The 70,381-nt window shown below is 55.0% G+C and overlaps 1 protein-coding gene across 2 annotated transcripts; it reads right to left on the bottom strand.

Annotated features, from left to right (window-relative positions):
* Window positions 1–12,659: 12,659 nt before the first annotated feature.
* SELENOI (selenoprotein I) lies at window positions 12,660–65,031 on the bottom strand. 2 transcript variants are annotated; one of them, XM_073673803.1, is made up of 10 exons: window positions 64,874–65,031; window positions 54,546–54,614; window positions 54,330–54,438; window positions 54,138–54,212; window positions 52,759–53,021; window positions 52,279–52,387; window positions 52,063–52,111; window positions 14,182–14,362; window positions 13,928–14,110; window positions 12,660–13,623 (listed from the first exon to the last, which is right to left on the bottom strand). In XM_073673803.1, exons 1-10 carry the CDS (start codon window positions 64,931–64,933, stop codon window positions 13,510–13,512), a joined length of 1,212 nt encoding a protein of 403 aa, XP_073529904.1. In that variant the 5' UTR covers window positions 64,934–65,031; the 3' UTR covers window positions 12,660–13,509. The 2 variants fall into 2 exon arrangements, with proteins under 2 accessions (XP_073529904.1, XP_073529905.1); XM_073673804.1 differs by having other exon boundaries at window positions 13,558–13,623.
* Window positions 65,032–70,381: the final 5,350 nt, after the last annotated feature.

The raw sequence follows: 70,381 nt of genomic DNA, 5'->3' as shown, positions 1-70,381 counted from the left end.
TAGATGTTGAAAGTTTCTATACGAGAATTCCACAAAATTCGGGTATAGAAGTGATTAGGTTGGGGTTACAGAATACCGATAAGAGCCAGGATTGTGTATATTTTATATCTGATGCATTAGAGTTTTTTTTATCACACAGTGCTTTTACATTTCTTGATAAATGGTATTTGCAACAAACAGGAACCGCAATGGGGTCACCGGTAGCGCCGTTTTTGCTTTTTTGTTTCTAGCATACTTTGAAAGCAAGTATATTTGCACAGTCTCAAAGCCCTATAGTCAATAGTCGTACTTATCTACGCTATGTGGACGATATATTCATAGGGCAGGTTCCAGGGAACAATTCACCGCTTTTGTGAAACACTTGAATGAAGTGAATTCCGAGAATATGAAATTCACCTCAGTCTATGGAGAAGACACTTTAGAATTCCTAGATGTAAAGATCAATATTAGAGATGGAAGAATTCTTACTGAAAAATATAGGAAACTTACATCTACAAATACTCTTCTCTACTTTAGAAAAGTGCTCATCCTCACCACAGAAAATGAGCCCTACGAGGCGCATGAACTACAAAGTAGGTGACAAAATAGAAGTTATCTATTAACCATTATAAATGAAGCCTTAGAAAAAGTATGCAGGATTTCCCAGACTTACTAAGTAAAAATAAGAATATAAATAAGAATGGGAAAACAATGGGAAGTAATCAAATCAGAGTCTATGGATAATATCATTCATTCAGCCGTAAATATTTCTTGCAGGACCAGTTTGGTGGTCTATATTATTTTCTGTTTTCTTAAAGATTAAGCACAGACCGGAGGCGAGCTCACTAGCAGGTATAAGGAGTTCCCACGCTGTCAGCCATCGTTCTCCTCACCCCAACGTAGCACAAACTGAGCTCCGCTCGCTTAAGCGCCGCTCTAGCTGTCAGGAGAGCGGACGACTTATATCCTGGTTGACGGCTTCCTGTGGTGCGGATCGGAAGGGGCGGCGTCAATTTAAACTCCACTGGCGGGAATCAGCAGCCGCATCAGGAGCGCTTGAATACAGGTAACGCTCTTACTTCATACCACCTACGTTTCTTGGTAACCAGTCAATTAGGGGGAACGCCAGTTACCTATATACACACACAGTACTTCGGGGGTACAGTTTGCCCTTCCCCATAAAAGCCATCAGCAAAACCATGCAGCACCAGAAGTCACATTAATGGGAAGAAGTACTTTATTCATCTTTGGTTAGCAACAGCATAATAACGTTATTAAAAAGAATTCAGAGACTTATTCTACACTGCTCAAAAAAATAAAGGGACCCCTGAAATCCCCCCTCCTAGATCTGAATGGATGAAATCTCCTCATTGAATACTTTGTTCTGTAGAAAGCTGAATGTGCTGACAACAAAATCACACAAAAATCATCAATGGAAATCACATTTATTACCCAATGGAGGCCTGGATGTGGAGTCACCCCCAAAATTAAAGTGGAATAACACACTACAGGCTGATCCAACTTTGATGTAATGTCCTTAAAACAAGTCAAAATGAGGCTGAGTATTGTGTGTGGCCTCCACGTGCCTGTATGACCTCCCTACAACGCCTGGGCATGCTCCTGATGAGGCTGAGTATTGTGTGTGGCCTCCACGTGCCTGTATAACCTCCCTACAACACCTGGGCATGCTCCTGATGAGGCTGAGTATTGTGTGTGGCCTCCACGTGCCTGTATGACCTCCCTACACCGCCTGGGCATGCTCCTGATGAGGCTGAGTATTGTGTGTGGCCTCCACGTGCCTGTATGACCTCACTACAACGCCTGGGCATGCTCCTGATGAGGCTGAGTATTGTGTGTGGCCTCCACGTGCCTGTATGACCTCCCTACAACGCCTGGACATGCTCCTGATGAGGCTGAGTATTGTGTGTGGCCTCCACGTGCCTGTATAACCTCCCTACAACGCCTGGGCATGCTCCTGATGAGGATGAGTATTGTGTGTGGCCTCCACGTGCCTGTATAACCTCCCTACAACTCCTGGACATGCTCCTGATGAGGCTGAGTATTGTGTGTGACCTCCACGTGCCTGTATGACCTCCCTACAACGCCTGGACATGCTTCTGATGAGGCTGAGTATTGTGTGTGGCCTCCACATGCCTGTATGACCTCCCTACAACGCCTGGACATGCTCCTGATGAGGCTGAGTATTGTGTGTGGCCTCCACGTGCCTGTATGACCTCCCTACAACGCCTGGACATGCTCCTGATGAGGCTGAGTATTGTGTGTGGCCTCCACGTGCCTGTATAACCTCCCTACAACGCCTGGGCATGCTCCTGATGAGGCTGAGTATTGTGTGTGGCCTCCACGTGCCTGTATGACCTCCCTACAACGCCTGGACATGCTCCTGATGAGGCTGAGTATTGTGTGTGGCCTCCACATGCCTGTATGACCTCCCTACAACGCCTGGACATGCTCCTGATGAGGCTGAGTATTGTGTGTGGCCTCCACGTGCCTGTATGACCTCCCTACAACGCCTGGACATGCTCCTGATGAGGCTGAGTATTGTGTGTGGCCTCCACATGCCTGTATGACCTCCCTACAACGCCTGGGCATGCTCCTGATGAGGCTGAGTATTGTGTGTGGCCTCCACGTGCCTGTATGACCTCCCTACAACGCCTGGGCATGCTCCTGATGAGGCTGAGTATTGTGTGTGGCCTCCACGTGCCTGTATGACCTCCCTACAACGCCTGGGCATGCTCCTGATGAGGCTGAGTATTGTGTGTGGCCTCCACGTGCCTGTATGACCTCCCTACAACGCCTGGGCATGCTCCTGATGAGGCTGAGTATTGTGTGTGGCCTCCACGTGCCTGTATGACCTCCCTACAACGCCTGGGCATGCTCCTGATGAGGCTGAGAATTGTGTGTGGCCTCCACGTGCCTGTATGACCTCCCTACAACGCCTGGGCATGATCCTGATGAGGCTGAGTATTGTGTGTGGCCTCCACGTGCCTGTATGACCTCCCTACAACGCCTGGGCATGCTCCTGATGAGGCTGAGTATTGTGTGTGGCCTCCACGTGCCTGTATGACCTCCCTACAATGCCTGGGCATGCTCCTGATGAGGCTGAGTATTGTGTGTGGCCTCCACGTGCCTGTATGACCTCCCTACAATGCCTGGGCATGATCCTGATGAGGCTGAGTATTGTGTGTGGCCTCCACGTGCCTGTATGACCTCCCTACAACGCCTGGGCATCCTCCTGATGAGGCTGAGTATTGTGTGTGGCCTCCACGTGCCTGTATGACCTCCCTACAGCACCTGGGCATGCTCCTGATGAGGCTGAGTATTGTGTGTGGCCTCCACGAGCCTGTATGACCTCCCTACAATGCCTGGGCATGCTCCTGATGAGGCTGAGTATTGTGTGTGGCCTCCACGTGCCTGTATGACCTCCCTACAATGTCTGGGCATGCTCCTGATGAGGCTCAGTATTGTGTGTGGCTTCCACGTGCCTGTATGACCTCCCTACATCGCCTGGGCATGCTCCTGATGGGGCTGAGTATTGTGTGTGGCCTCCACGTGCCTGTATGACCTCCCTACAACGCCTGGGCATGCTTCTGATGAGGCTGAGTATTGTGTGTGGCCTCCACATGCCTGTATGACCTCCCTACAACGCCTGGGCATGCTCCTGATGAGGCTCAATATTGGGTGTGGCCTCCACGTGCCTGTATGACCTCCCTACAACGCCTGGGCATGCTCCTGATGAGGCTCAGTATTGTGTGTGGCCTCCACGTGCCTCTATGACCTCCCTACAACGCCTGGGCATGCTCCTGATGAGGCTGAGTATTGTGTGTGGCCTTCACGTGCCTGTATGACCTCCCTACAACGCCTGAGCATGCTCCTGATGAGGCTGAGTATTGTGTGTGGCCTCCACGTGCCTGTATGACCTCCCTACAACGCCTGGGCATGCTCCTGATGAGGCTCAGTATTGTGTGTGGCCTCCACGTGCCTCTATGACCTCCCTACAACGCCTGGGCATGCTCCTGATGAGGCTGAGTATTGTGTGTGGCCTTCACGTGCCTGTATGACCTCCCTACAACGCCTGAGCATGCTCCTGATGAGGCTGAGTATTGTGTGTGGCCTCCACGTGCCTGTATGACCTCCCTACAACGCCTGGGCATGCTCCTGATGAGGCTGAGTATTGTGTGAGGCCTCCACGTGCCTGTATGACCTCCCTACAATGCCTGGGTATGCTCCTGATGAGGCTGAGTATTGTGTGTGGCCTCCACGTGCCTGTATGACCTCCCTACAACGCCTGGGCATGCTCCTGATGAGGCTGAGTATTGTGTGAGGCCTCCACGTGCCTGTATGACCCCCCTACAACGCCTGGGCATGCTCCTGATGAGGCTGAGTATTGTGTGTGTGGCCTCCACGTGCCTGTATGACCCCCCTACAACGCCTGGGCATGCTCCTGATGAGGCTGAGTATTGTGTGTGGCCTCCATGTGCCTGTATGACCTCCCTACAACGCCTGGGCATGCTCCTGATGAGGCTGAATATTGTGTGTGGCCTCCACGTGCCTGTATGACCTCCCTACAACGCCTGGGCATGCTCCTGATGAGGCTGAGTATTGTGTGTGGCCTCCATGTTCCTGTATGACCTCCCTACAACGCCTGGGCATGCTCCTGATGAGGCTGAGTATTGTGTGTGGCCTCCATGTGCCTGTATGACCTCCCTACAACGCCTGGGCATGCTCCTGATGAGGTTGCGGATGGTCTCCTGTGGGATCTCCTCCCAGACCTGGACTAAAGCATCCGCCAACTCCTGGACAGTCTGTGGTGCAACGTGACGTTGGTGGATGGAGCGAGACATGATGTCCCAGATGTGCTCAATGTGATTCAGGTCTGGGGAACGGGTGGCCAGTCCAGAGCTTCAATGCCTTCATCTTGCAGGAACTGCTGACACACTCCAGCCACATGAGGTCTGCATTGTCCTGCATTAGGAGGAACCCAGGGCCAACCGCACCAGCATATGGTCTCACAAGGGGTCTGAGGATCTCATCTCGGTACCTAATGGCAGTCAGGCTACCTCTGGTGAGCACATGGAGGGCTGTGCGGCCCTCCAAAGAAATGCCACCCCACACCATTACTGACCCACTGCCAAACCGGTCATGCTGAAGGATGTTGCAGGCAGCAGATCGCTCTCCACGGTGTCTCCAGACTCTGTCACGTCTGTCACATGTGCTCAGTGTGAACCTGCTTTCATCTGTGAAGAGCACAGGGGATCTTTGCCAATCCTGGTGTTCTGTGGCAAATGCCAAGCATCCTGCACGGTGTTGTGCCGTGAGCACAACCCCCATCTGAGGACATCGGGCCCTCATACCACCCTTATGGAGTTGGTTTCTAACCGTTTGTGCAGACACATGCACATTTGTGGCCTGCTGGAGGTCATTTTGCAGGGCTCTGGCAGTGCTCCTCCTGTTCCTCCTTGCACAAAGTCGGAGGTAGCGGTCCTGCTGCTGGGTTGTTGCCCTCCTACGGCCCCCTCCACGTCTCCTGGTGTACTGGCCTGTCTCCTGGTAGCGCCTCCAGCCTCTGGCCACAGCAAACCTTTTTGGCACAGCTCGCATTGATATGCCATCCTGGATGAGCTGCACTACCTGAGCAACTTCTGTGGGTTGTAGAGTCTGTCTCATGCTACCATGAGTGTGAAAGCACAACCAACATTCAAAAGTGACCAAAACATCAGCCAGAAAGCATTGGTACTGAGATGTGGTCGGTGGTCCCCACCTGAAGAACCACTCCTTTATTGGGGGTGTCTTGATAATTGCCAATAATTTCCATCTATTGTCTATTCCATTGGTACAACAGCATGTGAACTTGATTGTCAATCAGTGTCGCTTCCTAAGTGGACAGTTTGATTTCACAGAAGTTTGATTTACTTGGAGTTATATTCTGTTGTGTTCCCTTTATTTTTTTGAGCAGTGTACTTTAAGAGTGTTGGTCTTGTATAAAATGCACATATTTACTCGTATTTAGCCTTAAACATAATGTATGGCTCTCACGGAATTACATTTTAAAATACGTGGCGTTCATGGCTCTCTCAGCCAAAAAGGTTCCTGACCCCGGCTTTCGATGCAGAGTTTGTTTCCCACCACACCGATGTGCATCTAACCTTCTTCTCATTCCTGGCGTCATTACAAACAAAGGGTAAAGAGATCTCTTGAGACCTATGAAAGCATGAGGACCCCTTAGGGAAAAAGGCTGGGTCTGGTCTAATGACCACTATCAGAGAGAATATTGGTAAATGGTTGGTTATTCCCCTATCCTTCTAGCTGAGGTAAGGACCACCACTAGGATAGTTTTATAGGTTAAAAAATTTAAACTGTATTTATTTATTTTACTCACATATAGCGCCATTAATTCCACAGAGCTTTACAGACATTATGGGAACTGTCCCCATTGGGGCTCACAATCTACATTCCCTATCAGTATGTCCTTGGAGGAAACCGGAGAACCCGGAGGAAACCCACGCAAACACGGCGAGAACATACAAACTCCTTGCAGATGTTGTCCTTGGTGGGATTTGAACCCAGGACCCCAGCGCTGCACTGCTGCAGTGATAACCACTGAGCCACCGTGCTGCCCAACGAACGGCTCAAATAGGGATCTAGTTAGGGCATCCAAGTCTAAATTAATGTCCCATGGTGGAACCCGAGACGGAACCGCAGGTCTAGACCGGCCCACTGACCGTATGAACCTCACTACCCATGGGTGATCAGCAGTTTTTTGATCAAAAAGAACACCCAAGGCTGATATCTACTTTAAGGATGTTAACGGACCGACCTAGCGCCAGGCATTTCTACAACAATTCTAAGATCCTAGTCCATGTTACTGGGTCATTCACAAAGGGATTTATCTGTGAGAAATTTAAAAAATACACTCTTCCAGACGCTTGCATAAATTTTAGTTCTTTTCTTCCTTCACCTCATTACGGTAGAAACTATTTTTTTTTAAAAATCCCTTTGATTTCAGGAGCTGCCACTCAAACGCCATGCCGTCAGATGAAAATTCCTTACCATCGAGCAAAAAACTGGACCCTAGGATAAAAAAAAAGGTCCGGGATTTCCGGGAGAACGCATGGATCCCCCAATGCCATTAGTCTTAAACAAGTGAACCATGTTCTCTTGGGCCAAAAAGGCACCATCAGAATCACTTCGGCTTGGTCCCACTGAATCATCCTTAAAAATTACAGATTCGGGGAGATTGGCGGAAAGGCACAAGCTAATTCCTCAGACCATTTGTGGCGCAAAGCATTCACCCCACAGGGGGACTCCCTCGGTTCTAGGTAAAAACTTCGGCATCTTCCTCTTGACATTGGTCTCAAACAGTTCTGAGGCCCCATAATACTACCATCTTCTGAAATACCGCAGGGTTCAGTGACCATTTATCTTGATATATCTGGTGACGGCTTAGATAGTCTTCTGCTAGAGAAAGGAGATTTTCTTCTGCCATCACCATGAATTTCTCTGTTTTGGTCACCAGAGACCTGGACCTTCTGGCCCCCAGAGACCTGGACCTTCTGGCCCCCAGGAAACTGGACCTTCTGGCCGCCAGAGACCTGGACCTTCTGGCCCCCAGAGACCTGGACCTTCTGGCCCCCAGAGACCTGGACCTTCTGGCCGCCAGAGACCTGGACCTTCTGGCCCCCAGAGACCTGGACCTTCTGGCCGCCAGAGACCTGGACCTTCTGGCCCCCAGAGACCTGGACCTTCTGGCCCCCAGAGACCTGGACCTTCTGGCCCCCAGAGACCTGGACCTTCTGGCCCCCAGAGACCTGGACCTTCTGGCCCCTTGCTTGTTTATATAGAACCCAGCTATACTGTTGTCTGAAAGAATTTTCTTGTTTCGTTTTTTTTTTAGTCCAGGTAAGGCTTCTACCAGAGCAGACCTTACTGCGTGCCCGTTCCTTCAGCTTGAGGATGCTTGTCTCAGAGCCAGTGACCACTGCCCCTAAAGAAAGCTCTGTTCTTCATATATGCCCCCCCCCCCCCCCCCCCAACTAAAGAGACTTGCATAGGTGGTGATAACTGACGGATTCAAGGTCTCGCAGGGAACTCCCTGTAACAGATTCTCCCGACAGAGCCACCAAACTAAGGCCTTCAGCGTAATTCTCTTGTCTAGGTGTCCCTTGCATCCAGAACCTCCTACTGGAGTGTTCTGAAATGAGCCTGTGCCCATGCAATTGCTGGAATGCATGATGACATGGACCCTAGGATGGACGTGACTCCCCTCAGTGATAATTATTGGATTCCTGATCAGACTGGAAACCATCACAGTTATCTTGTCTACTTTCTCCTCTGGAAGCAGGCCGTGAGCCCCACTGCATCTGTAGTAATCCGCCATTTTTTTTGAATGGTCGGAAAACTGGAAATCTGATCCCGCGGACGTTTATTTTTTAATCTGAGAATGCAGCTGATCTCACCATACAGAGATCTTGCTGTGCATGTTGCCGAGATATTTGTCGTAAATGCTGCTGCCCCTGCCTTCCAGACCCTTTTGGAGGAAACCTTCAGCCTTTATCTAAGGAATCCTTTCCGAGTCCCATGTCATCCAAAGGAAAAAGAAGCCAATTTGCATGATACATGTGAAAAAGGGGGGCCTTTTTCCAACACTTGTCAGTTTCAAAGGGGTACTCTTCCTTTTAACGCCTTTCAGAATTAATCCTCTTTTAGAAGGCTTCTTCCATTGCTTCTTCATCATGGAGGATACGTTCTTATGTACCGGAAAGCATTTCAGCTTTCTTACCTCCAATCGTCACAGCCTGTATGGTTCTGAGCTCCGCAACGTCCTCAAATTTTCATTGTGGCCTTAACTAAATTTGTCTGTGCACTTCTGCCGTGAGACAAGGAAGGCCTTCATCATCACTCGACGAAGAGGAGACGTCTGAAAATCCCTTTAACTCCCCATCTTCTAAGTCCTCGTCAGAGCTTTGATCCAGCTTCTCAGTAGGAACATAAAGGGGTCCTATTCTTAAGTACCTTAAGTGAGTTCCTGACCTGTTTTTACCATCGTTTTCAGGTTTTTTTTCACAAGGGTCGAGGATTCTTCTGCCGTAACTTATGACGGCAACAATTTGGCTCTATAAAGTGCATATTCTTTATTTTATTCTATACTTTTCTAGGTCTATCCTACAACAAAACGCATTCAAGGGGACATAGCATTAGCCCAGAAGTATAAAGGGTATTTGACTCGCCCACCCCAGTAGCAGGAACTAGCCTTCTTCCACAGGATCGCTGGCCTGGCTCCCCTGTCTCCATCCTGCCGAATCCAACCGATTCAGCCGAGGAATAGTAGAGGGACCTTTTATAAAATATTGAGGTTCCTTTTCAAATCTGGGGCGCAGACTCTAGGCCGCATCTCCCAGAAGTGACATCAGATGCAGGGAAAATTTTTTTCCTTTCCGAGCATGTGTGCCCAATATACCCCGGACAGAATACTGCAGCCGTCGAGAAGGACGGGGAGATTCCGCCTCACCTAACCAGCGCTGTTGGCACCACAGCCGGCTCCCCGTTTCGGCTGGACGATCTGCCAGGAACTCCGAAAACCATCTTCAATGCCATCATCCCCCCCTTCCCACAACTGGGGAGAAAGTGAGTACAGAGTATCCCTGGCATCACCAGGGACTGAGTATCCCTCCAATGAAGCCGCAATAGAGGCTCCTACTTTTTAATCCGTAGGTTTCCTGTCCTTGAAGGGTGGATCCTCTCTCTGCTCTCAGACGTGCCATCATGGCTTCTGGAAAATCCCATTACCGGTAAGGAATTGTCTTTTTCCAATTCTTCTCCCTTAAGAAAAAATAGTTTCATTCCCATTTACCCCCAAGAGGAAAACAAGGAAAAAAAAAAAAAAAACCCTGAATGCCCTAGTGGGATTGTAACCAGCCCGGTGCGTTACTCAAGTGTCTCCAGCACATCTCACAAATGATCACTTCTCGATCTTCTTGCAAATGTCATACTCTAGAAAGGAGGGAAAAAGAAAAACCCCACCAATTCTTCTCTCAAGAAAAATAGCTTCATTCCCATTTACCCCCAAGAGGAAAACAAGGGAAAAAAAAAACAAAAAAAAAACCTTGAATGTCCTAGTGGGATTGTAACCAGCCCGGTGCGTTACTCAAGTGTCTCCAGCACATCTCACAAATGATCACTTCTCGATCTTCTTGCAAATGGCATACTCTAGAAAGGAGGAAAACAAGAAACCCCACCAATTCTTCTCCCTTAAGAAAAATAGCTTCATTCCCATTTACCCCCAAGAGGAAAACAAGGAAAAAAAAAAAAAAACCCTGAATGTCCTAGTGGGATTGTAACCAGCCTGGTGCGTTACTCAAGTGTCTCCAGCACATCTCACAAATGATCACTTCTCGATCTTCTTGCAAATGGCATACTCTAGAAAGGAGGGAAAAAAAAAACCCCACCAGGATGATAGATGACACGAGAATGGAAAACCTTAGATTTTATTTTCAGTTTTGTGGGTAAAGAGGAGTCAGCCCCACTAGTGTCCTACACAGGTTCAAAGACCATAAATGACCAGATAAATATTTAAATAAAAATAATAATAAAAAAAAAAAGATCTAAAAACGAATATATTAATGACACCAATCGACATTCGCACGAGCACAGACACATATGGCACATCCGATGCAGCACACGGGAGCGAGCGATGGATGGATTGGTCCCGACCCGCATACAGTCCATTCCGCTTCATGCTTTAAGGCCGAGCTGAGGCTTTACATTTAACATGATTTTTTTTAAATCTGGGAAAATTGCAATTTTGTTAGAAAAGTAAAAAAAAAAAAAAAAAACCCAAAAACACATTTTGGTCAAATCCCAGAAAACTAAAAGCTGTAGAAAAAAAAAAACAATTTTATGTCAGTAGAAAGTCAGGACTTTTTTTTTTTTTTTTTATCGTTCAAATATTTACAGAAGTTTTTCCCCAAAAAAAAAAAAAAAAACTAAAATAAAAAAAAAAATAATAATTCACATTTGACGTCGATTTTTTTTCAAAACCTAAAAATACTTAAATACTTCTCAGTCTGGCATTGCAGCGCGTACACGGGAATTTAGGGGTAGCTGCAAAAAAAAATAAATAAAACAAAACCCCCCCCCAAAAAACAGGTAAGGGCAAGGGCGGATTCAGATTATTCTTCCAGTCATAGAAAGCCTGAGCCAATGTTCCTGCTATTAGACGATGAGGGGGTGGGGAGACGACCCGTCAGCCAAATTCTGATTTTCTGGCCCCAAATGATCCTTCATTTCAAAGTCATATGAAAAGAGGTTGTTTGTCCGGCTCTGGAGGACTCGCATGGTTACTCATGTCAATGCAGACTGGTGCAGTACCACAACTCTCCTGTAGTGGCCACTGCAGGGAAAAAACTTAGCTTTCCCCGAGATCTGATCGCCGGTGATTTCAGCTTCCAGACCCAAGATGATAAAGTAATCCTATACGATTATATATTTCCAACTGTCCCAACAGTGATTTATATATTAACTCTGATGGCATGAACAGATAAGTCTCCTCCCCCCCCCCCCCCCCCCAAAAAAAAAAAAAAAATACATTTGTTCACATGATTAAAAATAAATAAAATAAGCGTCTTCAGCGTGAAATCTGAGGACACGAATTGAAGGCAATAAAAAAAAATATATATATATATAAATTGGCAACTACATCTCATGGTATAAAATCAGAATCCAACCCGCTAAATGTAAAAAAAAAAACAAAAAAAGGACAAAGCGGCCATTACGACGACACCGTTACACGTGATACCACTTGACCGCGCACTTGGGACCTCCAAGTGTACCCTGTCCATCCGGAAACAGACGGCTTTAGATACACCCTTCATTCAAGCACGGGAAGAAGGTTTCAGACATTAAAAAATAAAAAAACACAAAAGTAAAAGAAGAAGAAAAATCGGCATGCAAGTCTATTCCCACCACCAAAAACGGGGAAACCAACAATAGAAAAGTTAGCACCAGACAAAGGGACGAGGGGCCGGGGATGAGGGTGGGCGCAGCGGACGAAACTTTCTTGTGACCAATTTCGGATTTTTTTTTTCCCCCAAAAAATCTGGATTTATAAAAATCAGAATCGGAGCGTCCTGCCCGGTCTCCTGGGGCTTCTACCCTTAAACGTAAGACCTGAGTAATATGAGACAAACAACCCCCACCCCAGTGACATGACCAGACAGGACTGTGCAGCTATGAGATGGATTGACCACAGTCATTGAGGGGGGGGGGGAGGAGGAGAGTATCCTGGTGGCAGTCATGGGGGGGGGGGGGGAGGGGCATCCTGGCAGCAGTCATGGGGGGGGGGGGAGGAAGCATCCTGGCAGCAGTCATGGGGGGTGGGGGGGGGGGAGGAAGCATCCTGGCTGCAGTCATGGGGGGGGGAAGCATCCTGGCGGCAGTCATGGGGGGGAGGAGCATTCTGGCGGCAGTCATGGGGGGGGAGGAGCATTCTGGTGGCAGTCATGGGGGGGGGGAGCATCCTGGTGGCAGTCATGGGGGGGGGGAAGCATCCTGGTGGCAGTCATGGGGGGGGGGGGGGAAGCATCCTGGTGGCAGTCATGGGGGGGGGGGGAAGCATCCTGGCTGCAGTCATGGGGGGGGGGGGAGGAAGCATCCTGGCTGCAGTCATGGGCGGGGGGGGGGGGCATCCTGGCGGCAGTCATGGGGGGGGAGCATCCTGGCGGCAGTCACATGACTCCATCCGCAGCAGCACTATTAATCAGATTTTCTAGAGATACGCTCACGTGGAAGACGTCAAAACCAGTAATACTCCATCCGCTGAGGTTTCTGGGGTGGAGGAGACCTTCAGACTCCCTCAGTAGTAAAATGCTCCTGAAAAACAGGGACACTCCTCCCGCACAGGAACCCATCTTGAAGGCTAGCTCTGAATGAAGACCAGCTTCCGTTCACTGACAGCAAGCAGATCTAGGGATTGCAGAACTTTACGTTACGAGATGACGTGACGTTACGAGAACGCACAGTACCTGGCGCTGTACCGGGAAGAATGGAGATAGGAAGGGGAAGTTACAGAAACGGTTCAGGAGACACAGGACGCGTTGTACGACAGGTTTTGTGCAGCGATTGGATGAGGTAATATCACATGACCACTACAAGAAACTAAAACGTTACCGTTATGCAAAAAATCAATAAAAATAACGATTAAAAATAAAATAGTGCAGCCGGCGGGGTCGGCACGTGCCCCACGCAAGACGTGTGGTCCTGGTCAGCGCTGCTTCATTGGGGGGCTTGTTCTGCACCCAGGAGATCTCCAGTAACGCTTCATACGCCAGACAGCAAGGGGTAAGGTAAAGAAAGAGGTATAGTGGGGGTGGGACGAGGCCGGTCCAGGGGGGGCGACATTCAGTCGGTCTATTATTCTGGACAGTAGAGTCTTGTAGGTTCCCCCCACCAGATCTGCGGCGCCGGCGGTTTTCCTGGGTGATGATGGACGACGTTGGCGGAAGGTGCTGCTCCGTCTTACAGAACCTCCGCAGACTGAAGGCCGATCTTCTCCTCCTCCTCTAGTCAGTCCGCACTCGGCTTCTTGAGGGAGAACGGGTAAATGTTGAAGTGTTTACTCAACTGGTTCACCTGAGAGAGAGAGAGAAATATAAAGATTAGATCAGGCATGTTGGATTTCCATATGCCCACTCCTATTGTTTTTACAGGAAATAAGTTGCCAGTTGAGGCGCAGTCAGTGCTTCCTTCCCGTACTGAGGCCGAAGCCCGCTAGTCTGAGCTCATGGTGCACCAGTACATCTCTGGCCTCTACTAAAGTGCAAGAACTGCGCCGAGGTCCTTATCACTTTGTGGTCTGAGCTGAAGAACTGCATTGTGGGACCTGGCCCCCAGTCAGGGGTGTGGCCCCCCGGTCAGGGGCGCATACGTTACTCACCACTGTTACTCCGTAGTGTAAGTGTGCGATGGTAACCAGCACCGTCAACACCGCAAGCAGCAGCGCCTCCGTATCTGGAGCCAACCCTGAGACCACGACGATCACCACCAGCGTCAGGGGAACGAGGAGCCAGCTGAGAGGTTGGCACCGGGTGTTGCTCATCTGACACACGATCAGCTGGCACTAGGAGGGAACACCAGGGTTATAAAAAGTGGGAGAAGGATGGAGAAGTGCAGGAGCGTGGAGGCACTTACCGTAATGTTAGCAAAGGTGGTCCCCACCATGAAGTAGAAGAGCCGGGGGTGAACCTCGAGGATGCGAGAGGGCGAGGCGAAAACCCACAGCGTGGACAGCATGAAGAGCAGCACGGGGGAGATGAGCGGCAGCATGAACTCGTACAGCGTTGTGTGCTTCAGAGTGTTGTTCCGATAGCCCCTGACCAGCGAGAAATAAAAGGTGAAATACATCCAAGGAAACCATCAGCAGGCAGCATGTCAACTCCAGAGTAAACAATTACCCAAAGACTTCCCCCATACATCATGTCATCGCTGTATATTGTAGGGTTCTCACTGCCTGTGACTTGCTGTATGCTGCGCAGTCCGCTGTCTCTCCTGGGCCTTTCCCTGCATCTGTAGATGGGAGGGTTCTCACTGCCTGTGACACGCTGTATGCTGCGCAGTCCGCTGTCTCTCCTGGGCCTTTCCCTGCATCTGTAGATGGGAGGGTTCTCACTGCCTGTGACATGCTGTATGCTGCGCAGTCCGCTGTCTCTCCTGGGCCTTTCCCTGCATCTATAGATGGGAGGGTTCTCATTGCCTGTGACATGCTGTATGCTGCGCAGTCCGCTGCCTCTCCTGGGCCTTTCCCTGCATCTATAGATGGGAGGGTTCTCATTGCCTGTGACATGCTGTATGCTGCGCAGTCCGCTGTCTCTCCTGGGCCTTTCCCTGCATCTGTAGATGGGAGGGTTCTCACTGCCTGTGACACGCTGTATGCTGCGCAGTCCGCTGTCTCTCCTGGGCCTTTCCCTGCATCTATACATGAGAGGATTTTCACTGCCTGTGACATGCTGTATGCTGCGCAGTCCGCTGTCTCTCCTGGGCCTTTCCCTGCATCTATAGAGGGGAGGGTTCTCACTGCCTGTGACATGCTGTATGCTGCGCAGTCCGCTGCCTCTCCTGGGCCTTTCCCTGCATCTGTAGATGGGAGGGTTCTCACTGCCTGTGACATGCTGTATGCTGCGCAGTCCGCTGCCTCTCCTGGGCCTTTCCCTGCATCTATACATGAGAGGATTTTCACTGCCTGTGACATGCTGTATGCTGCGCAGTCCGCTGTCTCTCCTGGGCCTTTCCCTGCATCTATAGAGGGGAGGGTTCTCACTGCCTGTGACATGCTGTATGCTGCGCAGTCCGCTGCCTCTCCTGGGCCTTTCCCTGCATCTGTAGATGGGAGGGTTCTCACTGCCTGTGACATGCTGTATGCTGCGCAGTCCGCTGCCTCTCCTGGGCCTTTCCCTGCATCTGTAGATGGGAGGGTTCTCACTGCCTGTGACATGCTGTATGCAGCGCAGTCCGCTGCCTCTCCTGGGCCTTTCCCTGCATCTATAGATGAGAGGTTTCTCACTGCCTGTGACATGCTGTATGCTGCGCAGTCCGCTGCCTCTCCTGGGCCTCTCCCTGCATCTATAGATGAGAGGGTTTTCACTGCCTGTGACATGCTGTATGCTGCGCAGTCCGCTGCCTCTCCTGGGCCTTTCCCTGCATCTATAGATGAGAGGATTTTCACTGCCTGTGACAAGCTGTATGCTGCGCAGTCCGCTGTCTCTCCTGGGCCTTTCCCTGCATCTGTAGATGGGAGGGTTCTCACTGCCTGTGACATGCTGTATGCTGCGCAGTCCGCTGTCTCTCCTGGGCCTTTCCCTGCATCTATAGATGAGAGGGTTTTCACTGCCTGTGACATGCTGTATGCTGCGCAGTCCGCTGCCTCTCCTGGGCCTTTCACTGCATCTGTAGATGAGAAGGTTCTCACTGCCTGTGACATGCTGTATGCCGCGCAGTCCGCTGTCTCTCCTGGGCCTTTCCCTGCATCTGTAGATGCGAAGGTTCTCACTGCCTGTGACATGCTGTATGCCGCGCAGTCCGCTGTCTCTCCTGGGCCTTTCCCTGCATCTGTAGATGAGAAGGTTCTCACTGCCTGTGACATGCTGTATGCCGCGCAGTCCGCTGCCTCTCCTGGGCCTTTCCCTGCTTCTGTAGATGAGAGGTTTCTCACTGCCTGTGACATGCTGTATGCTGCGCAGTCCGCTGTCTCTCCTGGGCCTTTCCCTGCATCTGTAGATGAGAAGGTTCTCACTGCCTGTGACATGCTGTATGCTGCGCAGTCCGCTGCCTCTCCTGGGCCTTTCCCTGTATCTGTAGATGAGAGGGTTCTCACTGCCTGTGACATGCTGTATGCTGCGCAGTCCGCTGCCTCTCCTGGGCCTTTCCCTGCTTCTGTAGATGAGAGGGTTCTCACTGCCAGTGACATGCTGTATGCTGCGCAGTCCGCTGCCTCTCCTGGGCCTTTCCCTGCATCTGTAGATGAGAGGGTTCTCACTGCCAGTGACATGCTGTATGCTGTGCAGTCCGCTGCCTCTCCTGGGCCTTTCCCTGCATCTATAGATGGGAGGGTTCTCACTGCCTGTGACATGCTGTATGCTGCGCAGTCCGCTGTCTCTCCTGGGCCTTTCCCTGCATCTGTAGATGGGAGGGTTCTCACTGCCTGTGACATGCTGTATGCTGCGCAGTCCGCTGTCTCTCCTGGGCCTTTCCCTGCATCTGTAGATGGGAGGGTTCTCACTGCCTGTGACTTGCTGTATGCTGCGCAGTCCGCTGCCTCTCCTGGGCCTTTCCCTGCATCTATAGATGGGAGGGTTCTCACTGCCTGTGACATGCTGTATGCCGCGCAGTCCGCTGTCTCTCCTGGGCCTTTCACTGCATCTGTAGATGAGAAGGTTCTCACTGCCTGTGACATGCTGTATGCCGCGCAGTCCGCTGTCTCTCCTGGGCCTTTCCCTGCATCTGTAGATGAGAAGGTTCTCACTGCCTGTGACATGCTGTATGCCGCGCAGTCCGCTGTCTCTCCTGGGCCTTTCCCTGCATCTATAGATGGGAGGGTTCTCACTGCCTGTGACATGCTGTATGCTGCGCAGTCCGCTGCCTCTCCTGGGCCTTTCCCTGCTTCTGTAGATGAGAGGTTTCTCACTGCCTGTGACATGCTGTATGCTGCGCAGTCCGCTGTCTCTCCTGGGCCTTTCCCTGCATCTGTAGATGAGAAGGTTCTCACTGCCTGTGACATGCTGTATGCTGCGCAGTCCGCTGCCTCTCCTGGGCCTTTCCCTGTATCTGTAGATGAGAGGGTTCTCACTGCCTGTGACATGCTGTATGCTGCGCAGTCCGCTGCCTCTCCTGGGCCTTTCCCTGCTTCTGTAGATGAGATGGTTCTCACTGCCAGTGACATGCTGTATGCTGCGCAGTCCGCTGCCTTTCCCTGCATCTGTAGATGAGAGGGTTCTCACTGCCAGTGACATGCTGTATGCTGTGCAGTCCGCTGCCTCTCCTGGGCCTTTCCCTGCATCTATAGATGGGAGGGTTCTCACTGCCTGTGACTTGCTGTATGCTGCGCAGTCCGCTGTCTCTCCTGGGCCTTTCCCTGCATCTGTAGATGGGAGGGTTCTCACTGCCTGTGACATGCTGTATGTTGCGCAGTCCGCTGTTTCTCCTGGGCCTTTCCCTGCATCTATAGATGGGAGGGTTCTCACTGCCGGTGACATGCTGTATGCTGTGCAGTCCGCTGTCTCTCCTGGGCCTTTCCCTGCATCTATAGATGGGAGGGTTCTCACTGCCTGTGACATGCTGTATGCTGCGCAGTCCGCTGCCTCTCCTGGGCCTTTCTCTGCATCTAGAGATGAGAGGGTTCTCACTGCCTGTGACATGCTGTATGCTGCGCAGTCCGCTGCCTCTCCTGGGCCTTTTCCTGCATCTGTAGATGGGAGGGTTCTCACTGCCTGTGACATGCTGTATGCTGCGCAGTCCACTGCCTCTCTTGGGCCTTTCCCTGCATCTGTAGATGGGAGGGTTCTCACTGCCTGTGACATGCTGTATGCTGCGCAGTCCGCTGCCTCTCCTGGGCCTTTCCCTGCATCTGTAGATGAGAGGGTTCTCACTGCAAGTGACATGCTGTATGCTGTGCAGTCCGCTGCCTCTCCTGGGCCTTTCCCTGCATCTATAGATGGGAGGGTTCTCACTGCCTGTGACTTGCTGTATGCTGCGCAGTCCGCTGTCTCTCCTGGGACTTTCCCTGCATCTGTAGATGGGAGGGTTCTCACTGCCTGTGACATGCTGTATGCTGCGCAGTCCGCTGCCTCTCCTGGGCCTTTCCCTGTATCTGTAGATGAGAGGGTTCTCACTGCCTGTGACATGCTGTATGCTGCGCAGTCCGCTGTCTCTCCTGGGCCTTTCCCTGCATCTGTAGATGGGAGGGTTCTCACTGCCTGTGACATGCTGTATGCTGCGCAGTCCGCTGTCTCTCCTGGGCCTTTCCCTGCATCTGTAGATGGGAGGGTTCTCACTGCCTGTGACTTGCTGTATGCTGCGCAGTCCGCTGCCTCTCCTGGGCCTCTCCCTGCATCTATAGATGAGAGGGTTCTCACTGCCTGTGACATGCTGTATGCTGCGCAGTCCGCTGCCTCTCCTGGGCCTCTCCCTGCATCTATAGATGGGAGGGTTCTCACTGCCTGTGACATGCTGTATGCCGCGCAGTCCGCTGTCTCTCCTGGGCCTTTCCCTGCATCTGTAGATGAGAAGGTTCTCACTGCCTGTGACATGCTGTATGCTGCGCAGTCCGCTGCCTCTCCTGGGCCTTTCTCTGCATCTATAGATGAGAGGGTTCTCACTGCCTGTGACATGCTGTATGCTGCGCAGTCCGCTGCCTCTCCTGGGCCTTTTCCTTCATCTGTAGATGAGAGGGTTCTCACTGCCTGTGACATGCTGTATGCTGCGCAGTCCACTGCCTCTCCTGGGCCTTTCTCTGCATCTATAGATGAGAGGGTTCTCACTGCCTGTGACATGCTGTATGCTGCGCAGTCCGCTGCCTCTCCTGGGCCTTTCCCTGCATCTGTAGATGAGAGGGTTCTCACTGCCTGTGACATGCTGTATGCTGCGCAGTCCGCTGCCTCTCCTGGGCCTTTCCCTGCATCTATAGATGGGAGAGTTCTCACTGCCTGTGACATGCTGTATGCTGCGCAGTCCGCTGCCTCTCCTGGGCCTTTCCCTGCATCTGTAGATGAGAAGGGTCTCACTGCCTGTGACATGCTGTATGCTGCGCAGTCCGCTCTCTCTCCTGGGCCTTTCCCTGCATCTATAGATGGGAGGGTTCTCACTGCCTGTGACATGCTGTATGCTGCACAGTCCGCTGCCTCTCCTGGGCCTTTCCCTGCATCTATAGATGGGAGGGTTCTCACTGCCTGTGACATGCTGTATGCTGCACAGTCCGCTGCCTCTCCTGGGCCTTTTCCTGCATCTGTAGATGGGAGGGTTCTCACTGCCTGTGACATGCTGTATGCTGCGCAGTCCGCTGCCTCTCCTGGGCCTTTCCCTGCATCTATAGATGGGAGGGTTCTCACTGCCTGTGACATGCTGTATGCTGCGCAGTCCGCTGCCTCTCCTGGGCCTTTTCCTGCATCTGTAGAAGGGAGGGTTCTCACTGCCTGTGACATGCTGTATGCTGCGCAGTCCGCTGTCTCTCCTGGGCCTTTCCCTGCATCTATAGATGGGAGGGTTCTCACTGCCTGTGACATGCTGTATGCTGCGCAGTCTGCTGTCTCTCTTGGGCCTTTCCCTGCATCTGTAGATGAGAGGTTTCTCACTGCCTGTGACATGCTGTATGCTGCGCAGTCCGCTGCCTCTCCTGGGCCTTTCCCTGCATCTGTAGATGGGAGGGTTCTCACTGCCTGTGACATGCTGTATGCTGCGCAGTCCGCTGCCTCTCCTGGGCCTTTCCCTGCATCTATAGATGGGAGGGTTCTCAATGCCTGTGACATGCTGTATGCTGCGCAGTCCGCTGCCTCTCCTGGGCCTTTCCCTGCATCTATAGATGGGAGGGTTCTCACTGCCTGTGACATGCTGTATGCTGCGCAGTCCGCTGCCTCTCCTGGGCCTTTCCCTGCATCTATAGATGGGAGGGGTCTCAATGCCTGTGACATGCTGTATGCTGCGCAGTCCGCTGCCTCTCCTGGGCCTTTCCCTGCATCTATAGATGGGAGGGTTCTCACTGCCTGTGACATGCTGTATGCTGCGCAGTCCGCTGCCTCTCCTGGGCCTTTCCCTGCATCTATAGATGGGAGGGTTCTCATTGCCTGTGACATGCTGTATGCTGCGCAGTCCGCTGTCTCTCCTGGGCCTTTCCCTGCATCTGTAGATGGGAGGGTTCTCACTGCCTGTGACATGCTGTATGATGCGCAGTCCGCTGCCTCTTCTGGGCCTTTCCCTGCATCTATAGATGGGAGGGTTCTCACTGCCTGTGACATGCTGTATGCTGCGCAGTCCGCTGTCACTCCTGGGCCTTTCCCTGCATCTATAGATGGGAGGGTTCTCACTGCCTGTGACATGCTGTAAGCTGAACAGTCCGCTGTCTCTCCTGGGCCTTTTCCTGCATCTGTAGATGGGAGGGTTCTCAATGCCTGTGACATGCTGTATGCTGCGCAGTCCGCTGCCTCTTCTGGGCCTTTCCCTGCATCTATAGATGGGAGGGTTATCACTGCCTGTGACATGCTGTATGCTGCGCAGTCCGCTGTCTCTCCTAGGCCTTTCCCTGCATCTATAGATGGGAGGGTTCTCATTGCCTGTGACATGCTGTATGCTGCGCAGTCCGCTGTCTCTCCTGGGCCTTTCCCTGCATCTGTAGATGGGAGGGTTCTCACTGCCTGTGACATGCTGTATGCTGCGCAGTCCGCTGCCTCTCCTGGGCCTCTCCCTGCATCTATAGATGAGAGGGTTTTCACTGCCTGTGACATGCTGTATGCTGCGCAGTCCGCTGCCTCTCCTGGGCCTTTCCCTGCATCTGTAGATGAGAGGGTTCTCACTGCCTGTGACATGCTGTATGCTGCGCAGTCCGCTGTCTCTCCTGGGCCTTTCCCTGCATCTGTAGATGAGAGGGTTCTCACTGCCTGTGACATGCTGTATGCTGCGCAGTCCGCTGTCTCTCCTGGGCCTTTCCCTGCATCTGTAGATGAGAAGGTTCTCACTGCCTGTGACATGCTGTATGCTGCGCAGTCCGCTGCCTCTCCTGGGCCTTTCCCTGTATCTGTAGATGAGAGGGTTCTCACTGCCTGTGACATGCTGTATGCTGCGCAGTCCGCTGCCTCTCCTGGGCCTTTCCCTGTATCTGTAGATGAGAGGGTTCTCACTGCCTGTGACATGCTGTATGCTGCGCAGTCCGCTGCCTCTCCTGGGCCTTTCCCTGCTTCTGTAGATGAGAGGGTTCTCACTGCCTGTGACATGCTGTATGCTGCGCAGTCCGCTGTCTCACCTGGGCCTCTCCCTGCATCTGTAGATGAGAGAGTTCTCACTGCCTGTGACATGCTGTATGTTGCGCAGTCCGCTGCCTCTCCTGGGCCTTTCTCTGCATCTATAGATGAGAGGGTTCTCACTGCCTGTGACATGCTGTATGCTGCGCAGTCCGCTGCCTCTCCTGGGCCTTTCTCTGCATCTATAGATGAGAGGGTTCTCACTGCCTGTGACATGCTGTATGCTGCGCAGTCCACTGCCTCTCCTGGGCCTTTCTCTGCATCTATAGATGAGAGGGTTCTCACTGCCTGTGACATGCTGTATGCTGCGCAGTCCGCTGCCTCTCCTGGGCCTTTCCCTGCATCTGTAGATGAGAGGGTTCTCACTGCCTGTGACATGCTGTATGCTGCGCAGTCCGCTGCCTCTCCTGGGCCTTTCCCTGCATCTATAGATGGGAAGGTTCTCACTGCCTGTGACATGCTGTACGCTGCGCAGTCCGCTGTCTCTCCTGGGCCTTTCCCTGCATCTGTAGATGGGAGGGTTCTCACTGCCTGTGACATGCTGTATGCTGCGCAGTCCGCTGTCTCTCCTGGGCTTTTCCCTGCATCTGTAGATGGGAGGGTTCTCACTGCCTGTGACTTGCTGTATGCTGCGCAGTCCGCTGCCTCTCCTGGGCCACTCCCTGCATCTATAGATGAGAGGGTTCTCACTGCCTGTGACATGCTGTATGCTGCGCAGTCCGCTGCCTCTCCTGGGCCTCTCCCTGCATCTATAGATGGGAGGGTTCTCACTGCCTGTGACTTGCTGTATGCTGCGCAGTCCGCTGTCTCTCCTGGGCCTTTCCCTGCATCTGTAGATGAGAGGGTTCTCACTGCCTGTGACATGCTGTATGCCGCGCAGTCCGCTGTCTCTCCTGGGCCTTTCACTGCATCTGTAGATGAGAAGGTTCTCACTGCCTGTGACATGCTGTATGCCGCGCAGTCCGCTGTCTCTCCTGGGCCTTTCCCTGCATCTGTAGATGAGAAGGTTCTCACTGCCTGTGACATGCTGTATGCCGCGCAGTCCGCTGTCTCTCCTGGGCCTTTCCCTGCATCTATAGATGGGAGGGTTCTCACTGCCTGTGACATGCTGTATGCTGCGCAGTCTGCTGCCTCTCCTGGGCCTTTCCCTGCATCTGTAGATGAGAAGGTTCTCACTGCCTGTGACATGCTGTATGCTGCGCAGTCCGCTGCCTCTCCTGGGCCTTTCCCTGTATCTGTAGATGAGAAGGTTCTCACTGCCTGTGACATGCTGTATGCTGCGCAGTCCGCTGCCTCTCCTGGGCCTTTCCCTGCATCTGTAGATGAGAAGGTTCTCACTGCCTGTGACATGCTGTATGCTGCGCAGTCCGCTGCCTCTCCTGGGCCTTTCCCTGTATCTGTAGATGAGAGGGTTCTCACTGCCTGTGACATGCTGTATGCTGCGCAGTCCGCTGTCTCTCCTGGGCCTTTCCCTGCATCTGTAGATGGGAGGGTTCTCACTGCCTGTGACATGCTGTATGCTGCGCAGTCCGCTGTCTCTCCTGGGCCTTTCCCTGCATCTGTAGATGGGAGGGTTCTCACTGCCTGTGACTTGCTGTATGCTGCGCAGTCCGCTGCCTCTCCTGGGCCTCTCCCTGCATCTATAGATGAGAGGGTTCTCACTGCCTGTGACATGCTGTATGCTGCGCAGTCCGCTGCCTCTCCTGGGCCTCTCCCTGCATCTATAGATGGGAGGTTTCTCACTGCCTGTGACATGCTGTATGCCGCGCAGTCCGCTGTCTCTCCTGGGCCTTTCCCTGCATCTGTAGATGAGAAGGTTCTCACTGCCTGTGACATGCTGTATGCCGCGCAGTCCGCTGTCTCTCCTGGACCTTTCCCTGCATCTATAGATGGGAGGGTTCTCACTGCCTGTGACATGCTGTATGCTGCGCAGTCCGCTGCCTCTCCTGGGCCTTTCCCTGCTTCTGTAGATGAGAGGTTTCTCACTGCCTGTGACATGCTGTATGCTGCGCAGTCCGCTGTCTCTCCTGGGCCTTTCCCTGCATCTGTAGATGAGAAGGTTCTCACTGCCTGTGACATGCTGTATGCTGCGCAGTCCGCTGCCTCTCCTGGGCCTTTCCCTGTATCTGTAGATGAGAGGGTTCTCACTGCCTGTGACATGCTGTATGCTGCGCAGTCCGCTGCCTCTCCTGGGCCTTTCCCTGCTTCTGTAGATGAGAGGGTTCTCACTGCCTGTGACATGCTGTATGCTGCGCAGTCCGCTGTCTCTCCTGGGCCTCTCCCTGCATCTGTAGATGAGAGGGTTCTCACTGCCTGTGACATGCTGTATGCTGCGCAGTCCGCTGTCTCTCCTGGGCCTTTCCCTGCATCTATAGATGGGAGGGTTCTCACTGCCTGTGACATGCTGTATGCTGCGCAGTCCGCTGCCTCTCCTGGGCCTTTCTCTGCATCTATAGATGAGAGGGTTCTCACTGCCTGTGACATGCTGTATGCTGCGCAGTCCGCTGCCTCTCCTGGGCCTTTTCCTTCATCTGTAGATGAGAGGGTTCTCACTGCCTGTGACATGCTGTATGCTGCGCAGTCCGCTGCCTCTCCTGGGCCTTTCCCTGCATCTATAGATGGGAGAGTTCTCACTGCCTGTGACATGCTGTATGCTGCGCAGTCCGCTGCCTCTCCTGGGCCTTTCCCTGCATCTGTAGATGAGAAGGGTCTCACTGCCTGTGACATGCTGTATGCTGCGCAGTCCGCTCTCTCTCCTGGGCCTTTTCCTGCATCTATAGATGGGAGGGTTCTCACTGCCTGTGACATGCTGTATGCTGCACAGTCCGCTGCCTCTCCTGGGCCTTTCCCTGCATCTATAGATGGGAGGGTTCTCACTGCCTGTGACATGCTGTATGCTGCGCAGTCCGCTGTCTCTCCTGGGCCTTTCCCTGCATCTGTAGATGGGAGGGTTCTCACTGCCTGTGACATGCTGTATGCTGCGCAGTCCGCTGTCTCTCCTGGGCCTTTCCCTGCATCTATAGATGGGAGGGTTCTCACTGCCTGTGACATGCTGTATGCTGCGCAGTCTGCTGTCTCTCTTGGGCCTTTCCCTGCATCTGTAGATGAGAGGTTTCTCACTGCCTGTGACATGCTGTATGCTGCGCAGTCCGCTGCCTCTCCTGGGCCTTTCCCTGCATCTGTAGATGGGAGGGTTCTCACTGCCTGTGACATGCTGTATGCTGCGCAGTCCGCTGCCTCACCTGGGCCTTTCCCTGCATCTATAGATGGGAGGGTTCTCAATGCCTGTGACATGCTGTATGCTGCGCAGTCCGCTGCCTCTCCTGGGCCTTTCCCTGCATCTATAGATGGGAGGGTTCTCACTGACTGTGACATGCTGTATGCTGCGCAGTCCGCTGCCTCTCCTGGGCCTTTCCCTGCATCTATAGATGGGAGGGGTCTCAATGCCTGTGACATGCTGTATGCTGCGCAGTCCGCTGCCTCTCCTGGGCCTTTCCCTGCATCTATAGATGGGAGGGTTCTCACTGCCTGTGACATGCTGTATGCTGCGCAGTCCGCTGCCTCTCCTGGGCCTTTCCCTGCATCTATAGATGGGAGGGTTCTCATTGCCTGTGACATGCTGTATGCTGCGCAGTCCGCTGTCTCTCCTGGGCCTTTCCCTGCATCTGTAGATGGGAGGGTTCTCACTGCCTGTGACATGCTGTATGATGCGCAGTCCGCTGCCTCTTCTGGGCCTTTCCCTGCATCTATAGATGGGAGGGTTCTCACTGCCTGTGACATGCTGTATGCTGCGCAGTCCGCTGTCACTCCTGGGCCTTTCCCTGCATCTATAGATGGGAGGGTTCTCACTGCCTGTGACATGCTGTAAGCTGAACAGTCCGCTGTCTCTCCTGGGCCTTTTCCTGCATCTGTAGATGGGAGGGTTCTCAATGCCTGTGACATGCTGTATGCTGCGCAGTCCGCTGCCTCTTCTGGGCCTTTCCCTGCATCTATAGATGGGAGGGTTCTCACTGCCTGTGACATGCTGTATGCTGCGCAGTCCGCTGTCTCTCCTAGGCCTTTCCCTGCATCTATAGATGGGAGGGTTCTCATTGCCTGTGACATGCTGTATGCTGCGCAGTCCGCTGTCTCTCCTGGGCCTTTCCCTGCATCTGTAGATGGGAGGGTTCTCACTGCCTGTGACATGCTGTATGCTGCGCAGTCCGCTGCCTCTCCTGGGCCTCTCCCTGCATCTATAGATGAGAGGGTTTTCACTGCCTGTGACATGCTGTATGCTGCGCAGTCCGCTGCCTCTCCTGGGCCTTTCCCTGCATCTGTAGATGAGAGGGTTCTCACTGCCTGTGACATGCTGTATGCTGCGCAGTCCGCTGTCTCTCCTGGGCCTTTCCCTGCATCTGTAGATGAGAGGGTTCTCACTGCCTGTGACATGCTGTATGCTGCGCAGTCCGCTGTCTCTCCTGGGCCTTTCCCTGCATCTGTAGATGAGAAGGTTCTCACTGCCTGTGACATGCTGTATGCTGCGCAGTCCGCTGCCTCTCCTGGGCCTTTCCCTGTATCTGTAGATGAGAGGGTTCTCACTGCCTGTGACATGCTGTATGCTGCGCAGTCCGCTGCCTCTCCTGGGCCTTTCCCTGTATCTGTAGATGAGAGGGTTCTCACTGCCTGTGACATGCTGTATGCTGCGCAGTCCGCTGCCTCTCCTGGGCCTTTCCCTGCTTCTGTAGATGAGAGGGTTCTCACTGCCTGTGACATGCTGTATGCTGCGCAGTCCGCTGTCTCTCCTGGGCCTCTCCCTGCATCTGTAGATGAGAGAGTTCTCACTGCCTGTGACATGCTGTATGTTGCGCAGTCCGCTGCCTCTCCTGTGCCTTTCTCTGCATCTATAGATGAGAGGGTTCTCACTGCCTGTGACATGCTGTATGCTGCGCAGTCCGCTGCCTCTCCTGGGCCTTTTCCTTCATCTGTAGATGAGAGGGTTCTCACTGCCTGTGACATGCTGTATGCTGCGCAGTCCACTGCCTCTCCTGGGCCTTTCTCTGCATCTATAGATGAGAGGGTTCTCACTGCCTGTGACATGCTGTATGCTGCGCAGTCCGCTGCCTCTCCTGGGCCTTTCCCTGCATCTGTAGATGAGAGGGTTCTCACTGCCTGTGACATGCTGTATGCTGCGCAGTCCGCTGCCTCTCCTGGGCCTTTCCCTGCATCTATAGATGGGAAGGTTCTCACTGCCTGTGACATGCTGTATGCTGCGCAGTCCGCTGTCTCTCCTGGGCCTTTCCCTGCATCTGTAGATGGGAGGGTTCTCACTGCCTGTGACATGCTGTATGCTGCGCAGTCCGCTGTCTCTCCTGGGCTTTTCCCTGCATCTGTAGATGGGAGGGTTCTCACTGCCTGTGACTTGCTGTATGCTGCGCAGTCCGCTGCCTCTCCTGGGCCACTCCCTGCATCTATAGATGAGAGGGTTCTCACTGCCTGTGACATGCTGTATGCTGCGCAGTCCGCTGCCTCTCCTGGGCCTCTCCCTGCATCTATAGATGGGAGGGTTCTCACTGCCTGTGACATGCTGTATGCTGCGCAGTCCGCTGTCTCTCCTGGGCCTTTCCCTGCATCTGTAGATGAGAGGGTTCTCACTGCCTGTGACATGCTGTATGCCGCGCAGTCCGCTGTCTCTCCTGGGCCTTTCACTGCATCTGTAGATGAGAAGGTTCTCACTGCCTGTGACATGCTGTATGCCGCGCAGTCCGCTGTCTCTCCTGGGCCTTTCCCTGCATCTGTAGATGAGAAGGTTCTCACTGCCTGTGACATGCTGTATGCCGCGCAGTCCGCTGTCTCTCCTGGGCCTTTCCCTGCATCTGTAGATGGGAGGGTTCTCACTGCCTGTGACATGCTGTATGCTGCGCAGTCCGCTGTCTCTCCTGGGCTTTTCCCTGCATCTGTAGATGGGAGGGTTCTCACTGCCTGTGACTTGCTGTATGCTGCGCAGTCCGCTGCCTCTCCTGGGCCACTCCCTGCATCTATAGATGAGAGGGTTCTCACTGCCTGTGACATGCTGTATGCTGCGCAGTCCGCTGCCTCTCCTGGGCCTCTCCCTGCATCTATAGATGGGAGGGTTCTCACTGCCTGTGACATGCTGTATGCTGCGCAGTCCGCTGTCTCTCCTGGGCCTTTCCCTGCATCTGTAGATGAGAGGGTTCTCACTGCCTGTGACATGCTGTATGCCGCGCAGTCCGCTGTCTCTCCTGGGCCTTTCACTGCATCTGTAGATGAGAAGGTTCTCACTGCCTGTGACATGCTGTATGCCGCGCAGTCCGCTGTCTCTCCTGGGCCTTTCCCTGCATCTGTAGATGAGAAGGTTCTCACTGCCTGTGACATGCTGTATGCCGCGCAGTCCGCTGTCTCTCCTGGGCCTTTCCCTGCATCTATAGATGGGAGGGTTCTCACTGCCTGTGACATGCTGTATGCTGCGCAGTCTGCTGCCTCTCCTGGGCCTTTCCCTGCATCTGTAGATGAGAAGGTTCTCACTGCCTGTGACATGCTGTATGCTGCGCAGTCCGCTGCCTCTCCTGGGCCTTTCCCTGTATCTGTAGATGAGAAGGTTCTCACTGCCTGTGACATGCTGTATGCTGCGCAGTCCGCTGCCTCTCCTGGGCCTTTCCCTGCATCTGTAGATGAGAAGGTTCTCACTGCCTGTGACATGCTGTATGCTGCGCAGTCCGCTGCCTCTCCTGGGCCTTTCCCTGTATCTGTAGATGAGAGGGTTCTCACTGCCTGTGACATGCTGTATGCTGCGCAGTCCGCTGTCTCTCCTGGGCCTTTCCCTGCATCTGTAGATGGGAGGGTTCTCACTGCCTGTGACATGCTGTATGCTGCGCAGTCCGCTGTCTCTCCTGGGCCTTTCCCTGCATCTGTAGATGGGAGGGTTCTCACTGCCTGTGACTTGCTGTATGCTGCGCAGTCCGCTGCCTCTCCTGGGCCTCTCCCTGCATCTATAGATGAGAGGGTTCTCACTGCCTGTGACATGCTGTATGCTGCGCAGTCCGCTGCCTCTCCTGGGCCTCTCCCTGCATCTATAGATGGGAGGTTTCTCACTGCCTGTGACATGCTGTATGCCGCGCAGTCCGCTGTCTCTCCTGGGCCTTTCCCTGCATCTGTAGATGAGAAGGTTCTCACTGCCTGTGACATGCTGTATGCCGCGCAGTCCGCTGTCTCTCCTGGGCCTTTCCCTGCATCTATAGATGGGAGGGTTCTCACTGCCTGTGACATGCTGTATGATGCGCAGTCCGCTGCCTCTCCTGGGCCTTTCCCTGCTTCTGTAGATGAGAGGTTTCTCACTGCCTGTGACATGCTGTATGCTGCGCAGTCCGCTGTCTCTCCTGGGCCTTTCCCTGCATCTGTAGATGAGAAGGTTCTCACTGCCTGTGACATGCTGTATGCTGCGCAGTCCGCTGCCTCTCCTGGGCCTTTCCCTGTATCTGTAGATGAGAGGGTTCTCACTGCCTGTGACATGCTGTATGCTGCGCAGTCCGCTGCCTCTCCTGGGCCTTTCCCTGCTTCTGTAGATGAGAGGGTTCTCACTGCCTGTGACATGCTGTATGCTGCGCAGTCCGCTGTCTCTCCTGGGCCTCTCCCTGCATCTGTAGATGAGAGGGTTCTCACTGCCTGTGACATGCTGTATGCTGCGCAGTCCGCTGTCTCTCCTGGGCCTTTCCCTGCATCTATAGATGGGAGGGTTCTCACTGCCTGTGACATGCTGTATGCTGCGCAGTCCGCTGCCTCTCCTGGGCCTTTCCCTGTATCTGTAGATGAGAGGGTTCTCACTGCCTGTGACATGCTGTATGCTGCGCAGTCCGCTGCCTCTCCTGGGCCTTTCCCTGCTTCTGTAGATGAGAGGGTTCTCACTGCCTGTGACATGCTGTATGCTGCGCAGTCCGCTGTCTCTCCTGGGCCTCTCCCTGCATCTGTAGATGAGAGAGTTCTCACTGCCTGTGACATGCTGTATGTTGCGCAGTCCGCTGCCTCTCCTGGGCCTTTCTCTGCATCTATAGATGAGAGGGTTCTCACTGCCTGTGACATGCTGTATGCTGCGCAGTCCGCTGCCTCTCCTGGGCCTTTTCCTTCATCTGTAGATGAGAGGGTTCTCACTGCCTGTGACATGCTGTATGCTGCGCAGTCCACTGCCTCTCCTGGGCCTTTCTCTGCATCTATAGATGAGAGGGTTCTCACTGCCTGTGACATGCTGTATGCTGCGCAGTCCGCTGCCTCTCCTGGGCCTTTCCCTGCATCTGTAGATGAGAGGGTTCTCACTGCCTGTGACATGCTGTATGCTGCGCAGTCCGCTGCCTCTCCTGGGCCTTTCCCTGCATCTATAGATGGGAAGGTTCTCACTGCCTGTGACATGCTGTATGCTGCGCAGTCCGCTGTCTCTCCTGGGCCTTTCCCTGCATCTGTAGATGGGAGGGTTCTCACTGCCTGTGACATGCTGTATGCTGCGCAGTCCGCTGTCTCTCCTGGGCTTTTCCCTGCATCTGTAGATGGGAGGGTTCTCACTGCCTGTGACTTGCTGTATGCTGCGCAGTCCGCTGCCTCTCCTGGGCCACTCCCTGCATCTATAGATGAGAGGGTTCTCACTGCCTGTGACATGCTGTATGCTGCGCAGTCCGCTGCCTCTCCTGGGCCTCTCCCTGCATCTATAGATGGGAGGGTTCTCACTGCCTGTGACTTGCTGTATGCTGCGCAGTCCGCTGTCTCTCCTGGGCCTTTCCCTGCATCTGTAGATGAGAGGGTTCTCACTGCCTGTGACATGCTGTATGCCGCGCAGTCCGCTGTCTCTCCTGGGCCTTTCACTGCATCTGTAGATGAGAAGGTTCTCACTGCCTGTGACATGCTGTATGCCGCGCAGTCCGCTGTCTCTCCTGGGCCTTTCCCTGCATCTGTAGATGAGAAGGTTCTCACTGCCTGTGACATGCTGTATGCCGCGCAGTCCGCTGTCTCTCCTGGGCCTTTCCCTGCATCTATAGATGGGAGGGTTCTCACTGCCTGTGACATGCTGTATGCTGCGCAGTCTGCTGCCTCTCCTGGGCCTTTCCCTGCATCTGTAGATGAGAAGGTTCTCACTGCCTGTGACATGCTGTATGCTGCGCAGTCCGCTGCCTCTCCTGGGCCTTTCCCTGTATCTGTAGATGAGAAGGTTCTCACTGCCTGTGACATGCTGTATGCTGCGCAGTCCGCTGCCTCTCCTGGGCCTTTCCCTGCATCTGTAGATGAGAAGGTTCTCACTGCCTGTGACATGCTGTATGCTGCGCAGTCCGCTGCCTCTCCTGGGCCTTTCCCTGTATCTGTAGATGAGAGGGTTCTCACTGCCTGTGACATGCTGTATGCTGCGCAGTCCGCTGTCTCTCCTGGGCCTTTCCCTGCATCTGTAGATGGGAGGGTTCTCACTGCCTGTGACATGCTGTATGCTGCGCAGTCCGCTGTCTCTCCTGGGCCTTTCCCTGCATCTGTAGATGGGAGGGTTCTCACTGCCTGTGACTTGCTGTATGCTGCGCAGTCCGCTGCCTCTCCTGGGCCTCTCCCTGCATCTATAGATGAGAGGGTTCTCACTGCCTGTGACATGCTGTATGCTGCGCAGTCCGCTGCCTCTCCTGGGCCTCTCCCTGCATCTATAGATGGGAGGTTTCTCACTGCCTGTGACATGCTGTATGCCGCGCAGTCCGCTGTCTCTCCTGGGCCTTTCCCTGCATCTGTAGATGAGAAGGTTCTCACTGCCTGTGACATGCTGTATGCCGCGCAGTCCGCTGTCTCTCCTGGGCCTTTCCCTGCATCTATAGATGGGAGGGTTCTCACTGCCTGTGACATGCTGTATGCTGCGCAGTCCGCTGCCTCTCCTGGGCCTTTCCCTGCTTCTGTAGATGAGAGGTTTCTCACTGCCTGTGACATGCTGTATGCTGCGCAGTCCGCTGTCTCTCCTGGGCCTTTCCCTGCATCTGTAGATGAGAAGGTTCTCACTGCCTGTGACATGCTGTATGCTGCGCAGTCCGCTGCCTCTCCTGGGCCTTTCCCTGTATCTGTAGATGAGAGGGTTCTCACTGCCTGTGACATGCTGTATGCTGCGCAGTCCGCTGCCTCTCCTGGGCCTTTCCCTGCTTCTGTAGATGAGAGGGTTCTCACTGCCTGTGACATGCTGTATGCTGCGCAGTCCGCTGTCTCTCCTGGGCCTCTCCCTGCATCTGTAGATGAGAGGGTTCTCACTGCCTGTGACATGCTGTATGCTGCGCAGTCCGCTGTCTCTCCTGGGCCTTTCCCTGCATCTATAGATGGGAGGGTTCTCACTGCCTGTGACATGCTGTATGCTGCGCAGTCCGCTGCCTCTCCTGGGCCTTTCTCTGCATCTATAGATGAGAGGGTTCTCACTGCCTGTGACATGCTGTATGCTGCGCAGTCCGCTGCCTCTCCTGGGCCTTTTCCTTCATCTGTAGATGAGAGGGTTCTCACTGCCTGTGACATGCTGTATGCTGCGCAGTCCGCTGCCTCTCCTGGGCCTTTCCCTGCATCTATAGATGGGAGAGTTCTCACTGCCTGTGACATGCTGTATGCTGCGCAGTCCGCTGCCTCTCCTGGGCCTTTCCCTGCATCTGTAGATGAGAAGGGTCTCACTGCCTGTGACATGCTGTATGCTGCGCAGTCCGCTCTCTCTCTTGGGCCTTTTCCTGCATCTATAGATGGGAGGGTTCTCACTGCCTGTGACATGCTGTATGCTGCACAGTCCGCTGCCTCTCCTGGGCCTTTCCCTGCATCTATAGATGGGAGGGTTCTCACTGCCTGTGACATGCTGTATGCTGCACAGTCCGCTGCCTCTCCTGGGCCTTTTCCTGCATCTGTAGATGGGAGGGTTCTCACTGCCTGTGACATGCTGTATGCTGCGCAGTCCGCTGCCTCTCCTGGGCCTTTCCCTGCATCTATAGATGGGAGGGTTCTCACTGCCTGTGACATGCTGTATGCTGCGCAGTCCGCTGTCTCTCCTGGGCCTTTCCCTGCATCTGTAGATGGGAGGGTTCTCACTGCCTGTGACATGCTGTATGCTGCGCAGTCCGCTGTCTCTCCTGGGCCTTTCCCTGCATCTGTAGATGGGAGGGTTCTCACTGCCTGTGACTTGCTGTATGCTGCGCAGTCCGCTGCCTCTCCTGGGCCTTTCCCTGCATCTGTAGATGGGAGGGTTCTCACTGCCTGTGACTTGCTGTATGCTGCGCAGTCCGCTGCCTCTCCTGGGCCTCTCCCTGCATCTATAGATGAGAGGGTTCTCACTGCCTGTGACATGCTGTATGCTGCGCAGTCCGCTGCCTCTCCTGGGCCTCTCCCTGCATCTATAGATGGGAGGGTTCTCACTGCCTGTGACATGCTGTATGCCGCGCAGTCCGCTGTCTCTCCTGGGCCTTTCCCTGCATCTGTAGATGAGAAGGTTCTCACTGCCTGTGACATGCTGTATGCTGCGCAGTCCGCTGCCTCTCCTGGGCCTTTCTCTGCATCTATAGATGAGAGGGTTCTCACTGCCTGTGACATGCTGTATGCTGCGCAGTCCGCTGCCTCTCCTGGGCCTTTTCCTTCATCTGTAGATGAGAGGGTTCTCACTGCCTGTGACATGCTGTATGCTGCGCAGTCCACTGCCTCTCCTGGGCCTTTCTCTGCATCTATAGATGAGAGGGTTCTCACTGCCTGTGACATGCTGTATGCTGCGCAGTCCGCTGCCTCTCCTGGGCCTTTCCCTGCATCTGTAGATGAGAGGGTTCTCACTGCCTGTGACATGCTGTATGCTGCGCAGTCCGCTGCCTCTCCTGGGCCTTTCCCTGCATCTATAGATGGGAGAGTTCTCACTGCCTGTGACATGCTGTATGCTGCGCAGTCCGCTGCCTCTCCTGGGCCTTTCCCTGCATCTGTAGATGAGAAGGGTCTCACTGCCTGTGACATGCTGTATGCTGCGCAGTCCGCTCTCTCTCCTGGGCCTTTCCCTGCATCTATAGATGGGAGGGTTCTCACTGCCTGTGACATGCTGTATGCTGCACAGTCCGCTGCCTCTCCTGGGCCTTTCCCTGCATCTATAGATGGGAGGGTTCTCACTGCCTGTGACATGCTGTATGCTGCACAGTCCGCTGCCTCTCCTGGGCCTTTTCCTGCATCTGTAGATGGGAGGGTTCTCACTGCCTGTGACATGCTGTATGCTGCGCAGTCCGCTGCCTCTCCTGGGCCTTTCCCTGCATCTATAGATGGGAGGGTTCTCACTGCCTGTGACATGCTGTATGCTGCGCAGTCCGCTGCCTCTCCTGGGCCTTTTCCTGCATCTGTAGAAGGGAGGGTTCTCACTGCCTGTGACATGCTGTATGCTGCGCAGTCCGCTGTCTCTCCTGGGCCTTTCCCTGCATCTATAGATGGGAGGGTTCTCACTGCCTGTGACATGCTGTATGCTGCGCAGTCTGCTGTCTCTCTTGGGCCTTTCCCTGCATCTGTAGATGAGAGGTTTCTCACTGCCTGTGACATGCTGTATGCTGCGCAGTCCGCTGCCTCTCCTGGGCCTTTCCCTGCATCTGTAGATGGGAGGGTTCTCACTGCCTGTGACATGCTGTATGCTGCGCAGTCCGCTGCCTCTCCTGGGCCTTTCCCTGCATCTATAGATGGGAGGGTTCTCAATGCCTGTGACATGCTGTATGCTGCGCAGTCCGCTGCCTCTCCTGGGCCTTTCCCTGCATCTATAGATGGGAGGGTTCTCACTGCCTGTGACATGCTGTATGCTGCGCAGTCCGCTGCCTCTCCTGGGCCTTTCCCTGCATCTATAGATGGGAGGGGTCTCAATGCCTGTGACATGCTGTATGCTGCGCAGTCCGCTGCCTCTCCTGGGCCTTTCCCTGCATCTATAGATGGGAGGGTTCTCACTGCCTGTGACATGCTGTATGCTGCGCAGTCCGCTGCCTCTCCTGGGCCTTTCCCTGCATCTATAGATGGGAGGGTTCTCATTGCCTGTGACATGCTGTATGCTGCGCAGTCCGCTGTCTCTCCTGGGCCTTTCCCTGCATCTGTAGATGGGAGGGTTCTCACTGCCTGTGACATGCTGTATGATGCGCAGTCCGCTGCCTCTTCTGAGCCTTTCCCTGCATCTATAGATGGGAGGGTTCTCACTGCCTGTGACATGCTGTATGCTGCGCAGTCCGCTGTCACTCCTGGGCCTTTCCCTGCATCTATAGATGGGAGGGTTCTCACTGCCTGTGACATGCTGTAAGCTGAACAGTCCGCTGTCTCTCCTGGGCCTTTTCCTGCATCTGTAGATGGGAGGGTTCTCAATGCCTGTGACATGCTGTATGCTGCGCAGTCCGCTGCCTCTTCTGGGCCTTTCCCTGCATCTATAGATGGGAGGGTTCTCACTGCCTGTGACATGCTGTATGCTGCGCAGTCCGCTGTCTCTCCTAGGCCTTTCCCTGCATCTATAGATGGGAGGGTTCTCATTGCCTGTGACATGCTGTATGCTGCGCAGTCCGCTGTCTCTCCTGGGCCTTTCCCTGCATCTATAGATGGGAGGGTTCTCACTGCCTGTGACATGCTGTATGCTGCGCAGTCCGCTGCCTCTCCTGGGCCTCTCCCTGCATCTATAGATGAGAGGGTTTTCACTGCCTGTGACATGCTGTATGCTGCGCAGTCCGCTGCCTCTCCTGGGCCTTTCCCTGCATCTGTAGATGAGAGGGTTCTCACTGCCTGTGACATGCTGTATGCTGCGCAGTCCGCTGTCTCTCCTGGGCCTTTCCCTGCATCTGTAGATGAGAGGGTTCTCACTGCCTGTGACATGCTGTATGCTGCGCAGTCCGCTGTCTCTCCTGGGCCTTTCCCTGCATCTGTAGATGAGAAGGTTCTCACTGCCTGTGACATGCTGTATGCTGCGCAGTCCGCTGCCTCTCCTGGGCCTTTCCCTGTATCTGTAGATGAGAGGGTTCTCACTGCCTGTGACATGCTGTATGCTGCGCAGTCCGCTGCCTCTCCTGGGCCTTTCCCTGTATCTGTAGATGAGAGGGTTCTCACTGCCTGTGACATGCTGTATGCTGCGCAGTCCGCTGCCTCTCCTGGGCCTTTCCCTGCTTCTGTAGATGAGAGGGTTCTCACTGCCTGTGACATGCTGTATGCTGCGCAGTCCGCTGTCTCTCCTGGGCCTCTCCCTGCATCTGTAGATGAGAGAGTTCTCACTGCCTGTGACATGCTGTATGTTGCGCAGTCCGCTGCCTCTCCTGGGCCTTTCTCTGCATCTATAGATGAGAGGGTTCTCACTGCCTGTGACATGCTGTATGCTGCGCAGTCCGCTGCCTCTCCTGGGCCTTTTCCTTCATCTGTAGATGAGAGGGTTCTCACTGCCTGTGACATGCTGTATGCTGCGCAGTCCACTGCCTCTCCTGGGCCTTTCCCTGCATCTATAGATGAGAGGGTTCTCACTGCCTGTGACATGCTGTATGCTGCGCAGTCCGCTGCCTCTCCTGGGCCTTTCCCTGCATCTGTAGATGAGAGGGTTCTCACTGCCTGTGACATGCTGTATGCTGCGCAGTCCGCTGCCTCTCCTGGGCCTTTCCCTGCATCTATAGATGGGAAGGTTCTCACTGCCTGTGACATGCTGTATGCTGCGCAGTCCGCTGTCTCTCCTGGGCCTTTCCCTGCATCTGTAGATGGGAGGGTTCTCACTGCCTGTGACATGCTGTATGCTGCGCAGTCCGCTGTCTCTCCTGGGCTTTTCCCTGCATCTGTAGATGGGAGGGTTCTCACTGCCTGTGACTTGCTGTATGCTGCGCAGTCCGCTGCCTCTCCTGGGCCACTCCCTGCATCTATAGATGAGAGGGTTCTCACTGCCTGTGACATGCTGTATGCTGCGCAGTCCGCTGCCTCTCCTGGGCCTCTCCCTGCATCTATAGATGGGAGGGTTCTCACTGCCTGTGACTTGCTGTATGCTGCGCAGTCCGCTGTCTCTCCTGGGCCTTTCCCTGCATCTGTAGATGAGAGGGTTCTCACTGCCTGTGACATGCTGTATGCCGCGCAGTCCGCTGTCTCTCCTGGGCCTTTCACTGCATCTGTAGATGAGAAGGTTCTCACTGCCTGTGACATGCTGTATGCTGCGCAGTCCGCTGCCTCTCCTGGGCCTTTCCCTGTATCTGTAGATGAGAAGGTTCTCACTGCCTGTGACATGCTGTATGCTGCGCAGTCCGCTGCCTCTCCTGGGCCTTTCCCTGCATCTGTAGATGAGAAGGTTCTCACTGCCTGTGACATGCTGTATGCTGCGCAGTCCGCTGCCTCTCCTGGGCCTTTCCCTGTATCTGTAGATGAGAGGGTTCTCACTGCCTGTGACATGCTGTATGCTGCGCAGTCCGCTGTCTCTCCTGGGCCTTTCCCTGCATCTGTAGATGGGAGGGTTCTCACTGCCTGTGACATGCTGTATGCTGTGCAGTCCGCTGTCTCTCCTGGGCCTTTCCCTGCATCTGTAGATGGGAGGGTTCTCACTGCCTGTGACTTGCTGTATGCTGCGCAGTCCGCTGCCTCTCCTGGGCCTCTCCCTGCATCTATAGATGAGAGGGTTCTCACTGCCTGTGACATGCTGTATGCTGCGCAGTCCGCTGCCTCTCCTGGGCCTCTCCCTGCATCTATAGATGGGAGGTTTCTCACTGCCTGTGACATGCTGTATGCCGCGCAGTCCGCTGTCTCTCCTGGGCCTTTCCCTGCATCTGTAGATGAGAAGGTTCTCACTGCCTGTGACATGCTGTATGCCGCGCAGTCCGCTGTCTCTCCTGGGCCTTTCCCTGCATCTATAGATGGGAGGGTTCTCACTGCCTGTGACATGCTGTATGCTGCGCAGTCCGCTGCCTCTCCTGGGCCTTTCCCTGCTTCTGTAGATGAGAGGTTTCTCACTGCCTGTGACATGCTGTATGCTGCGCAGTCCGCTGTCTCTCCTGGGCCTTTCCCTGCATCTGTAGATGAGAAGGTTCTCACTGCCTGTGACATGCTGTATGCTGCGCAGTCCGCTGCCTCTCCTGGGCCTTTCCCTGTATCTGTAGATGAGAGGGTTCTCACTGCCTGTGACATGCTGTATGCTGCGCAGTCCGCTGCCTCTCCTGGGCCTTTCCCTGCTTCTGTAGATGAGAGGGTTCTCACTGCCTGTGACATGCTGTATGCTGCGCAGTCCGCTGTCTCTCCTGGGCCTCTCCCTGCATCTGTAGATGAGAGGGTTCTCACTGCCTGTGACATGCTGTATGCTGCGCAGTCCGCTGTCTCTCCTGGGCCTTTCCCTGCATCTATAGATGGGAGGGTTCTCACTGCCTGTGACATGCTGTATGCTGCGCAGTCCGCTGCCTCTCCTGGGCCTTTCTCTGCATCTCTAGATGAGAGGGTTCTCACTGCCTGTGACATGCTGTATGCTGCGCAGTCCGCTGCCTCTCCTGGGCCTTTTCCTTCATCTGTAGATGAGAGGGTTCTCACTGCCTGTGACATGCTGTATGCTGCGCAGTCCGCTGCCTCTCCTGGGCCTTTCCCTGCATCTATAGATGGGAGAGTTCTCACTGCCTGTGACATGCTGTATGCTGCGCAGTCCGCTGCCTCTCCTGGGCCTTTCCCTGCATCTGTAGATGAGAAGGGTCTCACTGCCTGTGACATGCTGTATGCTGCGCAGTCCGCTCTCTCTCCTGGGCCTTTTCCTGCATCTATAGATGGGAGGGTTCTCACTGCCTGTGACATGCTGTATGCTGCACAGTCCGCTGCCTCTCCTGGGCCTTTCCCTGCATCTATAGATGGGAGGGTTCTCACTGCCTGTGACATGCTGTATGCTGCACAGTCCGCTGCCTCTCCTGGGCCTTTTCCTGCATCTGTAGATGGGAGGGTTCTCACTGCCTGTGACATGCTGTATGCTGCGCAGTCCGCTGCCTCTCCTGGGCCTTTCCCTGCATCTATAGATGGGAGGGTTCTCACTGCCTGTGACATGCTGTATGCTGCGCAGTCCGCTGCCTCTCCTGGGCCTTTTCCTGCATCTGTAGATGGGAGGGTTCTCACTGCCTGTGACATGCTGTATGCTGCGCAGTCCGCTGTCTCTCCTGGGCCTTTCCCTGCATCTATAGATGGGAGGGTTCTCACTGCCTGTGACATGCTGTATGCTGCGCAGTCCGCTGTCTCTCTTGGGCCTTTCCCTGCATCTGTAGATGAGAGGTTTCTCACTGCCAGTGACATGCTGTATGCTGCGCAGTCCGCTGCCTCTCCTGGGCCTTTCCCTGCATCTATAGATGGGAGAGCTCTCTCACTCCCTGTGACATGCTGTATGCTGCGCAGTCCGCTGCCTCTCCTGGGCCTTTCCCTGCATCTATAGATGGGAGGGTTCTCACTGCCTGTGACATGCTGCACAGTCCGCTGCCTCTCCTGGGCCTTTTCCTGCATCTATAGATGGGAGGGTTCTCACTGCCTGTGACATGCTGTATGCTGCGCAGTCCGCTGCCTCTCCTGGGCCTTTCCCTGCATCTATAGATGGGAGGGGTCTCAATGCCTGTGACATGCTGTATGCTGCGCAGTCCGCTGCCTCTCCTGGGCCTTTCCCTGCATCTATAGATGGGAGGGTTCTCACTGCCTGTGACATGCTGTATGCTGCGCAGTCCGCTGCCTCTCCTGGGCCTTTCCCTGCATCTATAGATGGGAGGGTTCTCATTGCCTGTGACATGCTGTATGCTGCGCAGTCCGCTGTCTCTCCTGGGCCTTTCCCTGCATCTGTAGATGGGAGGGTTCTCACTGCCTGTGACATGCTGTATGCTGCGCAGTCCGCTGCCTCTCCTGGGCCTTTTCCTTCATCTGTAGATGAGAGGGTTCTCACTGCCTGTGACATGCTGTATGCTGCGCAGTCCGCTGCCTCTCCTGGGCCTTTCCCTGCATCTATAGATGGGAGAGTTCTCACTGCCTGTGACATGCTGTATGCTGCGCAGTCCGCTGCCTCTCCTGGGCCTTTCCCTGCATCTGTAGATGAGAAGGGTCTCACTGCCTGTGACATGCTGTATGCTGCGCAGTCCGCTCTCTCTCCTGGGCCTTTTCCTGCATCTATAGATGGGAGGGTTCTCACTGCCTGTGACATGCTGTATGCTGCACAGTCCGCTGCCTCTCCTGGGCCTTTCCCTGCATCTATAGATGGGAGGGTTCTCACTGCCTGTGACATGCTGTATGCTGCACAGTCCGCTGCCTCTCCTGGGCCTTTTCCTGCATCTGTAGATGGGAGGGTTCTCACTGCCTGTGACATGCTGTATGCTGCGCAGTCCGCTGCCTCTCCTGGGCCTTTCCCTGCATCTATAGATGGGAGGGTTCTCACTGCCTGTGACATGCTGTATGCTGCGCAGTCCGCTGCCTCTCCTGGGCCTTTTCCTGCATCTGTAGATGGGAGGGTTCTCACTGCCTGTGACATGCTGTATGCTGCGCAGTCCGCTGTCTCTCCTGGGCCTTTCCCTGCATCTATAGATGGGAGGGTTCTCACTGCCAGTGACATGCTGTATGCTGCGCAGTCCGCTGCCTCTCCTGGGCCTTTCCCTGCATCTATAGATGGGAGAGCTCTCACTCCCTGTGACATGCTGTATGCTGCGCAGTCCGCTGCCTCTCCTGGGCCTTTCCCTGCATCTATAGATGGGAGGGTTCTCACTGCCTGTGACATGCTGCACAGTCCGCTGCCTCTCCTGGGCCTTTTCCTGCATCTATAGATGGGAGGGTTCTCACTGCCTGTGACATGCTGTATGCTGCGCAGTCCGCTGCCTCTCCTGGGCCTTTCCCTGCATCTGTAGATGGGAGGGTTCTCACTGCCTGTGACATGCTGTATGCTGCGCAGTCCGCTGCCTCTCCTGGGCCTTTCCCTGCATCTATAGATGGGAGGGTTCTCAATGCCTGTGACATGCTGTATGCTGCGCAGTCCGCTGTCTCTCCTGGGCCTTTCCCTGCATCTATAGATGGGAGGGTTCTCACTGCCTGTGACATGCTGTATGCTGCGCAGTCCGCTGCCTCTCCTGGGCCTTTCCCTGCATCTATAGATGGGAGGGGTCTCAATGCCTGTGACATGCTGTATGCTGCGCAGTCCGCTGCCTCTCCTGGGCCTTTCCCTGCATCTATAGATGGGAGGGTTCTCACTGCCTGTGACATGCTGTATGCTGCACAGTCCGCTGCCTCTCCTGGGCCTTTCCCTGCATCTATAGATGGGAGGGTTCTCATTGCCTGTGACATGCTGTATGCAGCGCAGTCCGCTGTCTCTCCTGGGCCTTTCCCTGCATCTGTAGATGGGAGGGTTCTCACTGCCTGTGACATGCTGTATGCTGCGCAGTCCGCTGCCTCTTCTGGGCCTTTCCCTGCATCTATAGATGGGAGGGTTCTCACTGCCTGTGACATGCTGTATGCTGCGCAGTCCGCTGTCACTCCTGGGCCTTTCCCTGCATCTATAGATGGGAGGGTTCTCACTGCCTGTGACATGCTGTAAGCTGAACAGTCCGCTGTCTCTCCTGGGCCTTTCCCTGCATCTGTAGATGGGAGGGTTCTCACTGCCTGTGACATGCTGTATGCTGCGCAGTCCGCTGTCTCTCCTAGGCCTTTCCCTGCATCTATAGATGGGAGGGTTCTCACTGCCTGTGACATGCTGTATGCTGCGCAGTCCGCTGTCTCTCCTGGGCCTTTCCCTGCATCTATAGATGGGAGGGTTCTCACTGCCTGTGACAAGCTGTATGCTGCGCAGTCCGCTGTCTCTCCTGGGCCTTTTCCTGCATCTATAGATGGGAGGGTTCTCAATGCCTGTGACATGCTGTATGCTGCGCAGTCCGCTGCCTCTTCTGGGCCTTTCCCTGCATCTGTAGATGGGAGGGTTCTCACTGCCTGTGACATGCTGTATGCTGCGCAGTCCGCTGCCTCTCCTGGACCTTTCCCTGCATCTGTAGATGAGAGGATTCTCACTGCCTGTGACATGCTGTATGCTGCGCAGTCCGCTGCATCTCGTGGGCCTTTCCCTGCATCTATAGATGGGAGGGTTCTCACTGCCTGTGACATGCTGTATGCTGCGCAGTCCGCTGCATCTCCTGGGCCTTTCCCTGCATCTATAGATGGGAGGGTTCTCACTGCCTGTGACATGCTGTATGCTGCGCAGTCCACTGCCTCTCCTGGGCCTTTCCCTGCATCTGTAGATGGGAGGGTTCTCACTGCCTGTGACATGCTGTATGCTGCGCAGTCCGCTGCCTCTCCTGGGCCTTTCCCTGCATCTATAGATGGGAGGGTTCTCATTGCCTGTGACATGCTGTATGCTGCGCAGTCCGCTGTCTCTCCTGGGCCTTTTCCTGCATCTGTAGATGGGAGGGTTCTCACTGCCTGTGACATGCTGTATGCTGCGCAGTCCGCTGCCTCTCCTGGGCATCTCCCTGCATCTATAGATGGGAGGGTTCTCACTGCCTGTGACATGCTGTATGCTGCGCAGTCCGCTGCCTCTCCTAGGCCTTTCCCTGCATCTAGAGATGAGAGGGTTCTCACTGCCTGTGACATGCTGTATGCTGCGCAGTCCGCTGCCTCTCCTGGGCCTTTCCCTGCATCTGTAGATGGGAGGGTTCTCACTGCCTGTGACATGCTGTATGCTGCGCAGTCCGCTGCCTCTCCTGGGCCTTTCCCTGCATCTGTAGATGAGAGGGTTCTCACTGCCTGTGACATGCTGTATGCTGCGCAGTCCGCTGCCTCTCCTGGGCCTTTCCCTGCATCTGTAGATGAGAGGGTTCTCACTGCCTGTGACATGCTGTATGCTGCGCAGTCCGCTGCCTCTCCTGGGCCTTTCCCTGCATCTGTAGATGAGAGGGTTCTCACTGCCTGTGACATGCTGTATGCTGCGCAGTCCGCTGCCTCTCCTGGTCCTTTCCCTGCATCTGTAGATGGGAGGGTTCTCACTGCCTGTGACATGCTGTATACTGCGCAGTCCGCTGCCTCTTCTGGGCCTTTTCCTGCATCTATAGATGGGAGGGTTCTCAATGCCTGTGACATGCTGTATGCTGCGCAGTCCGCTGCCTCTCCTGGACCTTTCCCAACATCTATAGATGAGAGGGTTCTCACTGCCTGTGACATGCTGTATGCTGCGCAGTCCGCTGCCTCTTCTGGGCCTTTCCCTGCATCTATAGATGAGAGGGTTCTCACTGCCTGTGACATGCTGTAGGCTGAGCAGTCCGCTGCCTCTCCTGGGCCTTTCCCTGCATCTATAGATGAGAGGGTTCTCACTGCCTGTGACATGCTGTAGGCTGAGCAGTCCGCTGCCTCTCCTGGGCCTTTCCCTGCATCTATAGATGGGAGGGTTCTCACTGCCTGTGACATGCTGTATGCTGTACAGTCCGCTGCCTCTCCTGGGCCTTTCCCTGCATCTATAGATGGGAGGGTTCTAACTGCCTGTGACATGCTGTATGCTGCGCAGTCCGAGGCCTCTCCTGGGCCTTTCCCTGCATCTGTAGATGAGAAGGTTCTCACTGCCTGTGACATGCTGTATGCTGCGCAGTCCACTGCCTCTCCTGGGCCTTTCCCTGCATCTGTAGATGGGAGGGTTCTCACTGCCTGTGACATGCTGTATGCTGCGCAGTCCGCTGCCTCTCCTGGGCCTTTCCCTGCATCTATAGATGGGAGGGTTCTCACTGCCTGTGACATGCTATATGCTGCGCAGTCCGCTGCCTCTCCTGGGCCTTTCCCTGCATCTATAGATGGGAGGGTTCTCAATGCCTGTGACATGCTGTATGCTGCGCAGTCCGCTGCCTCTCCTGAGCCTTTCCCTGCATCTATAGATGGGAGGGTTCTCACTGCCTGTGACATGCTGTATGCTGCGCAGTCCGCTGCCTCTCCTGGGCCTTTCCCTGCATCTATAGATGGGAGGGTTCTCACTGCCTGTGACATGCTGTATGCTGTGCAGTCCGCTGCCTCTCCTGGGCCTTTCCCTGCATCTATAGATGGGAGGGTTCTCATTGCCTGTGACATGCTGTATGCTGCGCAGTCCGCTGCCTCTCCTGGGCCTTTCCCTGCATCTATAGATGGGAGGGTTCTCATTGCCTGTGACATGCTGTATACTGTGCCGTCTGCTGCCTCTCCTGGGCCTTTCCCTGCATCTGTAGATGGGAAGGTTCTCACTGCCTGTGACATGCTGTATGCTGCGCAGTCTGCTGTCTCTCCTGGGACTTTCCCTGCATCTGTAGATGGGAGGGTTCTCACTGCCTGTGACATGCTGTATGCTGCGCAGTCCGCTGCCTCTTCTGGGCCTTTCCCTGCATCAATAGATGGGAGGGTTCTCACTGCCTGTGACATGCTGTATGCTGCGCAGTCCGCTGTCACTCCTGGGCCTTTCCCTGCATCTATAGATGGGAGGGTTCCCACTGCCTGTGACATGCTGTATGCTGCGCAGTCCGCTGCCTCTCCTGGGCCTTTCCCTGCATCTATAGATGAGAGGGTTCTCACTGCCTGTGACATGCTGTATGCTGCGCAGTCCGCTGTCTCTCCTGGGCCTTTCCCTGCATCAATAGATGGGAGGGTTCTCACTGCCTGTGACATGCTGTATGCTGCGCAGTCCGCTGCCTCTCCTGGGCCTTTCCCTGCATCTATAGATGGGAGGGTTCTCACTGCCTGTGACATGCTGTATGCTGCGCAGTCCGCTGCCTCTCCTGGTCCTTTCCCTGCATCTGTAGATGGGAGGGTTCTCACTGCCTGTGACATGCTGTATGCTGCGCAGTCCGCTGCCTCTCCTAGGCCTTTTCCTGCATCTATAGATGGGAGGGTTCTCAATGCCTGTGACATGCTGTATGCTGCGCAGTCCGCTGTCTCTCCTGGGCCTTTTCCTGCATCTATAGATGGGAGGGTTCTCACTGCCTGTGACACGCTGTATGCTGCGCAGTCCGCTGCCTCTCCTAGGCTTTTCCCTGCATCTGTAGATGGGAGGGTTCTCACTGCCTGTGACATGCTGTATGCTGCGCAGTCCGCTGCCTCTCCTGGGCCTTTCCCTGCATCTGTAGATGGGAGGGTTCTCAATGCCTGTGACATGCTGTATGCTGCGCAGTCCGCTGCCTCTCCTGGGCCTTTCCCTGCATCTGTAGATGGGAGGGTTCTAACTGCCTGTGACATGCTGTATGCTGCGCAGTCCGAGGCCTCTCCTGGGCCTTTCCCTGCATCTGTAGATGAGAAGGTTCTCACTGCCTGTGACATGCTGTATGCTGCGCAGTCCGCTGCCTCTCCTAGGCCTTTTCCTGCATCTATAGATGGGAGGGTTCTAACTGCCTGTGACATGCTGTATGCTGTGCAGTCCGCTGCCTCTCCTGGGCCTTTCCCTGCATCTATAGATGGGAGGGTTCTCATTGCCTGTGACATGCTGTATGCTGCGCAGTCCGCTGCCTCTCCTGGGCCTTTCCCTGCATCTATAGATGGGAGGGTTCTCATTGCCTGTGACATGCTGTATACTGTGCCGTCTGCTGCCTCTCCTGGGCCTTTCCCTGCATCTGTAGATGGGAAGGTTCTCACTGCCTGTGACATGCTGTATGCTGCGCAGTCTGCTGTCTCTCCTGGGACTTACCCTGCATCTGTAGATGGGAGGGTTCTCACTGCCTGTGACATGCTGTATGCTGCGCAGTCCGCTGCCTCTTCTGGGCCTTTCCCTGCACCAATAGATGGGAGGGTTCTCACTGCCTGTGACATGCTGTATGCTGCGCAGTCCGCTGTCACTCCTGGGCCTTTCCCTGCATCTATAGATGGGAGGGTTCCCACTGCCTGTGACATGCTGTATGCTGCGCAGTCCGCTGCCTCTCCTGGGCCTTTCCCTGCATCTGTAGATGAGAAGGTTCTCACTGCCTGTGACATGCTGTATGCTGCGCAGTCCGCTGCCTCTCCTGGGCCTTTCCCTGCATCTATAGATGGGAGGGTTCTCACTGCCTGTGACATGCTATATGCTGCGCAGTCCGCTGTCTCTCCTGGGCCTTTCCCTGCATCTATAGATGGGAGGGTTCTCATTGCCTGTGACATGCTGTATACTGTGCCGTCTGCTGCCTCTCCTGGGCCTTTCCCTGCATCTGTAGATGGGAAGGTTCTCACTGCCTGTGACATGCTGTATGCTGCGCAGTCTGCTGTCTCTCCTGGGACTTTCCCTGCATCTGTAGATGGGAGGGTTCTCACTGCCTGTGACATGCTGTATGCTGCGCAGTCCGCTGCCTCTTCTGGGCCTTTCCCTGCATCAATAGATGGGAGGGTTCTCACTGCCTGTGACATGCTGTATGCTGCGCAGTCCGCTGTCACTCCTGGGCCTTTCCCTGCATCTATAGATGGGAGGGTTCCCACTGCCTGTGACATGCTGTATGCTGCGCAGTCCGCTGCCTCTCCTGGGCCTTTCCCTGCATCTAACTGCCTGTGACATGCTGTATGCTGCGCAGTCCGAGGCCTCTCCTGGGCCTTTCCCTGCATCTGTAGATGAGAAGGTTCTCACTGCCTGTGACATGCTGTATGCTGCACAGTCCGCTGCCTCTCCTGGGCCTTTCCCTGCATCTATAGATGGGAGGGTTCTCACTGCCTGTGACATGCTATATGCTGCGCAGTCCGCTGCCTCTCCTGGGCCTTTCCCTGCATCTATAGATGGGAGGGTTCTCAATGCCTGTGACATGCTGTATGCTGCGCAGTCCGCTGCCTCTCCTGAGCCTTTCCCTGCATCTATAGATGGGAGGGTTCTCACTGCCTGTGACATGCTGTATGCTGCGCAGTCCGCTGCCTCTCCTGGGACTTTCCCTGCATCTATAGATGGGAGGGTTCTCACTGCCTGTGACATGCTGTATGCTGTGCAGTCCGCTGCCTCTCCTGGGCCTTTCCCTGCATCTATAGATGGGAGGGTTCTCATTGCCTGTGACATGCTGTATGCTGCGCAGTCCGCTGCCTCTCCTGGGCCTTTCCCTGCATCTATAGATGGGAGGGTTCTCATTGCCTGTGACATGCTGTATACTGTGCCGTCTGCTGCCTCTCCTGGGCCTTTCCCTGCATCTGTAGATGGGAAGGTTCTCACTGCCTGTGACATGCTGTATGCTGCGCAGTCTGCTGTCTCTCCTGGGACTTTCCCTGCATCTGTAGATGGGAGGGTTCTCACTGCCTGTGACATGCTGTATGCTGCGCAGTCCGCTGTCACTCCTGGGCCTTTCCCTGCATCTATAGATGGGAGGGTTCCCACTGCCTGTGACATGCTGTATGCTGCGCAGTCCGCTGCCTCTTCTGGGCCTTTCCCTGCATCAATAGATGGGAGGGTTCTCACTGCCTGTGACATGCTGTATGCTGCGCAGTCCGCTGTCACTCCTGGGCCTTTCCCTGCATCTATAGATGGGAGGGTTCCCACTGCCTGTGACATGCTGTATGCTGCGCAGTCCGCTGCCTCTCCTGGGCCTTTCCCTGCATCTATAGATGAGAGGGTTCTCACTGCCTGTGACATGCTGTATGCTGCGCAGTCCGCTGCCTCTCCTGGGCCTTTCCCTGCATCTATAGATGGGAGGGTTCTCACTGCCTGTGACATGCTGTATGCTGCGCAGTCCGCTGCCTCTCCTGGTCCTTTCCCTGCATCTGTAGATGGGAGGGTTCTCACTGCCTGTGACATGCTGTATGCTGCGCAGTCCGCTGCCTCTCCTAGGCCTTTTCCTGCATCTATAGATGGGAGGGTTCTCAATGCCTGTGACATGCTGTATGCTGCGCAGTCCGCTGTCTCTCCTGGGCCTTTTCCTGCATCTATAGATGGGAGGGTTCTCACTGCCTGTGACATGCTGTATGCTGCGCAGTCCGCTGCCTCTCCTAGGCTTTTCCCTGCATCTGTAGATGGGAGGGTTCTCACTGCCTGTGACATGCTGTATGCTGCGCAGTCCGCTGCCTCTCCTGATCCTTTCCCTGCATCTGTAGATGGGAGGGTTCTCACTGCCTGTGACATGCTGTATGCTGCGCAGTCCGCTGCCTCTCCTAGGCCTTTCCCTGCATCTGTAGATGGGAGGGTTCTCAATGCCTGTGACATGCTGTATGCTGCGCAGTCCGCTGCCTCTCCTGGGCCTTTCCCTGCATCTGTAGATGGGAGGGTTCTCACTGCCTGTGACATGCTGTATGCTGCGCAGTCCGAGGCCTCTCCTGGGCCTTTCCCTGCATCTGTAGATGAGAAGGTTCTCACTGCCTGTGACATGCTGTATGTGACGCAGTCCGCTGCCTCTCCTGGGCCTTTCTCTGCATCTATAGATGAGAGGGTTCTCACTGCCTGTGACATGCTGTATGCTGCGCAGTCCGCTGCCTCTCCTGGGCCTTTCCCTGCATCTGTAGATGAGAGGGTTCTCACTGCCAGTGACATGCTGTATGCTGCGCAGTCCGCTGTCTCTCCTGGGCCTTTCCCTGCATCTATAGATGGGAGGGTTCTCACTGCCTGTGACATGCTGTATGCTGCGCAGTCCGCTGCCTCTCCTGGGCCTTTCCCTGCATCTGTAGATGGGAGGGTTCTCACTGCCTGTGACATGCTGTATGCTGCGCAGTCCGCTGCCTCTCCTGGGCCTTTCCCTGCATCTGTAGATGAGAGGGTTCTCACTGCCAGTGACATGCTGTATGCTGCGCAGTCCGCTGTCTCTCCTGGGCCTTTCCCTGCATCTGTAGATGGGAGGGTTCTCACTGCCTGTGACATGCTGTATGCTGCGCAGTCCGCTGCCTCTCCTGGGCCTTTCCCTGCATCTGTAGATGGGAGGGTTCTCACAGCCTGTGACATGCTGTATGCTGCGCAGTCCGCTGCCTCTTCTGGGCCTTTCCCTGCATCTGTAGATGGGAGGGTTCTCACTGCCTGTGACATGCTGTATGCTGCGCAGTCCGCTGCCTCTTCTGGGCCTTTCCCTGCATCTGTAGATGGGAGGGTTCTCACTGCCTGTGACATGCTGTATGCTGCGCAGTCCGCTGCCTCTCCTGGGCCTTACCCTGCATCTATAGATGGGAGGGTTCTCACTGCCTGTGACATGCTGTATGCTGCGCAGTCCGCTGTCTCTCCTGGGCCTTTCCCTTCATCTATAGATGGGAGGGTTCTCACTGCCTGTGACATGCTGTATGCTGCGCAGTCCGCTGCCTCTCCTGGGCCTTTCCCTGCATCTGTAGATGAGAGGGTTCTCACTGCCAGTGACATGCTGTATGCTGCGCAGTCCGCTGCCTCTTCTGGGCCTTTCCCTGCATCTGTAGATGAGAGGGTTCTCACTGCCTGTGACATGCTGTATGCTGCGCAGTCCGCTGCCTCTCCTGGGCCTTTCCCTGCATCTATAGATGGGAGGGCTCTCACTGCCTGTGACATGCTGTATGCTGCGCAGTCCGCTGTCTCTCCTGGGCCTTTCCCTGTATCTGTAGATGGGAGGGTTCTCACTGCCTGTGACATGCTGTATGCTGCGCATTCCGCTGCCTCTCCTGGGCCTTTCCCTGCATCTGTAGATGGGAGGGTTCTCACTGCCTGTGACCTGCTGTATGCTGCGCAGTCCGCTGTCTCTCCTGGGACTTTCCCTGCATCTATAGATGGGAGGGTTCTCACTGCCTGTGACATGCTGTATGCTGCGCAGTCCGCTGCCTCTCCTGGGCCTTTCCCTTCATCTATAGATGGGAGGGTTCTCACTGCCTGTGACATGCTGTATGCTGCGCAGTCCGCTGTCTCTCCTGGGCCTTTCCCTTCATCTTTAGATGGGAGGGTTCTCACTGCCTGTGACATGCTGTATGCTGCGCAGTGTTCTGCCTCTCCTGGGCCTCTCCCTGCCCGTTACATGCTGCGCAGTGTTCTGCCTCTCCCTGCCCGTTACATGCTGCGCAGTGTTCTGCCTCTCCCTGCCCGTTACATGCTGCGCAGTGTTCTGCCTCTCCTGGGCCTCTCCCTGCCCGTTACATGCTGCGCAGTGTTCTGCCTCTCCTGGGCCTCTCCCTGCCCGTTACATGCTGCGCAGTGTTCTGCCTCTCCTGGGCCTCTCCCTGCCCGTTACATGCTGCGCAGTGTTCTGCCTCTCCTGGGCCTCTCCCTGCCCGTTACATGCTGCGCAGTGTTCTGCCTCTCCTGGGCCTCTCCCTGCCCGTTACATGCTGCGCAGTGTTCTGCCTCTCCTGGGCCTCTCCCTGCCCGTTACATGCTGCGCAGTGTTCTGCCTCTCCTGGGCCTCTCCCTGCCCGTTACATGCTGCGCAGTGTTCTGCCTCTCCTGGGCCTCTCCCTGCCCGTTACATGCTGCGCAGTGTTCTGCCTCTCCTGGGCCTCTCCCTGCCCGTTACATGCTGCGCAGTGTTCTGCCTCTCCTGGGCCTCTCCCTGCCCGTTACATGCTGCGCAGTGTTCTGCCTCTCCTGGGCCTCTCCCTGCCCGTTACATGCTGCGCAGTGTTCTGCCTCTCCTGGGCCTCTCCCTGCCCGTTACATGCTGCGCAGTGTTCTGCCTCTCCTGGGCCTCTCCCTGCCCGTTACATGCTGCGCAGTGTTCTGCCTCTCCTGGGCCTCTCCCTGCCCGTTACATGCTGCGCAGTGTTCTGCCTCTCCTGGGCCTCTCCCTGCCCGTTACATGCTGCGCAGTGTTCTGCCTCTCCTGGGCCTCTCCCTGCCCGTTACATGCTGCGCAGTGTTCTGCCTCTCCTGGGCCTCTCCCTGCCCGTTACATGCTGCGCAGTGTTCTGCCTCTCCTGGGCCTCTCCCTGCCCGTTACATGCTGCGCAGTGTTCTGCCTCTCCTGGGCCTCTCCCTGCCCGTTACATGCTGCGCAGTGTTCTGCCTCTCCTGGGCCTCTCCCTGCCCGTTACATGCTGCGCAGTGTTCTGCCTCTCCTGGGCCTCTCCCTGCCCGTTACATGCTGCGCAGTGTTCTGCCTCTCCTGGGCCTCTCCCTGCCCGTTACATGCTGCGCAGTGTTCTGCCTCTCCTGGGCCTCTCCCTGCCCGTTACATGCTGCGCAGTGTTCTGCCTCTCCTGGGCCTCTCCCTGCCCGTTACATGCTGCGCAGTGTTCTGCCTCTCCTGGGCCTCTCCCTGCCCGTTACATGCTGCGCAGTGTTCTGCCTCTCCTGGGCCTCTCCCTGCCCGTTACATGCTGCGCAGTGTTCTGCCTCTCCTGGGCCTCTCCCTGCCCGTTACATGCTGCGCAGTGTTCTGCCTCTCCTGGGCCTCTCCCTGCCCGTTACATGCTGCGCAGTGTTCTGCCTCTCTTGGGCCTCTCCCTGCCCGTTACATGCTGCGCAGTGTTCTGCCTCTCTTGGGCCTCTCCCTGCCCGTTACATGCTGCGCAGTGTTCTGCCTCTCTTGGGCCTCTCCCTGCCCGTTACATGCTGCGCAGTGTTCTGCCTCTCCTCGGCCTCTCCCTGCCCGTTACATGCCGCGCAGTGTTCCGCCTCTCCTGGGCCTCTCTCTGCCCGTTACATGCCGCGCAGTGTTCCGCCTCTCCTGAGCCTCTCTCTGCCCGTTACATGCCGCGCAGTGTTCCGCCTCTCCTGAGCCTCTCTCTGCCCGTTACATGCCGAGCAGTGTTCCGCCTCTCCTGGGCCTCTCTCTGCCCGTTACATGCCGCGCCGTGTTCCGCCTCTCCTGGGCCTCTCTCTGCCCGTTACATGCCGCGCCGTGTTCCGCCTCTCCTGGGCCTCTCTCTGCCCGTTACATGCTGCGCAGTGTTCCGCCTCTCCTGGGCCTCTCTCTGCCCGTTACATGCTGCGCAGTGTTCCGCCTCTCCTGGGCCTCTCTCTGCCCGTTACATGCTGCGCAGTGTTCCGCCTCTCCTGGGCCTCTCTCTGCCCGTTACATGCTGCGCAGTGTTCCGCCTCTCCTGGGCCTCTCTCTGCTCGTTACATGCTGCGCAGTGTTCCGCCTCTCCTGGGCCTCTCTCTGCCCGTTACATGCTGCGCAGTGTTCCGCCTCTCCTCGGCCTCTCTCTGCTCGTTACATGCTGCGCAGTGTTCCGCCTCTCCTGGGCCTCTCTCTGCCCGTTACATGCTGCGCAGTGTTCCGCCTCTCCTCGGCCTCTCTCTGCTCGTTACATGCTGCGCAGTGTTCCGCCTCTCCTGGGCCTCTCTCTGCCCGTTACATGCTGCGCAGTGTTCCGCCTCTCCTCGGCCTCTCTCTGCTCGTTACATGCTGCGCAGTGTTCCGCCTCTCCTGGGCCTCTCTCTGCCCGTTACATGCTGCGCAGTGTTCCGCCTCTCCTCGGCCTCTCTCTGCTCGTTACATGCTGCGCAGTGTTCCGCCTCTCCTGGACCTCTCTCTGCCCGTTACATGCTGCGCAGTGTTCCGCCTCTCCTGGGCCTTTCTCTCCATCTGCCTCTTTCAGCCTCCCGCTCACAGTTGGGGAATATCTCCCACCATCTCCTCCTCCTGCAGCTGAGCCATAAAAGATAGGAGTAAGCCGCTCGCCCCTGCAGCAGTCACAGACATCACATGGAGGTGGTACGCATGGGTGACCTTCACTCCCGGGCACATGTCAGAGCTGAGTATTGGGATTGGTGGCCCCCAACAATCAGCCGGTTATCCCACCTTTAAGGCTCTGGGCCTAATGGACGTGTCGGACCCTAGGGCGATCGTTCGATTCCTGCACTTACTTGTAAACATTGTACAGACTCATAGGGAGAGTCACGCTCAGAGCGCAACCTGCAAAAGAAAGATGGCGCCAGTGAGAAAGGACAGGACAGAAGGGGGCAAGAAACGGCGAGGACAGAAATCTGACAGCACGGCGAGGTGTGAACGATGGTAAACACAAAATACGTTTAGAAGACGAGCAACACTAACAAAGGAAGCGCGAACATGTGACGTCTTACCGACAATCATTGAAGTGAAGAGGTCTCTGTAGAGCACGGAGTAAAAGGCTGGTTTATACCAGGCCTCGACCCCGACCACAGCCGTCACCAGGTACACACAGGAGATGGTCTGCAAGAGAGAGGGCGACCTTATACAGGGGGTTATAGTGGGGGTTATACTGCAGAGATGCACACAAATATACCTACACTTAACTGCGGACACCTCAAAGGCCCTCACCGCGCCGCCACAGACTCCCCCACCCCGACGCGCCTCCACAGACCCTCCCACTGACTCTCCCGACGCGCGCCTCCCCACCGTGCTGCCACAGACTCTCCCGACGCGCGCCTCCCCACCGTGCTGCCACAGAACCTCCTGACGTGCACCCCCCCCACCCAGTCTGCTGCCATAGATTCTCCTGACGTGCACCCCCGAGCTGTGTATGCCACTCTTCCCATGGCACTGTCGTGAGGGCAGACGGGGCACGACAGGCGCACACTTACCACCTGGCTCAGGTCGTATCCCCACGGCAGGAACAGGATTCCAGTGTTGTATTTTTCCCAGTGGGAGAGGATGAAGGAGAACAGCACCACCCACAGGAGGACGTAGAGGACCATGACGCTCACCCCGGTCTCCCCGCGGCCAAAGATGGAATATACGGTCACTACAAAGTATATACAGGCCCAGCTGTCCAGGCCGTGGTCAAACAGCTCGCCCAGCGGAGTGCTGGAGTTGGTCCTGCGAGCCTGCTTACCGTCCACGCCGTCTGTAAGGGAGAAGAACAATAATGACACCGTCCCTAAAGAGCAGCTCCCGACCAGCCTCTGCTCACATCCAGAGCTGCAGCAAGACAACACAGAATTGTGCAGCACTGTAGCCTGTAGCACGCCGCCATGCTCCTACGGTGTATACCCAGAACTCGGATTGCAGCTCTGGAGTCCATTGTCAGGATAGGAGGAGACCCTGTGATCGGACCCTACAGGTAACTTACTATTCTGGAGAAAAAGCCTTGAGGGGGGGTTCCAGGTCCTGAGACCACTCAGACTCATGAGCGTGCACTCAGCAGCGTACACAGACTCTGCAGACCCCGCAGTGGTGGACGGACCAACTGACGCAGGAGAGCAGTGGGGGTCTCAGTACACAGATCCCACCCATCTTCAGGACACATAAGCTTCCTGATGGGATATTTTTTCCCCCCTTCTTCCAGGAGCCAGAACTTTTATCGTTGTTTTTCTTGTGGGTGGAGTGAAATAATGGAAGAAAATATATATATAGAATTCCGCTATAATTTGTACAGCATCCACTGTGCAGTAAAAAAAAAATCACTTGGTAAAATGATTTTTCAGCTCGGTGGGATTACCACGCTAGTTTTTGGTTTTAGGATCATTATTTAGTTTTATATATGAAAAAATTAAACTAATTTTCGCCTCCATTTTTGGGGAAATTTTTATCTCTCCCCTCTATGGATTTTATTTTTGCGCTCACAGCTGTTTTCAGTCGGACCATTTTGATCACTTTTTTCCTACATTTTTGGAGGGAGGTGCACATAATTTACCTTTGGGATTAATTTTAGATTTTAATAGCGCGGACTTATATGGATGCGCTGACACCAAATATGAAGATATTTACATTTTCTACTTGTCTAGATAATTGGATTTTTTTTTGTCCTCAGAAGGGATAGGAGAAACGGCGGCCCCGCGGCCGAGAAACAGGCCGACCTGGGTGCATTGGGCTCAGCGTCGGGGCCACATCCCACCCCTGGGCCCCAGTTTATCCTGTGTCTGGGGATGAGGGGCCACAACATATAACATACACAGTAATAACAGGCAGGTAAGATGGAAATTGGCCGTGCTATAGCGACACTACAGCATGGTGGACTCACCGAGGGTGTAGGCTGTGAAGTTCAGCAGACCGGCTACAATCCACACCCAGCTGGGCACGTGTTCATGACCCGCGGCTGCACGAGAAGGACATGGGTGAGGTCAGAGACAACGGGGAACATACAACTCTGGGCCTTACCATTAAGGGCAGCGCTCTGTACCCCAAATGCAGGACGGCAGAAAGTATCACTGACCTGATGCGTAGAAATCCGGGTCAAAGTATGCCATCATGAGGAAGTTAAAGACGAGCAGCAGGAAACCGCTAAATGTGATCAGATTTGGCGCCAACCATCTGGGGAAAAACTGAAGAGACACAGATGAGCGCCCCTGACTCAGGAGGACATCACTGCAGGTCACATCACCGGGCTTTCTGAATGACTGGATGCCGGAGGAACGGAAGGATCACTCACCTTTACTATGGAGTTCCAGAACGGGTGCATGACATAGAGGGACAGGGGGTTGGTGTCCACCGCGCTGTACTGCAAGACAGCAGAGGAGTGTTACATGCTGGACAGACGAACACAGTCAGTGACGGGGCGGAGCAGAGAGCGGCCGGAGGGACGACGAGGAGGCGGCGAAGGAGAGAGGGGCCGGAGGGAGGAGGAAGCGGCGAAGCAGAGAGGGGCCGGAGGGAGGAGGAGGAGGCGAAGCAGAGAGGGGCCGGAGGGAGGAGGAGGAGGCGAAGCAGAGAGGGGCCGGAGGGAGGAGGAGGAGGCGAAGCAGAGAGGGGCCGGAGGGAGGAGGAGGAGGCGAAGCAGAGAGGGGCCGGAGGGAGGAGGAGGAGGCGAAGCAGAGAGGGGCCGGAGGGAGGAGGAGGAGGAGGAGGCGAAGCAGAGAGGGGCCGGAGGAGGAGGCGAAGCAGAGAGCGGCCGGAGGAGGAGGAGGAGGCGAAGCAGAGAGCGGCCGGAGGGAGGAGGAGGAGGCGGCGAAGCAGAGAGCGGCCGGAGGGAGGAAGGGAGCAGAGAGCGGCCGGAGGGAGCAGAGAGCGGCCGGAGGGAGCAGAGAGCGGCCGGAGGGAGCAGAGAGCGGCCGGAGGGAGCAGAGAGCGGCCGGAGGGAGCAGAGAGCGGCCGGAGGGAGCAGAGAGCGGCCGGAGGGAGCAGAGAGCGGCCGGAGGGAGCAGAGAGCGGCCGGAGGGAGGAAGGGAGCAGAGAGCGGCCGGAGGGAGGAAGGGAGCAGAGAGCGGCCGGAGGGAGGAGGAGGCGGCGGAGCAAAGAGCGACCGGAGGGAGGAGGAGGAGGAGCAGAGAGCCGGCCAGAGGCGGCAGTGTAGCAGAGAGCCGGCCAGAGGCGGCAGTGTAGCAGAGAGCCGGCCAGAGGCGGCAGTGTAGCAGAGAGCCGGCCAGAGGCGGCAGTGTAGCAGAGAGCCGGCCAGAGGCGGCAGTGTAGCAGAGAGCCGGCCAGAGGCGGCAGTGTAGCAGAGAGCCGGCCAGAGGCGGCAGTGTAGCAGAGAGCCGGCCAGAGGCGGCAGTGTAGCAGAGAGCCGGCCAGAGGCGGCAGTGTAGCAGAGAGCCGGCCAGAGGCGGCAGTGTAGCAGAGAGCCGGCCAGAGGCGGCAGTGTAGCAGAGAGCCGGCCAGAGGCGGCAGTGTAGCAGAGAGCCGGCCAGAGGCGGCAGTGTAGCAGAGAGCCGGCCAGAGGCGGCAGTGTAGCAGAGAGCCGGCCAGAGGCGGCAGTGTAGCAGAGAGCCGGCCAGAGGCGGCAGTGTAGCAGAGAGCCGGCCAGAGGCGGCAGTGTAGCAGAGAGCCGGCCAGAGGCGGCAGTGTAGCAGAGAGCCGGCCAGAGGCGGCAGTGTAGCAGAGAGCCGGCCAGAGGCGGCAGTGTAGCAGAGAGCCGGCCAGAGGCGGCAGTGTAGCAGAGAGCCGGCCAGAGGCGGCAGTGTAGCAGAGAGCCGGCCAGAGGCGGCAGTGTAGCAGAGAGCCGGCCAGAGGCGGCAGTGTAGCAGAGAGCCGGCCAGAGGCGGCAGTGTAGCAGAGAGCCGGCCAGAGGCGGCAGTGTAGCAGAGAGCGGCCAGAGGCGGCAGTGTAGCAGAGAGCGGCCAGAGGCGGCAGTGTAGCAGAGAGCGGCCAGAGGCGGCAGTGTAGCAGAGAGCGGCCAGAGGCGGCAGTGTAGCAGAGAGCGGCCAGAGGCGGCAGTGAGCGTCCGGCGGCCAAGATAAACAGACATCACACAAATATAACATGAAGCTCAGCAGCAGCTGTGGCGGCTTCCAGGGTAAGACAGTGAAGAGTTAATATCCTGTGATAATCCTATAAATGATCACAGTGATGAGAGTTACGTAATCACCACAACCAGGTAAACAGCGACCACACAGCAAAGGTACAAACTCCAGTACTAGGAGGTCACCAGAGGGAAAGGTGATGACAGCCAAAATCACTGCCCAGAGGGATTATGGGTTATTTTCCACTGAGTAACCACTACAACCCCCACAATACACCAACCACCCACACATACCAATCAGTGACTGCACCAGTAGAATAGTGAGTGCAGCTCTGGGGTATAATACAGGATGTAACTCAGGATCAGTAATGTAATGTATGTACAGAGTGACTGTACCAGCAGAATAGTGAGTGCAGCTCTGGGGTATAATACAGGATGTAACTCAGGATCAGTAATGTAATGTATGTACACAGTGACTGCACCAGCAGAATAGTGAGTGCAGCTCTGGAGTATAATACAGGATGCAACTCAGGATCAGTAATGTAATGTATGTACACAGTGATTGCACCAGCAGAATAGTGAGTGCAGCTCTGGAGTATAATACAGGATGTAACTCATGATCAGTATTGTAATGTATGCACACAGTGACTGCACCAGCAGAATAGTGAGTGCAGCTCTGGAGTATAATACAGGATGTAACTCAGGATCAGTAATGTAATGTATGTACATAGTGACTGCACCAGCAGAATAGTGAGTGCAGCTCTGGAGTACAATACAGGAGGTAACTCAGGATCAGTAATGTAATGTATGTACACAGTGACTGCACCAGCAGAATAGCGAGTGCAGCTCTGGAGTATAATACAGGATGTAACTCAAGATCAGTAATGTAATGTATGTACACAGTGACTGCACCAGCAGAATAGTGAGTGCAGCTCTGGAGTATAATACAGGATGTAGCCCAGGATCACAGTCACTTGCTTCGGTGTCCCGGTTATGTTCCTGGTTGGCTGAGCAGCGGTGTTTGCCGTGGAGATTATTCGGTCCCCGCAGCTCCAGTACATAAGACGTCTACGATGGAGCCGGCAGGAGCTGCAGGGTAATAGGATCCTGTAAGCAGCGCTGAGGAATCAGATCTCACAAGTAAACCATCATTAAAGATTGATGGAGACACTGACCCGGTGGCGAGCGCTGCTCTGTACCTGCGGTTCTGCCAAGCTCCACACACCACCTGTCTGGTGAGGACACAAGGCGGCAGAGCACAGGGTGACTGTCCTGAACACATGAAGGGTAAAGGACGATTAGCGAGGGCTTCTCAAGTTATCTACGAAGGATATAAAAGTCCACACATCCTGATGAAATCCAATGTTTATGTCATGTAAAAAAAAAAATCCAAGAATAAAATTATTTCAGAACGCATCCCCCCCATTAGTATCGCCCATTTACAAATCCAGTGAGAAATAAACTGAAATCTTTTCGGTTGGTAAAATAAAAATAAAGCAATGTGGTTGCATAAATACTTTGTTGCAGTCTCCTGTGAATTTCTGGCAGCGTTCGGGGCTGTTCCAGAACTTCCACCTCCTTCTGGAGAAGCCGTTCTCTTGGTGATTCGGAGGTCGCTTAGGGTCGTTGTTGTTCTGAAAAGTGAAATTCATCTTCATCTTTTTAGCAGAGGCCTGAAGGTTTTGTTGCAGAATTGACTGATATTTGGACCTGTTCATAATTCCCTTCACCTCAACTAAAGCCCTAGTTCCAGCAGCCCCAAAGAACAATGCTGCCCCCACCATGCCTCACTGTGGGGATGGTGATCCTCTGGTGATGCGCAGTGTTGGATTTTCAGCTTGTGGAATAATGGTTGCAGAGCTCTACCCTGCTCTCATCAGACAGAACATGGTCCCCACAGGCTTTCGGCAGGCATGATGAAGGTTTTGGCAGAGCATCACCAGGTTTGGATGTTTTCTTTGTAAGAAAAGGCTCTGTCTTGCCACCCCCCACCCCACACCCCACAGGCCGGACATGTGAAGAATACGGGAGATTGTTGGCACATGCAGTACACAACCAGGACTGGCCACAAATTCCAACAGCTCATTTAATGTTCTTGCAGCCTCCCGAACCAATTTTCCTTTTGCCTTTTCAACAATTTTTTTACATCTTCTCCTGACAATTTTCCACGGGGAGATCCTTTGCTGTGTTGTCAGCTGTTTATGGACCAGAAAAGGTCAGGATAATCCTCCTAGAGCAGCGACACTTTCTCTGGGGTTAATCAGAATCGCTGTAAATGTCGGCGGCCGAGCGCTGACTACTATGTAACACGAGAAGGAATGTGATTGGCTGATTTTGGACACAACCACATCCCCAATTATAAGAGGGTGCTCCTCACAATTATGCAACCACATTATGTTAGTTTTATTTTCTCCCTCCAAATGTTGTGTGTCTAAATGGATTTGTACAGCGTATGGGCGACATTAAAGGGGGGGGGATTCTTCTTTGTATACCAGAAGTTCCCATAAGCCTCTGAGTCGTGCCCTATGCTAATTTCCTGTTACCGCAGAGCAATGCATCGTGGGAGCCTATGACAGCGATATACTCTTTCTGGCGCAGAGATGAGTAGTCTTTCCTACATGGCCAGCAGAACTATGAATGCAGCTCTGGACAAGACCTTCAGCCCAAGTCACTTATTGATGAAGAAGAGGAGTCTGTGTGTTGGTGGCATTTCTGCCTCCTGGCCTAATAGTTCTCACAGCTGAGGGTTTGTTACAGTTGTATCCAGTCTAGACAAGCCTGAGCTGAACAGCCCGGACTCCAGACTGATACATTGTAACAAACCATCCGCTGTGTGAAGTATTAGATTGGATGCACTTGTAATATTCATAGTGTGTGTACAGCCCCCAATGCAGAGCAGTGTGTCTCCATGGTTACCGACCACCACCCTGCAGCTTATCTGTATGACGTGTGCGCAGCGGCTGCTGGTCGGCCGGTCTTACTGGCCACGGGAAAGGGAAAAAAAGACAAAGTGATCGGAAAAGTAATGACTGGAAAATCTCAGCGTGTCAGTAAGATTTACAGACGCCGGCTCTGCTCCAGCACTCAGTAACCTCACGAGCCTCGGGCCACGTTCACACCGCAGGCGTCCATAGTGCAGTAATATTACCGCTAAATGGGAGGAATCCTAAAAGAATCCCTCGCTGACACACTGTAACGAGTCCAGCGCCATATTTGCCACAGGTTTCCATCTCCTGAAACAACAATGCTTCTTAGTGAAGTGGACGAGGAGCGATACAGCATCAAAGCACAAAGGCCACCATTAACCAGTAATGTATTCAGCCGCCCCTCCTACTGTGCCTCATGTCAGCAGCTCTGCTGCCCCCTCATCACATGACCTTTATCACCAGTTAACCCTACATTAGCCAAGGGACCAGGCTGACCACCTGTCATTCATTGACTGGTGAGAAAAAAAAAAAAGAAGCTGAATACATGTGGCCCCCAAGGACTAAATAAAGACCCCTACATTCCTGCACCCCAGGTCAAAAGCCTGGTCTCCCACACCTGTCCCCGGAAGTCCTCCACTCCCCCCCCCCCCCCCTCCGCACGGGGCCCCCAAGAGGCATCGTCCGATCCCTCTCCCCGTCCGGGCCCCCCACAGCCGTCGTCCGATCCCTCCCCCCGTCCGGGCCCCCCCACAGCCGTCGTCCGATCCCTCCCCCCCGTCCGGGCCCCCCCACAGCAGTCGTCCGATCCCTCCCCCCCGTCCGGGCCCCCCCACAGCCGTCGTCCGATCCCTCCCCCCGTCCGGGCCCCCCCACAGCCGTCGTCCGATCCCTCCTCCGTCCGGGCCCCCCCACAGCCGTCGTCCGATCCCTCCTCCGTCCGGGCCCCCCCCCACAGCCGTCGTCCGATCCCTCCTCCGTCCGGGCCCCCCCACAGCCGTCGTCCGATCCCTCCTCCGTCCGGGCCCCCCCACAGCCGTCGTCCGATCCCTCCTCCGTCCAGCCCCCCCCACGGCCGTCGTCCGATCCCTCCCCCCGTCCGGGACCCCCACAGCTGTCGTCCGAATCCCTCCCCCCGTCCTGCCCCCCCACAGCCGTCGTCCGATCCCTCCTCCGTCCGGGCCCCCCCACAGCCGTCGTCCGATCCCTCCTCCGTCCGGGCCCCCCCCCACAGCCGTCGTCCGATCCCTCCTCCGTCCGGGCCCCCCCCCACAGCCGTCGTCCGATCCCTCCTCCGTCCGGGCCCCCCCACAGCCGTCGTCCGATCCCTCCTCCGTCCAGCCCCCCCCACGGCCGTCGTCCGATCCCTCCCCCCGTCCGGGACCCCCACAGCTGTCGTCCGAATCCCTCCCCCCGTCCTGCCCCCCCCACAGCCGTCGTCCGAATCCTTCCCCCCGTCCGGCCCCCCCACAGCCGTCATCCGATCCCTCCCCCCGTCCGGGACCCCCACAGCCGTCGTCCGATCCCTCCCCCCGTCCGGGCCCCCCACAGCCGTCGTCCGATCAGTCCCCCCCGTCCGGGCCCCCCACAGCCGTCGTCCGATCCCTCCCCCCGTCCGGGCCCCCCACAGCCGTCGTCCAATCCCTCCCCCCGTCCGGACCCCCCACAGCCGTCGTCCGATCCCTCCCCCCGTCCGGGCCCCCCACAGCCGTCGTCCGATCCCTCCCCCCGTCCGGGCCCCCCACAGCCGTCGTCCGATCCCTCCCCCCGTCCGGGCCCCCCACAGCCGTCGTCCGATCCCTCCCCCCGTCCGGGCCCCCCACAGCCGTCGTCCGATCCCTCCCCCCGTCCGAGCCCCCAACAGCCGTCGTCCGATCCCTCCCCCCGTCCGTGCCCCCCACAGCCGTCGTCCGATCCCTCATATTGATCCTTGTGTTCCCAAAAGCAGAAACCGCCACTTCTGCATTCAGGCTGCGGCTAATCGACCCTATGATGTCATCCTGAATGATGTCACAGCGACGCCCTGTGCAGGAGGCGCACAGATGTGCCAGTCTGACACCCTCATAGATGCCTCTGTGCAGGAGACCCGTGGTTGGGCCGGGAAATCTGGCCCTATTATGTGCCAGAAAATAAACCTGCTATACAGTCATGTGAATAAGTCCTAAGGGAACAGTGAGAAAAAACAAAGAGAAAGTGAAATCTGAGGCAGCCATGAGATGGTTAATGTGCAGCCCGGCATCGATCGCTCCCAGACTGCAGATAGTGGAAGTAATTCCCGGAGATTATCAGTAATGCACAGATTAGATTACAGCTCATCTCTATACAGGAGCGCGGTATTGTCACCGCCGGCGTCATGTGAGCGCACGAGGCGACAGCTGCGGTGAACAGCCATCATCCAGGCATTCCCACGTACAGGCAAAGGATAAATAAGCAGCTAATTTACATCAATTATTCAAATACCGCACACAAGAAAACGAAGCGGAAAAAAGAATCATTGACACTGCACATGTGAACACGGCCCTACAGACCAAGGAGGAAAGACAGCTGCAGACCCTTCATTCTGGATCTATGGGGGCCTCAGACGTCAGACCCCTCAGTGGTCATAGAGGGGTATTCTCACGTTTGGAAGTTATACTTCCTGACTGCTGGAACCCCACCGTTCCGAGAACCAGGGCTCTGAAGCCCCTGTGTGAATGGAGCGGTGGTCGTTCGTGAGCACGGCGCTCTTCTATCTCTGGTGGTCCCATTAAGAATGGGGTGTCATAGCGCGGGATCGTCCAACGCTCCGTTCACCGCTGCAGATCCTGGTTCTCAGGATCAGTGGGGTCCCAAAGTTATCCCCAGTCCAATGGATAACTTCCAAACTTGAGTAAGATCCTAATCCTGTCCCCACTCGTTACAATGTATCCGTGTGATCTCCAGACTGATCCTAGATGTGATACAGTAGTAACAAACCCTCAGCTGTGACGCATTGTATCTCCTGCAGTGATGAGGGGACAAGGCCGGCACTGACGTCATCCCCGGGGGGTCAGAACTTTAATGGAAAGCAGCAGGGAGCCCCGACATCAGGTGAAGACCACCCTGTGACCACACAGCACCCCTGATTGCACCTCCCTGGCCTGGAAGGGTCAAACCCAAGAGGTCACATTCACTCTGGAGCCGGGGACATGCTCTCACCTCCAAAACTGTGAATGAGGAACATTATCCCCAAAACCGCACAGGGTCCAGTCTCTGAAGGGCACAGAGGGGACAAGTCACAGAAGAACATGAAGAGATGGGTGACAGAAGAGCAGATACACACCCTAACGGGGCGACAGCCAGCTTTGAAGACAAGGAGGGAGCACGTGAGCTGAAAGCAGAGCCAGAGAACGAGCAGATACTGCTCGCTGTTTAGGGGCTCACATGGTCCGAGACACCCCAAAAGGCTCACAGCTCTTCCAGGAGCAATTAGGGACGCAGTGGGGGGAGGGGAGTGGTTGCAGATATACGCAAAAGATCATATAATACACTACAGTCAGAAACTAGAGAGGGAGCCCCTCCAGACAGGAGGGGCCCTCCACAGAGAGGGGGTGCCATACCGGAGCACCGGGGGGACCCCATACTGCCAATGCTTCCACCCTCCACAGAGGGGGCTCTCCTGCTAGAGAACTAGGAGTCCAATTCCTCTGGTTGGGGACCCTCTTTGGGTGGGGGACGGGTAGCAACATGAGACCCCCAGTGCTCCGGCACTGCCTCTATGGAGGATGGCAGCGCAGGGGACCCGGCACCACCATATCCCCACACAGACAGGCGGTGCCCCCCCTGCACCCTCCAAAGAGGGGTCCCCCGCGCTGTTACACCTCCGCATAGACAATGTAGGGCCCCCTGGGAAGCAGTCACACCCCTGGGCACTTGGTAGCCCCTCCATTGAGTTGGCGAGTTGTCACACCCCTAGATACTGGATGTCCACCATTCACGCCAGGGGGGGGGGGGGGCTCCACACCCCTACATACTGGGGGGGGAGCTCCACACCCCTACATACTGGGGGGGGGCTCCACACCCCTACATACTGGGGGGGGGCTCCACACCCCGAGATACTGGGGGGGGGCTCCACACCCCGAGATACTGGGGGGGGGCTCCACACCCCGAGATACTGGGGGGGGGCTCCACACCCCGAGATACTGGGGGGGGAGCTCCACACCCCGAGATACTGGGGGGGGAGCTCCACACCCCGAGATACTGGGGGGGGCTCCACACCCCTACATACTGGGGGGGGGCTCCACACCCCGAGATACTGGGGGGGGGCTCCACACCCCGAGATACTGGGGGGGGAGCTCCACACCCCGAGATACTGGGGGGGGAGCTCCACACCCCGAGATACTGGGGGGGGGGCTCCACACCCCTACATACTGGGGGGGGGCTCCACACCCCGAGATACTGGGGGGAGGGCTCCACACCCCGAGATACTGGGGGGAGGGCTCCACACCCCGAGATACTGGGGGGAGGGCTCCACACCCCGAGATACTGGGGGGGGAGCTCCACACCCCGAGATACTGGGGGGGGGGCTCCACACCCCTACATACTGGGGGGGGGCTCCACACCCCGAGATACTGGGGGGAGGGCTCCACACCCCGAGATACTGGGGGGAGGGCTCCACACCCCGAGATACTGGGGGGAGGGCTCCACACCCCGAGATACTGGGGGGAGGGCTCCACACCCCGAGATACTGGGGGGGGGGGCTCCACACCCCGAGATACTGGGGGGGGGGCTCCACACCCCGAGATACTGGGGGGGGGGCTCCACACCCCGAGATACTGGGGGGGGGGGCTCCACACCCCGAGATACTGGGGGGGGGGCTCCACACCCCGAGATACTGGGGGGGGGGGCTCCACACCCCGAGATACTGGGGGGGGGGCTCCACACCCCGAGATACTGGGGGGGGGGCTCCACACCCCGAGATACTGGGGGGGGCTCCACACCCCGAGATACTGGGGGGGGAGCTCCACACCCCGAGATACTGGGGGGGGAGCTCCACACCCCGAGATACTGGGGGGGGAGCTCCACACCCCGAGATACTGGGGGGGGGCTCCACACCCCTACATACTGGGGGGGGCTCCACACCCCTACATACTGGGGGGGGGCTCCACACCCCGAGATACTGGGGGGGGCTCCACACCCCGAGATACTGGGGGGGGAGCTCCACACCCCGAGATACTGGGGGGGGAGCTCCACACCCCGAGATACTGGGGGGGGGCTCCACACCCCTACATACTGGGGGGGGGGCTCCACACCCCTACATACTGGGGGGGGCTCCACACCCCTACATACTGGGGGGGGGGCTCCACACCCCGAGATACTGGGGGGAGGGCTCCACACCCCGAGATACTGGGGGGGGGGCTCCACACCCCGAGATACTGGGGGGGGGGGCTCCACACCCCGAGATACTGGGGGGGGGGCTCCACACCCCGAGATACTGGGGGGGGGGGCTCCACACCCCGAGATACTGGGGGGGGCTCCACACCCCTAGATACTGGGGGGCTCCACCATTCCCGCTGTGTGAGGCCCCATGTGGCCCGTGTTTCCGCTGCAGGGGCCCCTCGTGTCTCCCCCTTTGCAGCAGCTGTCAGCGCCTCCCACATGCCCGACCCTCCGCCCGCCGCTCCCGGGGGTCCCGCTCACCTTGTAGCGGTCAAAGCCGCTGAGCTGCTCGGCAGTGACGCACTCCCAGCACCGGGACATGGCGGAGGCGGCGGAGCACACCGGCTGCAGAGCACCGGAGCACGGAGTCACCGAGCAGTGACGTCACGTCCGTAGTAGAGGAGCCGGGGGCGGAGCATTGTGATAGAGGGGCGGGGCCAGACGGATCGGCTGATTCTACACCGGACCACGCCCCCATTGTACCCGCCCCCTTTCTAGTTGTCAGGGTCATGTGACGTGCAGCGTTCATTCATCGGGGGGACAACAATTCCCAGCAGTCTGTGGTCGGCCTGGGCATGCGCAGATGTGCGGCTCTTCCCTTCTCTTAGTAGAATAAGAACACGGGAATTCATCTAGAGCAGCAGAAAGGAGAAGTCACCAATCAGAGCGCTGCTTTCAGTTTCCAATGTGGTTGCTATAGAGGTTGCCCATAGTAACCAGGCAGTTTAACCTCTGCCTTCCTGGATCCTGTTCAGATTTTCACTTTTTTTTTTTTTTGCATTTGATTACATCGGCAATATGGGAGCTTGTAATATATATAGATATATATATTCCAGATCCAGGCCTATAATCAGTCTAGGCGCTGTAATCTGAGGGGTTCACATCCTGATCGGGGGAAGGGCTCTGTAATATGGGGCTGGACCAAAAGCAATTGGACGATTATCTCTGAAGCTCATTAATGGCCTGTTCCCTTGTTAAGCCATCATTAATGAAGCAGGTGAAAGGTCTGGCACTGATTCCGGGTGCGGCATTTACATTTGGAAGCTGTTGCTGTGAACCCACAACATGCAGAAAATGGAAGAGAAACCGAGTATTGAACACGTTACTGACAAGTAATTAATACTTCATGCAAAAGCCTTTGTTGGTGATGAAGCTTCAGAACGCCTGCTGTATGGAGAAACTAGTCGCAGGCATTGCTCAGGAGTGATTTTGCCCCATTCTTCCACACACTCTTCACATCCTGAAGCTTCCGTGGCTTCTTCTATGAGCTCTGAGCTTTACTTCCTTCCATACATTTTCTCTTGGATTCAGGTCCGGTGATCGGCTCGGCCGTTCTAGCAGATTTATTTTCATTCTCTGACACCAGTTGAGAGTTTCCTTGTCTCTGTGTTCGGGATCATTGTCTTGATGAAATGTCCACAATCGCTTCATCATCATCATCCTGGTACATGGCAGCAGATTTTTATCAGGATTGCCTCGGCACATTTGTCCATTCATCCTTCCTTTAATGATATGAAGTTTTGCCAGTGCCCTATGTTGAAAACCAGCCGCACACCATGATGTTCCACCTCCACACTTCACTGTTGGTATGGTGTTTTTTGGGGGTGATATGCAGTGTCTTTTGGCCTCCAAACATGTTGTGTATTATGGCATCCAGAGAGTTCATGAGTTAAATTTTGGTCTCATCTGACCAGACTATATTCTCTCAGTATCTCACAAGCTTGTCTAAATGTTGTTGAGCTAACTGTAAACGCGCTTGAACATGCTTTATGTTCAGCAATGGAGTCTTGCGTGGTGAGCGTGCATACAGGCCATGGAGGTTGTGTGGTGAGCGTGCATACAGGCCATGGAGGTTGTGTGGTGAGCTTGCATACAGGCCATGGAGGTTGTGTGGTGAGCGTGCATACAAGCCATAGAGGTTGTGTGGTGAGCGTGCCTACAGGCCATGGAGGTTGTGTGGTGAGCTTGCATACAGGCCATGGAGGTTGTGTGGTGAGCGTGCATACAAGCCATAGAGGTTGTGTGGTGAGCGTGCATACAGGCCATGGAGGTTGTGTGGTGAGCGTGCATACAGGCCATGGAGGTTGCGTGGTGAGTGTGTATACTGACCATGGAGGTTGTGTGGTGAGCGTGCATACATGCCATGGAGGTTGTGTGGTGAATGTGCATACAGGCCATGGAGGTTGTGTGGTGAGCGTGCATACATGCCATGGAGGTTGTGTGGTGAATGTGCATACAGGCCATGGAGGTTGCGTGGTGAGCGTGCATACAAGCCATGGAGGTTGCGTGGTGAGTGTGCATACAGACCATGGAGGTTGTGTGGTGAGCGTGCATACTGGCCATGGAGTTTGTGTGGTGAGCATGCATACAGACCATGGAGGTTGTGTGGTGAGCGTGCATACAGACCATGGAGGTTGCGTGGTGAGTGTGCATACAGGCCATGGAGTTTGTGTGGTGAGCATGCATACAGACCATGGAGGTTGCATGGTGAGCGTGCATACAGACCATGGAGGTTGTGTGGTGAGCGTGCATACAGGCCATGGAGTCTTGGGTGGTGAGCGTGCATACAGGCCATGGAGGTTGTGTGCAATACTTCTAGTTTTTTTTTAAGCAATTGTACCTGCTGATTCCAGGGCTTTCTGTAGATCTCCACAGGTGTCCTTGGATTTTGGACAACTCTGGTAATTCTTTTCACTCCTCTGTCTGAAATCTTGCTGAGAGCACCTGGTCGTGACCGGTTTATGGTGAAATCTTGCTGAGAGCACCTGGTCGTGGCCGGTTTATGGTGAAATCATGTGGGGAGCGCCTGGTCGTGGCCGGTTTATGGTGAAATCATGTGGGGAGCGCCTGGTCGTGGCCAGTTTATGGTGAAATCATGCGGGGAGCACCTGGTCGTGGCCGGTTTATGGTGAAATCTTGCGGGGATCCCCTGGTTGTGGCCGGTTTATGGTGAAATCTTGCGGGGAGCACCTGTTCGTGGCCGGTTTATGGTGAATGATGTTCTTTCCACTTCCATATTATGGCCCAGCAGAGCTCACTGGAACCTTCAGTAGATTAGAAATTATTCTGTAACCAATGTCATCAGGATGTTTTGCAACAATAAGGTTGAGAAGGTCTTGAGACAGCTCACTGGTTTTACACATCATGAGATGTTTCTTGTGTGCCACCTTGGTAATGAGACACCTTTTTTATCGTCCATCAGATGAACCGGCTGATATTATTTGTCACTGAGTGGCAGGATCGCTTTCTAATTACTGACAGATCTCAGCCGGTGTCAGGACTTTATGGCTTTTTTTCTCCTCTCTTTCTTCATGTGTTCAGTACTTTTCCCGGTGTCATTTCTCATTATTATACATAATTTATGAACATCTCTGGTGATTTCTTTGCCTGTGTGGATTGGACGGGTTGTTATCCAACATCCGCTGAGCATTTCATATCAATAGCACCTTTGGAAATAGATTTACTTAGAAAATTGATGACGCGTCCAATACTTATTTCACCCGCTGTGTGTAATCTAGAGTATAGAGAAAGTAGAACTGGTGGAGTAAGGGAGAACTTGATGGACCGGAGTCTTTTTTTACAACCTGTGTAACTATTTGGATAGAAAGTAGATAAACATTAGAAGATAATAGATGGATGATAGCGGGCGTGAGATGAATGTGGATGCCGGTGACGTGGTTCGTACTTTGCTCTCCGTGATACATTACACAAGGATTACCTGCGCTCAGGTTGTAGTGCGGATGTTTCCTTGCACCCTGAGCCGCCACGTGTCTCGTTATCAGTACAGGGCCTCAATCACAGCCATTACCCAGGATTATCTCCTCTGTGACACTTCTTCCTATCTGACCTGTGACCGCAGATAACAGGAGACAACTAATCATTACCTTCCGATCACACCCGAGCTTCCTCCTTTCCAGTGCTGCCCGATAGCCAAGATGCAGGACTTCCGGTGGACACCTCTCGAACTTTCCACGTCTTTGCTCGGCCGCGCCGCAGCACCTTCTCGTCGTGTCTCTCTGCCTTTTTGGCCGATTCCGGAGCAGAATAAAGGAGCATTCGATCCACAATGAAGAACTTTCGATGGACATTGAATTTCTCTGCCAAACGCTAGCGATCTGGATGCAAAGTTTCATCAGATTCATTCATCTCTGCATTAAAACATTCGATCAAGTTCACACTGTTTTTTTTCCGCAGTTTTTTTAATCGATTCGCTCAAAAAATGTCGGAAAAAGCGCCAACAAAACGTTCAGAAGAATGGCCCTATTCATTTGTATGGGGGAAACCACTGTTTTTCATACGTTTCGCACTTCTGGCCCTATTCATTTGTATGGGGAAACCACTGTTTTTCATACGTTTCGCTCTTCTGGCCCTATTAATTTGTATGGGGGAAACCACTGTTTTTCATACGTTTCGCACTTCTGGCCCTATTAATTTGTATGGGGGAAACCACTGTTTTTCATACGTTTCGCACTTCTGGCCCTATTAATTTTTGTATGGGGAAACCACTGTTTTTTATACGTTTCGCACTTCTGGCCCTATTAATTTGTATGGGGAAACCACTGTTTTTCATACTTTTTGCACTTCTGGCCCTATTAATTTGTATGGGGAAACCACTGTTTTTCATACGTTTCGCTCTTCTGGCCCTATTAATTTGTATGGAGAAACCACTGTTTTTCATACGTTTCGCACTTCTGGTCCTATTCATTTGTATGGGGGAAACCACTGTTTTTCATACGTTTCGCACTTCTTTTAAATACTTTAAAGGCGAAAAAATGTTTCAAAAAAGGAACAGAAGAACCCATCCAACAGAAGCTTAGAAGTTTTGACCGAAGTTTTTTGCTTTAAAAAAAATGCAAGTGTTTTAGAGATAAATGAAGGTAAAAAAAAAAACCTCAGGAAAACACCAGTGGAAAAAAAAAAAAGCCCAACATCTGCTGAAAAAAAAACGCAAAAAAATTATCGGCGGGGAAAAAACATAAAAAATTGCTCAAAATATGGTGAAAAAAGAGGCTTCAGGTTTAGAAAACGTCATTGAAAAAGAACGTCTTCTGCTTGAAAAACGGATGTTTTCGACCCCTAAACACGCCTTTGTCGTATAAGCAGTGGCACAAAAATGAGTCACCGATACTCAGTGTTTGCCGATTTCCGGGGGCTGCTGCACCGTCTTTTATATCAATGTGGTTTTCCAGGGAGAGCCCTGTATGAGTGCCTGGACCTTCCCACGTGATCCTCAGGACCCGCCACCTTGTATGGTGGTGAGGGCTCAGGAGATTGTGTTTCTAGTTGAGACTTATCGTGTTCAGAGGATACATTACATCCCACTATTTGTTCTACAGCCTCCGTCTCCTGATAACAGCGAGGCTACTGCAGGGCAACAGCCTGACGCTGGGCCTATTACATTACAGCCGGAGCGGCTCAGGGAGGATTACCAGGATTATTAACACCCCAACCTGTGTCTTCTGTCAATAGAAATAAGTCTGGAGTCCTGACTGCTCCAAGACAGGGGCGTAACACAGACTCCTGGGCCCCAGACCTAGCAGGGCCCCACATACTATGTGTCATGTGTAACACCGGTGACTTCCTATGAGTCAGACTCAACTTTAGGCCCTTTAAGAACCAGAGCCCGGGTACGACCGCTCCCGTTGCGTGCCTATTCTTATGGGGACCCTGAGATGGTTCTGTTCTTCCGTCCTCTCCTCTTTTTGGCGCGGGAGCTTGGGTAATGTTAGATGCAGAACCATATGTGCAGCCAGTCACTAACATATCACC

This window comes from Phyllobates terribilis, unplaced genomic scaffold (assembly GCF_046119375.1).
Source record: "Phyllobates terribilis strain yellow unplaced genomic scaffold, ASM4611937v1 Scaffold_3__8_contigs__length_932513732, whole genome shotgun sequence".
In the NCBI taxonomy this organism is placed as follows: domain Eukaryota; kingdom Metazoa; phylum Chordata; class Amphibia; order Anura; family Dendrobatidae; genus Phyllobates; species Phyllobates terribilis.
The sequence above is the reverse complement of the archived record's forward strand: the minus strand, read 5'-3'. Positions and strand labels throughout refer to the sequence as shown.

Excerpts from the sequence above, each read along its gene's own strand:
- SELENOI (XM_073673804.1), bottom strand. The coding sequence starts at position 64,933 with ATGTCCCGGTGCTGGGAGTGCGTCACTGCCGAGCAGCTCAGCGGCTTT. Across the intron at positions 54,213-54,329 it reads CCCGGATTTCTACGCATCAG|CCGCGGGTCATGAACACGTG; the intron begins GTCAGTGATACT and ends CTTCTCGTGCAG. Across the intron at positions 52,112-52,278 it reads CTTCACTTCAATGATTGTCG|GTTGCGCTCTGAGCGTGACT; the intron begins GTAAGACGTCAC and ends TTTCTTTTGCAG.